Raw genomic sequence first — 72,089 nt, 5'->3', positions numbered from 1 at the left:
GATCGTGACATCTGGAACTGGTGATAATTCCTCTCTCTCTCTATGATCGGAACCGTCATGACCCGGATAACCCTAGGTCGATACGCGTAACTCCTAATCAGCCGCCCGTTAGTGAGAGACCCTGAAATTTGAAATTGAACGAGTTTTGGTCACGAAATTGGACCCGGACTTCGTTGTCGATTTTCGAAGGCTTAAGAGACTATTTTTGAGAATCCGACATCATATTATGTTGGCCACACACATTTGGGGTTGGTACAGTCGAAAAATGGAATTTCGACCCGGGGCCGGAAAAATAACTGTTTTGCCCCTAAGCCTAATTTTGGGTTCCGAATTTTGGGAAATTATTGGATTAATTAAAATAGAATTTCAGCTCAATTATTGGGGCTAAATACCATCTTGCCCCTCAATTATTGGATAAGATGTGATTAGGGTCATTAGATTAGGGGTATTTTGGTCAACGGGCTTGGATTTGTGACACTTGGCATCCACTAAACCCCCATATTTGACCCCCTTTGACCCATTATCTCTCCTCATTTTCCCTCTCCCTCCATTCGGCCGACCCTCCCTCTCTCTCTCCCGAAATTCTCTCTCTCTCGCCAAGCTCTCCCTCTCGGCCGTGAGACCGCCGTGGACGCCGGAGCCGCTCGCCGCCGGGATGCCGCCGTTCCGTCGCCGTCCACGTCTCATCATCACCATCCCGTCCGTTTCCCCTCTCTCTCGTTCTCTCTCCCTCCCGGTCAAGGACCGCCGGAGCCGCCGGCCGCCGAGAGCCGATCACCGCCGAGGCCACCACCGTTGGAACGCCGCCGCCGATTCAGCCGTTCATCGGCAATTGGCCGCCCGTTCTCGTCGTCCTAGTTTAGATTTGAGTGAGTATATTTCCCTAAACCGGGACTAGATTGATGTACGTCTTTAGACGGGCCCGGTTTAGTAATATTGCTCGACTTAAGGAGATTTTGGTACCGTTGGCTCGAGGTTGTTGTCGTGATAAATTTGGTGGATCATTGGGTTGATTTGAATGAGGAATTGAGACCGGGAATAGGGCGAGTAATGGCTGTCCATATAGTGGATTGTTGGGTTAAAATGGACCAATTGAATTTTATATGTCTGAATTGCCGGGTATGCCCGGGTTGACTAATTTATCGGTTGTTGTGCTCAATTATGGTAAATCGAGTAATGCCATGTTGTGTGTTCGTGTGGCCAAATGGTGCGGAGTATAATTGGTTCTTTGATGGCCTAAATTGAGTGCCAATTGGTGAAATGTGTTAGGCCGTAAGGTATTAATTAGCCAATTGAACACGTTGGGTGTGAATTGGGCACAGTGTGGTGATGTTGATTTGATTAGATGCCTGTGTTACGGTGATGCTCATGATGCATTGTACTGCATTGCATGGCCACGCATTACGTATGCCAAGAATGAGGCGTGTGATGAAATTGTGCGAGAATGCGTGCTTGCCATGAGCATGTGATCACCTAATCGCTCTGATGCGTGTTACGCGGGGTTCAGATAATAACTGGCTGTGTGTATGTGTGATCACATTTCGCCCTGATGCGTGTTACGCGGGGTGTGCCGTCCTCATGCACTTTGTAGCAGGACGATGCCCGGTTCGTCCAGAAGACGACCAACCTGATGCGTTTTACGCGGCCTCTGGTTCGTGAGGAGATCGGTGTTGCGCCTCATGCACTTTGTAGCAGACTAGAGACACTGGGCCGGGGGCATTTTTACGCTGGCCACGGAGTGTTGTGATGAGATCAGTGTTGCACCTCATGCACTTTGTAGCAGGCTATAGACACTGGACCTGATGCATCTGACGCGGGTCGTAATAAATTAATAATTAAGCATTGAGCCAGTGTGCAGTGTGAGCCAGAATGAAGCATGGCGTGATGATGATATTTGCATGCATAAGAATGCATGAACCAGTGTACGAGCGTGTGAGACTCGGTGAATGGCATGCGAAACGAACACTATTGAGCATGAGCATGCGTATGGCGTACGTATGGATAGTGTGTTCGCGTACGTGACTTTATTATTATATTGAAATGCCTAACCTGCAGGGTCAGCGAGGTGAGTGATCTGGGCCTGAGGGCCTAGGTCGATTGTTGTGATTCGACTCTTGAGTGTTTTACTGCTTGTCAGGAGATGTATGTTAGCCTAGCCTAGGTTTAGGGGTTGTTACTCGCTGAGCTTGTCTCATTGTTGTATAAACCCACTCTTTTCAGAACCCCGGACCTGAAGATGCCTAATGCTCCAGTACGTTTTGGTATCCCGCGCCAGCTAGGGCGGACGACGACCGATCATCCCATAGGGAATGGGGATGTGTATGTTATATTTCATACCCTGATTTTGGTGGATGTGGGAGAAGCGTACCCCGAACACCATGAGTATATAGCTTGGTATCTTAGGAGTCCAATTGGTTTGCTCGGACCTCTTCGTACTTTTGATCTCTCGATTAATGGGCAAGGATAGGTCGAACCACAATGTCCTGATGGAGAAGTGGTTAGTCCCAAGGCGTAGTCTAATGGGAGTTCGAGTGCTAGAGCTGAACCAGTTGTCTGGGAGATAGACGATATGAAAGCCGGCGATGAACCTGAGTTTATGGAGCAAGACGTCAACCAGATGGGTGAATCTGAACCGGAGGCCATGGACCTGGAAAGAGAGGAGGATGGGGAAGTTGCAGAGTTAGGCTCAGATGAGGAGATAGGACTATACCTTGACCCGGAGTTAGAACCGGACTCAGAGGATGAGAGGGCTACAGCAGAAGACATGGATTCTGAAGAATCTGAGTCTCAGGAGAGTTCTTCAGAGGAGTCCTCAGAGTCTGATCCGGATTGGGAGCCCTAGTATAGGTCCTAGCCCTTAGTTGGGAAGCTCGTACCTTTTTTACTGTAACCTTCCCTGTAGATGGCCTAACCTTCTCCCAGCCATTTGTCCCTTTTTGATCTGATGGCTGCTGTATGTTGGTTTTGTTCTTATCTTTTGTGTTGTATAAAAAGTACTTTGTAAAAAAAAAAAGGGGTTTCCCTAGTGTAATGAAAATGTATATGTTTCTAGTCTTATTGATTTTAACTGTGGTGCTATCCTTGGTTATCCGATTTATTATACGGGTGTATATATCTATTTATATGCGTCGCTTCCGCATGTGCAATGATTTGTGTGCTTTGGGCGTTGGGTCGGCGGCGCGTCCTGGGAGCGTTGCATCAAATTCGACCAGTGGCGAGATGCTTGCGCTTCGTGGGGTACGAGGCGTGACAGTTAAGGTCATTCAAGAAAGGCTTAAGACCGCTCAGAATCATCAGAAAAGTTATGCAGATAAGCGACGTAGGCCTTTGGAATTTTAAGTAGGAGATCTTGTCTTCCTCAAGGTGTCACCAATGCGAGGAATGTCTCGATTTGGCAAAAAAGGAAAGTTGAGTCCAAGGTACATAGGTCCATTTGAAATCTTGGAACGAATTGGAATTCTAGCCTATCGACTCGCCTTGCCGCCGAATTTATCTCAAGTTCACGTCTTCCACGTGTCTATGCTAAGGAAGTATGAACCGGATCCGACCCATGTGCTGAATTATGAAGAATTAGACATAGACGACATGGTGTCATACGTGGAGAGACCTATTCAGATAGAGGATAGAAAATAATAGGTTTTACGAGCCAAGACGATTCCGTTGGTTAAAGTAATATGGCAGTATCACGGAACAGAAGGAGCTACGTGGGAAAACGAAGAAATCATGAGGCATCAGCACTCCCATTTGTTTGAGTAGTTTGGGTTGGTTGTCAATTTCGAGGATGAAATTTTTGTAAGGAGGGAAGAGTTGTGACATTCTGAATTTCGACCCATTTTCGGAATTTATGAAATAATTATCTCATTGATGCACTTTCAGTTAAATCTCACTCTGAATTGATTATTCATGAGAATACTAACCGTTAAGGGATGACTAGTTAGGAATTAAGTACGCACAACCTAAGAACTCGATCCTAGATTGACACTTCGACCATAAGGATTGACAAGGGGATATTTTGAGCCATTATAGACCGATCCAAGAATGGTTATGAAATGATTTGCCAATGTTATACAATTGGGTCGCGGGTGATTCCGTTTGGTCATTGTTTGAATTACAAACATTCCTAAATCAATTTCTAACGATCGTGTCCTTCGAAGCTAATGATTGACCTTCGCAATTACATGACAACCGAGGTCACCATGGTTTGAGTAAACTTAAACGTAGCTTGATATCGAATCAACCACGGGTTGAATATGTATAACACCTAAGAGCCGCCCGTTAGTTTGAGATACACTAAAGTCGCAATTGATCGATTTTGGCCGTGAATTGGAATCCGAACTTGGGTATCGAACTTTCAAGGATATCAAAACTATTATATTGGACGTTGCCTCATTAAGCTCGCTTAGTTATCAGTTTGCTCGGAAATTCTTGAAAAAGTGAATTTTGGCCTGGGAATTGGAAAAGACCCTTTCACCCCTTAGTGTTCTAGGACTTCTTAGTTGAGTGGAAGGGCATGTTGGTCTTTGTACCCCCTAGTGATTCCGAATTTTATTGGACATATTTGCCCTTCTTGCTTTGGTTATTTTCCTAATTGCCCTTTCTAGAAACCTTTTCAAGAATCAACCCTAGCTTTTGGATTTTGACTTGGGGACCAAGGAGTGATCTCAACCTTTCATTTGGATGATGTTGTTCAGCCATTCTCTCTCTTCCTCATCATTTTTCAGATCAGCCCTTTCTTCACTCACTTTCACTCTCACTCTCACTCTCACTCACACCCCACCACACCGACCAACCACCAGCACCATCACGCCACCACCACCTGAGTCGTCGTGGACCACCGTGATCCACCACCACCACCACCGTCGTCCACCACCACCTTTCTCTCTTTCTTGTTCGGCCGGCAACCACCTCACCGTCACCCTCACCGACCAGCCACCATCACACCACCATCTAGCCCTCACCTTGCCGTGAACCACCACCCCTAGCCGCCGTTCAAGCTGTGACCAGCCACCGTCACCACCGTTCGCCGTTTGCAATCTGCTGTGGCCAAGGTAGCTGTTGCACACCGGACCATTAGCTACTGGTTTAGTGACACTTTGGGCTTAGGATTAGTGGTAAGTAACTTCCTAAATCTTGATTAGGTTGATAGGTGACTAATGGACTAGTTTAGAGGCTGATTAGTGGCTAATTATGGGCTGATTAGTGGTTAATCATGTGTTTGATGTTAATCATATGGCTTATGTAGCTGATAATATGTTTAGGGTAATCATGTGGCTTAGATTGATTGATCTTGTGCTAATAAATAATCATGTGGTTAGAATGGTTTGATCATGGCTGATCATGTGTTGATTGTTGATGATGTGTTTTGGAGTGGCTGATTATGTGATCATAGTTAATCGTGTGGCTTAGAATGGTTGATCATGTCCTAATTGTTTGATTATGCGGTGCACATGCTAATCATGTGGCTGATTAAGTGATCAATATGGATCGTGTGGTTGTGATTGATGATCATGTGGCTAATTAGTTTAATCACGGCTGATTAAGCGATTAATGTTTGATCGTGTGGCTGTGATGATAATCATGTGGCCGAAATGGATGATCAATGGTGGATTTTATGCTTGAACATTGATCTTGTGGCTTGATAATGGATCGTGAGGTCAATCATGGCTAATCTTGGTGTATTATGATAATTTGTGACTAGATAATGATGCTAGATATGGTTATGAGTGCGATTCATAACATGTTTGTTCGTAGGAAAATGCATGACATAAACAGTTTGCATTGGCTAATTAAGAAAGATGAAAATTGGCAATGAGTGATTGTTTGCGTGCATGGCCATGACAAGTTCCGTCTAGGCGGGAGTTCTAGACGATGCCCGGCGGGAGTTCGAATGTCGTCTAGGCGGGGGTTCTAGACGTTGCCGATCGCGGTGGAGGCCAGATCGATGCTCCTTATTGGATTGACGTTGGGTACCCGGCTTGCCGGGGGGGTTCAATCCCCAACGTTGCCGCGCTTGAAGTAGCGAGGCAATGCCCGACTAGACCGGAAGACCGGCAGGGGTTCGGTGTGGCCCGAAGGGTCGTTAATAATCTGGACAACTACGAGTGTTATTTGCATTGGGGAATGCTTTGTGTTCAAGAGTGATATTTAAGCATGTTTGGATTATTAACTGTAAGGACCTCGGCCCCACCACGCTTCCGCTGCGCCACTCCTTGTGTAATATTGTCCGCTTTGGACACTAAGTTCTCACGGTTTTAAAACGCGTTACACAAGGGTTAGGGGCCAAGCCTTATAAACTCACCAAGATCTCACTCCCTAAGCAATGTGGGACAAGAGCAATGCAATCCCTTGCCATCCTAGAAGCCTGCCGGAAGCCGCTCCTTGTCCAGGTCCTCGGACCCCGGCGACCACTCCCCGCCCTCGTCGGACCGGGTCATTATATTCTCCCCTCCTTTGAGCACAGCGTTCTCGCTGTGGCTCCACACGCGGTCGGGAGTTGGCTCTGATACCATTTGTAAGGACCTCGGCCTCACCACGCTTCCACTGCACCACTCCTTGTGTAATATTGTCCGCTTTGGACACTAAGTCCTCACGGTTTTAAAACGCGTTACACAAGGGTTAGGGGCCAAGCCTTATAAACTCATCAAGATCTCACTCCCTAAGCAATGTGGGACAAGAGCAATGCAATCCCTTGCCATCCTAGAAGCCTGCCGGAAGCCGCTCCTTGTCCAGGTCCTCGGACCCCGGCAACCATTCCCCGCCCTCGTCGGACCGAGTCGTTACATTAACTGTCGATATGCATGTTTATGCAATGTCATGATTTGTTTGTGTTTGGTGACCAAGTGTGATATGGTGATACCGTTGGGTGTTTGTTAGAACATATATTATGTTTTGCAAATTGGTTGTTCTAAGGAAAGGTTTTGCTATTGAGTTACCATGATAGATAAGATTGCATGATTAGGATGATCCGGAAGTACGTGTTATCCTAAGCAAGGCTTAGGGAGTTTACTTATTGAGATTTATTCTAATTAATGTAATTCAAACCTTTCAGACCCTCGACGATGAACATGAACGGCCCTCCGCAATGTTTTGGGGTCCCAATAGATTTGGAGCATATGTTGGCGGAGTTTCCAGTAGGTGAAGATAGGGTGTATATTAGGCCTCTAGTAAGGCTTGTTTGTTGCGCCGTTGTAAGTTACGTTATGTTTATAAAGTGGTTTGTTGTTCTGTTTCATTTATCTCTTTACTATCCCATTTAATTGAATGTTGAATGGAGTGTTGAAGTTGCTTCCGCATGTGTTACTCTTAGTTCGTTTGTATCGGGTCAACGACTAGTCTTGGGAAGTCGCATACTTAACGACCAAGCGAGATGTTGTGAGCTCGTAGGGTGCGAGGCGTGACGACTCCGTTGCCTCCTACAAACCTTGCCTCGAGACAGATCTGCACTCGCCCTCTGAGAACTCTCTCTCCCGCCATTTGCCCCCGTCGAGCTCTTCGACACTCCCCCCCGCCCTTTGTCGATGATACGACCGTCCTCTGCCCGCCGCTGACGGGGGTCGACTTCCTGCTGTTCGACGTCGACAATGAAGCCCTAGCCAACGTCTCCGCCATTCGCCAGTGCCGCATGTAGCTTCTCCTTCTCGACCTAACCGTGCGACATGCACCAGGTGTTCGTCCCCGACAAGCCCTTTGACACTCCCTCCCATCGTTCGCCAGCGCAGCGACCATCCTCTACCTGCCGTTGACGGGGGTCGACTTCTCGTTGCCGTGGTAGTTTGTGAGCCCCTCCAGGTGAAGGGTATGTTGTAGGCCTTCTCCTCGTTCGGCTAGAAGAGGCCGTAGTTCTGATCCGACGAGGGGTTGGGCTTCTTGTTCTTGTTGAAGAGCACGAACAAGTAGACCTTGAGGTTGACCTGCGGCCTCAGGCATCGACGCCCTCCGCCTCTGCTCAACAAAGCTCTGTACCTCTCGATGCCGACAACGAAGCCCTAGCTGACGCCTCCGCCTCGACGCCCCGCAGTTCTCGCCGTCGCCTCCGATGAAGCTATACTACTCCCTCGCCTCTGCCCTAGCCTCTAGAGGTACAGATTTACTCCATATTTAGAGTGATTTTTGAAAGGTTAATATGAACTGCATTGTGGTATAAATGCCTACATTGCTGATGCCAGACCTGAATGAGTTGATTTTATTGCATTCGAGCGTTAATTGTTGATTTATTTTCGAGTATGGGTGCGAGCTTGGGCTCTAAATGGTCAATATTTGCTCCCCAGCTCGCTGCTCACCATGTGTTCGAAGAAATGCTAAACCAAATCCGCTTAGTGTTTTCTGCGATTTTAATGTGGCAGCGAGCATGAGGAAGACGGTAAACTGAAATTTTAACCTTGTCTTAGTTGTGTCGTTGAAGTGAAGATACTCATGGTTGAATCAGCACATGAATATTGGCTGAACCATGAAAGGATTACATTGTACAGATTAGAATCTATATTTGGATCTAGCTAGTTAATTTGGGTGAAATATGAACTATCATTGGTAGAAAAAAAACTCTTCGATTTTGGATCTAGCATTGATAATAGATGCTTGCTATAGTGGCATTGTACTTGATTTACCGTTCCTTTGCTGAAAAGATAGGGTAGTGCTAGACCAAAAACATGTATGACCGAGGTTATGACATCTTTCTATCCGAAAAAAGGAATGATTGAGGTTTTGACATTGCTAGTCCGAAAGCATGTCCTTTTCTCCACATAAATTACGAATCATTGTCGGACCATCTATTCATTAGTGAGTTTTTGCTTTGTTGGCATAATGGCCTTCGTGTATATGTCTTGCTATATCTCATCCAATGGACTGAATTACAAGAGATTGAAATCGAGTTTCAAATGAGAAGGTAGTGTTTCGGTGCTGTGATGGCCACATGAGGTGCTAAAACTAAGTTGTTGCCTTGAAGGATATTTGATAATGAAAAAGAAAATACATGTTGCTGTGTGGTTGTCCTCGTTCACTTTGTACCTAACTCAAATTCCCATTTTGGGTCTCTTGTTGGTGAGGAAACTTATATTGTCTTGACATAGGGTACTGGAGTGGTTAGACTTATTTCTTGTTGAGTATTTTCATTTGTATGAGAAATAAAATTGTTATCTTCCAGGTATATGATGTTTTCATCGATTGTGAATGAGAGTACCTGGAGCGGATTGACCTTTCAAAATAAATTGTGTAAGTGTGGTAACCGTGCTGCCGTGAGAACATCGGAATCTTCAAGAAACACACACAAGCTCTACTATAATTGTGAGGATAAAACATGTGATTTCTTTTCTTGGTGTTTGCCTACAAGCGATGTGCCTTATTCTATCACAAAGGCTCCTCCTACAATACTCGAAGATGACATTAGAAATGTTAAGTATTTGCTTGAGCATTTGAAAGATAAATTCAAGAACGCTGATAAGAAGGTGAATGTCTTGCTACTTTTTGTTTGTCTATTATTTGTTAGTTTATCGGGACTACTTGTCTAGAGACATGTAGATGGTTGAAACATTATGTTGTAATGGCTCTAGTGGACACAATTGCATTGTCTTTTTGTGAAAATTCTTTCTTTTTGTTTGCATTATTATTGTTCAAATTTTGGGCAATGGATGCAGATCCTTCAAGAGTAAATTTTGGGCAAAGTTTAAAAGAAATATGCCCATGTCGCTGCCATTTTCACAAATTTGTGGTCGAATCATGAAATGTCATTGATAATGCCATATCCTTCGAGACTTATATGCTTGCAGAATAAACCCAAGCCAAAATCAGTAGGGGAAGCAAAAAAGAGGGAAGGAAATACAAAGATATGATACTCGCTGTTGACACCTAATTTTTAATCGATGCGTTGTATAGGTAAAAATCTTGAGATTAAGGCTTTTGATCACGACAGAACCCGATCCTCAACCAAAAAGAGTCATTTAGTATTTAAATTAACATTAGCCATTTATTTTCTAGCTTTTTACATCTCAATCTCAAAAAGTCAAAACGTTGATTTTTGAGTTGACTTTTGGTCAAATTTTGATCGAAAATTTAACCCAAAGTCAAAATTTGGTTTTTGCATATAAAAAAACCCCAAAATAGTGTCAATTTCACTTTTGCATTGTCAATTTTCAAAAAATTCCAAGTTTTAACCATTAATTGACATTTTAGTGACTAATCGCTAAAATGTTGACATTTGGTCAACACTTTGTTAAAAAAAATTGAAATAATTTAAAACCCCCAAAACGTCGTATTTTTGCCCCAATTTCACCTTCGCATCAACAAATTTACAAAACTCGGTTGAGAACCAACTTTTCTCCAATTTGCGGATTTTGATTCAAATTGGCTAAAAATGAAATTACTTCATTTCTAGTAATTTTTCTAGAATAGTTTTTTTCATGACATTTGATCTAGAAGTCATTTCACATCCAATTTTAGAATCAATTTCACAATTTCAAGCCAAGGGTAAAAACCCCCAATTTGAACCCTAACTAGTGATTCCGATCAGTTCTTCATGATTTGTGCAATTAAACTATGAATGAGTCCATTTTTTTTATATGAAACTCAAATTCGGCATCAATTTTGGGAAATTCACATGAATTCAAGCCAATTTAATCAATTTGGCCAATTGAAGGTTTGCAAAATCAAGCTAGATTGATCCAATTGACATAATTCGACTTGACCCATTCTAATCTAGGGTTTAATTTCATAAATCGAGCTTCAATTTGACGATTAGACTTCAATTCTCTTTTGGGGTCCAACTCAAATCATCATGTGAAAGCCAATTTGAGTACGTTGAGAGTTTTCAAGCCTACCTAATTGAATCAATTGATCATTCTTTGAATCAATTAGGTTTAATTAGAATCAATTTTGCCATTAAAAACAAAAATTGTACAAATTGTATTAACTGATCAAAATCGCCAATTTGTGTAAGGTAAATCAATCGAGATGAAACTGGCATTACCCATGATGTAATGTGAACAAATTCATTCAATTAAGATATTGGGGATGAATTTGACCAAGTTTAATTGACTGGATTTAAGTGGATTATCTTAATTCGGCTCACATATTGGCCAATTGGACAACAATTCTTTGCAATATTATCCTCCAAAGGATTAGTTGGATTTAACTGCACAAAATAAATTTGCGGAGAAATTAATTGAACCAACCGAACTGGTTCAGACTAGCTTTGAGCCAGCCCAAACCAGCCCGGCTAGTCCGATCGGTCCAACCGTTGAGATTGGCCCGCCGTCGAAGATGGCCAGTTTCTGGCCACTTTTGGCCGATTACTAGCCACCTCCGGCTAGTCAATGCCTTGGCTGACCAACACTCTCACTTGCACTTAAAATTACAATAATGCCCCTATAATCAAATTTTAGCCAATTTCCTTAAAGAATAAGCAAATTTCCTTAGGGATTAAACAAATAATCACGGCCATCCATCAAGAGTGCATCATAGCCATCCATTGTGCCATGTCATCTATCCTTAACCCTTAAGGAATATTCTTAACTCTTAAGGAAGCAATTTGGGCCATTTGATCAATTCAAGGGCTAACATTCAAACTTAGGAGATATATAAGCTTTTCCCTCCAAAAATCAAAGGGGGGGCTCATTTGAAAATCAAATTTCTCTCTCTCTCTCTCTTGGCCGGATCTTCCACTGCCCGGTTCAGCCGCTCACTGGCCTTCTTCCGACGAACCGCCACCATGCCAACGTCCCCTGGAGGCTCCCCTAATCCATCGCAAGGTTGGTCGGTCCCTCCCGTGGCTGGAGCTCCCCAATCCGGCGCCTCTTCCCTCTTGGCCACATCATTGGCATCCGAGCCGGTGATTTATCCAGCCTGTTCAACCGGTTGAGCCAGCGGTCCGACGTCCCTCCTTGGCTATTCGAAGCTCTCAGCTGGCTGCGTCAACTTCCTTCCGAGGCTATGGTGGCTTGCCTTCGCCGGAAAAGCCACCGGATCATCTTCATTTAGTTCACTTTTTACTTCTTGTCCGTTCTTCTTCCTCGGATCGTTATCTTACGCCAATCTTATCACGTTGTCATGTAGATATCGGGAGCTATCTTTGGCGCCATTATGAGGATCATCAGTGGCCAAAATAGCTCGTTTGAGCTCAGCAACTTCATTGAACAAGGTAGACACTCTTAAATCCTATTATGTGAAATCATATACTGAGAAACCTGCATGCTTACACTACTGATTCGAGCTCGTAAATGTCGAAATCTGAAAAAGTGTTCAGCTAGAGATTCGATCTAGACTTCGTGAGCTTCGATTTGATATGTTGTATGCTTAAATTGGACTTCGTTTACTAGGTGAAAATCACTTTATGAGTTAGAGTCAGAATCTGGAATGTTGAGTTGTTATTCTGTTCTTGTGATTTCCTGATTAACATTATTCTGTTCTATGATTTTTCCGATTTTCTATGTCATTATCTAAAGAAACTTCCTTCATGAAAGTAGTAGAATACATTCAGATATGTCTAGCATAACATTTTCATAAAACTATATGTTGATTAGGCTAGTACAATCAGCATCGTAAGTCATGCCATCTAGTCTGTGAAGAACGATTTCAAACTGACCTTTGCACATTCCAAGATTTTTATAAATTTTTGTGTTCATCATTTGGAGAAATTTGCTCCACAAAAGTTGTAGAAAACATCTTGATCTACAAAACTAAAAATTTCATGTAATTCCATCTTGATTTGGATAGTCCGATTGGTCTGTGATGAAGACGTTAAGATTCTGTACTTTGATCCAAAATTTTTCAGTTCCAATGACCAAATTGGTTTTGCAATTTTCATAAAGTTGGGGACCTTTTTAGAACAAAACTCAAAACTAAAAAGTTGTTCATTAGGGTCTCATTATTCAAATTGAAAAGTTTGAGGATCTAATGGAAATGTTTGTGGGGTCAATTTGCTAAAAATTCTGGATAAGGTCTTCTTGGCCTAAAAAATGCTTTGCAAATGAGTCCTCGGTGAAAACCGATTTTTATAAATAAAAAAAATAAAAGGCTTTTTAGTGAAAACTCAAAATATGAAAGTTGTTAGGCATAGGGAATCCCAACTTCTCAAAAAAAAATTGCACAGTTTGGATAACATTTTTTATTTGTCCCGCCCTTTTTTTGAAATCCCTAACAGAACCGGGTCCAGTTGGTCATTTCGAATTAAACTTTGATTTTTGGAAAAATTAGGCAGGAATTGAGCAAAGTGGTCTTTTTGACTTTTGATCCTCATGATTTAAGATTTCTAATGACACCAATTTCACACCATTTCGATGTCATTAAGCTGGTTGATCACATTTAAACAGAATGTTTCCGAATTTGATTGTATTAAGTGATCCTCTCAAGGCTCACTTCCCATTGCTTGTTTGATTGAGAAACAAGTGCCATGGGCCTAAATGCATGTTTTATTCATTGTTACGCATTTGATTGCTAGATGTATGTCTAGGCCCGATGCATGGTTGATGAGTAGCCCATGGTGATCACTTAGACCCGACTTTAGGGGTTAATCGATATGAGGCATCATTTTGTGAATTTAAATGGTACTCATTATTGTTAACCAATCAAATAATGTTAGTTGATTAAGTGGGTGGGATGATCGGAATGTATGTAAAGCAAAGGCCAACCCCGAGGCCCCTTTTTGAGTTGATACTTGAATGTTTATGCTTTGCCTTGTTTAAGTGTTACTCGAATGTATGGTATGAATGTAAAATCGACACCCTTGAGGCGGTACATGAAGAAGATGGCCAAATAACTTTGAAGATGGTGACCAAAGACCGATGTCCAATCCAGTCTCAACTTATACATAATTTGTGTTACCCGATCATGTCTCGGGTTTTCTATTCGCATTGTAATAAACACCCCACGAGTTGCGGGTTTTCTTTCTTCGCTTTAGTTTAGTTTGTCCTTTCAATACATTGTGTGTTTACCTACGCAATGCTATTTCAATGCAATTGTTTGTTAATTTTTCTTTTCTAGACTAAGATAGGATTAGTTTAGAACCCTAAATGGAAATCACAAAAACACAATGCATGGTCACCTAGTGGATTAGGGCTTTGATATGAAAATGGTAAAAATAAATACATGACAATTTAGATAATAACCATGTTAAGTTTTGCAGTATCAAAAGGGCGTTAATGGCAATATTAACATAAATTAGTCCCCGAATCTTTGATCTCTGGTTTTCATAGAAATCGAAACGAAATTCTCGCGTTTCGATTGGGTATTCTAGCTGACCCCCGACATAGGCTAGTGGCGACTCCTATTTGTTAAAGAACATAAAATCAACTCGTTGTCACGCGAGATATGGATTGAGAGAGAATCCATGTTCGTGATAAATGAACCAAATGGATAAAATCCAAAATGATCCATTTGTAAGCTGATATTTGGATAAGCCATTTAGGACATTTCCAGCGAACACTTACCTCTAAACCCACTTCCCGAGTTCGGCCCTCGAGGAGGTAGGTTGCGACACTCACGAATAAGAAACTGCTATTTTTGGATTCAACTTTCTCCTGTAGATTATCTCGAGGGTTAGTTTTCATGCCAGGCGCGATCCAAGAAATGGTTTAGTACAATTTTGGTGATGTAATTGTGCCTATGATTTCACAATGAAGGATTGCTCCAAAACTCGTAAACACTTCACATTTTTTTACTTCTGCTCTTGTAAGGATGAAAGACCGCTTTTCTACTGATGGAGAACCTCAACTCCGAGCAACTGTGACTGTTCATAAGAAAATCCTCGTTATCATGTTTATCTCATGCAATTTCATTGTCATCTGCATTTAAGTGTTGCTAAATAATGTCAAACTATTCACAAGAAAATCTACCTGTAAAATGCATTAATGACTCATTGCTGTAATTTGCCACGGCTGAAACTTAGCAATCTTGTCTTAATATAAATTTAATCCCTCTCATTCCGTAAATCACTTAAAGTTAAGTAATAAAGTATGGGTCAACCTAGCCATTTCACCTTCTGTTCCTGGAACATGTGATTACACGATTCATGAAGAGATTTGAACATATGTACATATCCAGTCATAACCTCTTGACTTCAATTGATTCACAACTCTTGAGACAGGGTCAAAGTATCAAACATTCCGGGCGACAAAATAGTGAAGTTCTCATACTCGACAAACATTCACATGCTACTGAAATCGCCATGAGTACATGCAATCATACATTGTGGAGACTATAGGAATCGCAGTAATTGCTATTTTAGCATAGATGCGTTTAAGAACACTATAGGAATGACAGTAAATGGTCATTCTTCATGAAATCTTCATTAAGGATCAGCAAATCCTCTTTATGAGCATGTTTTAGGTTTTCTTTCCTCGTTTCAATGCTTAAGCTATGTCGATGAGATCTGAGAGCAGTCTTTCAGCTATGTCGCACGGTGCAGCTCTTTTCGAAGTTTAGATCCATGTCCACCCCCATTTATAAATCCGTACTTCTGCAGGGAAAATTAAAAGATCACATTGTGAACTTCAAAGAAGAAACCCAAAACTTTCCATAGAGCAAATGCAATCTAGTTAGATAAAAAAAAAATGCAATCTAATGGTCTTTTCTAGGAAACTCCATTAAACAAATGGGTTCAAATGAAAATCCCCACCTGCATTTTGATGATGCGAGATTGTTCCTCTCTCAAGTGCTTTTCACATGCCTCAACATCATCGACAAACAAGTTTGAATCGGACAGGAATAGCTCGCGGCCGCTGAGAAACATACAGAAAAATTCCATGATATTAGCATTCAAAATATATCGATCTTCAATACAACACAAAACAGATACCCATGCTGATGCACATGAGCACACAGTGCCAGCACAAGAAAAGAATAACAACAAAACAAGATATTGACCATTGTGGCAAACCCAGAACCGACCATACTGTTTCTTCTCCACTGCTTCAAAAAAGTACTTGCACACCTTGACATGTTACAAAAAAAGAACATGTTTTAATCTAACGAGACCAACAAGAGAGTCAATAGCTCACTCCTCCATTGTACCTCGAATCATGTCACTTGACAAAGAATTCATGAAACACTTACGATAAGTAGTACTTGGAGTTCATGAGAAAGCTGGTTAACCAATGGGCAGAATCGTCTAGTAAGCAGAACCACATATTACCAATGGGCAGTCTAGCAAAATAGGAAGACCAAGTTCTTTCTGCAAAGCTATCTTGCATTGCACCTGGAGTTCATGAAAAAGCTGGTTAAAATAACAGTGTAACAAAATTCTCAAGTAACAAATTGAAAGGCTATCACCTTTCCAGAAATATCACTGACAGAGTAATGGGAAGCAATATGCTCATCGGTAGAAGGGCCCCACTCAGTAATATCAATGCCATTGGTAATAGACTAATTTATCACAAAATTCCCAAGTCACAAAAAACTTTAAACTGTAAGTATACGATCAACTTCGAAAACTCAAAATAAAACTCATATCCCACCAAATGCTTGATTTGAAAGTCTTCATAAATCTTCCCACCCCAAACAGAAAAGTTCCAAGAATTCGTTCTTCAAGAATGAGTGAACCGTGACCATTAGACAGTGACAAGGTCACTGTTTCAAAGTATGCCAAGAATATGGACAAAGTGGCAATTGATGAGGATTCGTCCCATCCAAGAATTATGTGGTATTTGGCCAATTGGTATGTGTTCCTTCATAATTGTTCAACTCATTCACCCTAGGATGCTGAAAAGAATTTGATGACCCATGCACAAAGGAATAACCAATTTATTTACATTATACTAAACAAATGCCAAGATAAATATATCTCAAATAATCCCATGAGTAAAAAAGGCAAGTTGTACTTGACTCAAAATGGTTCCATGAGATCTGTTATGATACTCCAACATCTATCTAGAAGAAACGATTAACAATAAATATTACAATGGTAACAATAAGATGAAATAACACTAGGAACTAAAATGATTTCATAATAAGCACCTGTGCGGCATGATATATGGTGATTTCATCTACATATAATAAATTTTTCACTACTAATTTGCTTTTCAAGATTATTCTCATTCATGTATCTAATAAGTTCAATCATTTGTATGGTAATACACCAAGTTGTTAAATACCTGACTAGGGAATGGGCAAAATCCACTCATAATCCCCGATGGCATAATGTATGGTGGCTGCTGCATCCATATTAAAAAATTGACCAAATTAGTAACATGTAAATACAAATGGAAGACTAAGAGCGACATACATGATTATGAAAATTTAGATTTACTATAGGACCACCAATGTTGCTAAGATAAAATACACTTTGAAACTGATTTGAATTATTTGAATAATTTGGGAGATGAGTTTCATCATGTGTTGCTTGAACAACCAACTCTACATTACAAAGTAATAAATATGTTAATTGGCATCATATAACATAAGCAAAAAATTTAACTAATCATATTTAGAAGAATATGTCACTCATCTCGACTTTCTATTCGCATTAGAGGTGTTCCTTTCTTAGATTTTTTCTTCTTTTTCTCACTTGAGCTCTTAAGCCTTCCATAACTTATTTCCTTTGCTTTTCTTCAAAGGGGGTCCAATACCGAAATCTCGCACAAAGAAGCCTTGTTATTATCATCATCACTAGCATCATCAGTCACAACCATACTTGAATTGTATGATCAAACTTTAGCCTTTACTTTTTCCATGCTCTTCGTCACTATTCTCATGGTATTTACATTTTTGGCTCCCAAACTCATCAATTCAAAAGATTAATGCATTAACGTGGAAAATTGATTAAATTTAGAAGAACCCGGTGCCATTTCATGAGATTCATCATTCACAATCCCTTATTTGGCACCCTTAGTCCATCTTTTCAAAATATAGGGAGATGAAATACCCGTCACTGATGATTCTCACTCAACACTTTCAAGGCATGGCGACACAACTACCCTTTTAATTCAAATAATTTGCATTCACAAACTGAAGAGTCTGCAGCATCAAATTTGACAACATATTCACTCCCCTTAAACTTGAGAGTAAATAAATAAGCCAATCCATGAAATGTTTCACTTGAAATACATTGAGAGAAACTTTGCAAGAATTCATCATTGAACCTTTTAAAAATGGTACGAGTATATATTGAAGCTGCATGTATCAAGATGTCATTATCCGAAATCACCAATTTGGGATTCCCTCTAGAATTGTAATCATCTTGACTTTCAATTTCTCTTATGTGATTCACTTGTTCTTGATAGTGGTGGACAAACTCTACAAGAGTCAATGTCTTCGTCGACATACGTTGGAAGACATTATTAATGCTCTCACTCCTTTGGCTGAATCTTATACCACATGTAAAAGTGTCACGACCAAAAGCTGAACTCCATTTGTGTTTAATGTCGTATAATCTCCGAAGCCAATTGTTATTCGCAGTACCCTACTCCTCTTCCATTTCCCTCCAAGTAGATTCAAATTCTTTCTCCGATCTATATCTATACATAAGCACTAAGAAATATGTATCCTTAAAACTCGGGTTGTGGTAAAGATGTGGAATGTTTTGGATAGTATTTTTCTCGATGTGCCAAGTGCATAAACGGTGTTGTGTATTCGGAAACACCGTTCTACTGGCTATAGTCATGGCTTGGTCTTGATCAGTGAACATGGTTTTCGGACCCTTATTTCCCATAGACTTCAAAAAAGCCTCAAATAACCAAATAAGTAATTTTGTAGTCTCGTCCAACAAAAATGTACAGCCGAACAGAACATTCTTTCAATGATGATTAATCTTGACAAATGGTGCACATATCATGTTATATTTGTTGCTATGATACTCATACACTAGCACATCACCAAAACAATCATAATCAAATTTCGACATTTTATCTCTCCAAAATAAATTTGTCATTCTACCATCTTGATCTACCTGTACAACGTATGAAAACATTGGATTTTGCATTTGCATGAAATGAAAATGATTTAGAACACTTTGACAATCTCCCCCACTTATACCATCAGATCTTTTCATCTGCAAATAATTTTGACAATCACGCAAGTTGAAACCCAAGTTTTTGCTTCCTCCTGCTTCATTTGCTAAAAACTTATATGCCGTAATCCCCCCAATGCCAACTTTACTCATGTCAACTAAAACACCCTTGCAAGTATCATATATTTTTCTTCCACATCTAATCAAATACTTTTGATCTTCCGGAATAAATGCATAATTATGCTCAGAAATATACTCCATGACTTCATAGACACCATTTTCGTCAACCTTAAATTTGATACGAGCAAGACAGCCACATCTAACTTCATATCTCTCATATTTCTTTTCTTGATCAAATGAGCTGACAGAATGCCCCTCACAATTGCACACAAAAGTCGTCGAGTTAATTCTCTTTTCCTATTTCTAAACATATTACCCTTCCTTACCCCAAGTCCTTTACCGATTGAATAGCCCACACACTTATGGTATGTTTCAAGTTCATTTGAAAAAACCATTCGTACCGCAAACTCATAATCTTTTTCCGTATCACACATTATATGTGCAAGATGGGAAGTTTCATGCTGCAACTAAAAGAACAAAAATTTATCAACGTAGTGCTTTTACAAGCAAAATATATTTCGCATAGTATGAGTAAAGAATTACCTCTGATTTAGCCATTTGATAAATTTGCACCCAAATTGATACCAAATTGGGATTAAAATGACACCAAAATAGTCCCGACCAGCAAGCTTGAAAGATAATTCCAATAGGTTTAAGTTCAGTAATAACCCTATTTGACAAGAAATAGATGTATATCAATTGTTACAGATGTCCATACTCATGTATATGCTCACAAAACTATAATGTGGAGTTCATTATCAGAAAAGACATCCAAAATAGACTGAAGCATTTGTAACCGCTTTGTACAATGTAACTCTTTTATGTTTCAGCCAGTATTCCTGTGCTAATTCAACCACTTTGTGCAATGTAACTATATGAAATAAAATTATGGAGCATGTAGCTGTGAAGGCATGCTTGTGCGTGTGTGCACACGCAAGCTCCTGCTCTGTAAGCAATCATGCAACAATACATATATGCAAGGTAGTTGAGCTTATTTTTTTTCAAATGGAGGTTGCCATCCATGGAAAATTTTTGCACATGAGCAAGTCACTGACATATATGGAGAGTTGTAGATGACAATATTCGAAAATACTGTACTGCCATCATGATAAAATGAGCATGAAGTGTGAAAAAGAAGACTGGCCTAAAGTGTACTTAGCAAGATTTGCAGGTGAAATCGATTTAAGGCAAGGAGCTGAAATGTGATGCAGTACCACCAAATAAAGTAAAGCACCCTATTCATTCTGATGTATCAAGTTACGTAAATAGACAACTAAATCACTGACCATACAATTTCTTGCTAGCAGATTCTTTACTTTTCCTAGTGGAATAATCAGATTATTCATCTCTCGAATAAATCAAGATTCTTCTCAGCACTTTGCCATGGCATAAGTCATTCAAGGCGGACTAAAAATTCCCCTAGCTTATCACCCAAAAGCAGAGATGAAAAGGCAAAAACTTCAAAAATTACACTAAATTTGGAGTAAAAATTTACCTCTCTAAGGCAAGGACGCAGTAGCTTGGTTCATCGGACGGTGGAGACGGCGAGAATTGTAGAGCATTGAGGCAAAGATGGAGGCGTAGAGGGTACATAGCTTCATCGAGGCTTTGTCATTGGCATCGTTCGTCAGTGGTGACGGAGGCGTGAGTCGGTTAGGGCTAGGGTGACGGCATCAGCTAGGACAAAGGCGGAAGCTAGGGACGAGGCTAGGGCAGAGGCATTGGCTAGGGTGAAGTGTCGGTGTGGTTCGTCGGAGGCGACAGAGTCCACTCATTGAAGGTGGCGTTGATGTTGGGGGGAGGGTTGAAGAGCTCGTCGAGGGCGAACACCTAGTGCGTGGTGCACGGAGAGGCCGGGAAGGAGAAGCTGCAAGCGTCGCCGGCGAATGGCTTCGTCGTCGGCGTCAAACAATGAGAAGTCGACCCCTACCAGCGGCGGGCAAAGGACGATCGCGGCACCGGTAAATGGCCGGGGGGAGTGTTGAAGAGCTCATCAAGGGCAAATGGTGAGAGAGAGAGTTCTCAAAGGGCAAGTGCAGATCTGTCTTGAGGCATGGTTCGTCAGAGGCGATGGAGTCCACTCATCGGAGGCCTGTCGGTGTCGAAGGCGACGGACATCGCTCGTCGAAGGCGACGACGTGAGGAAGGGTGAGTGTAGAGACAGAGAGAATGCAGATCTAGAAAGCGTGGGTGGGAGCGCAAAGTAGAGAGAGAGAGAGGAGAGAGAGAGGCCTTGGCAATATTTTTCAAAATCTCAGCTCTCCTGACGTGATGGGGCCGTCGCAACACGTGTCGCGCATTGAGGCACTCGAATTAATCCATGTTGGAATCCTAGTGGTACACAATATTTTCTCCGGCCTTGGCCCTTGCACAGCGCTGGATAGGCCTTATGACTGCCACACGGCAGTCGTAGGTTCGCTAGTGCCAAATGGCGATGGTCACTCACTTTTTTCTTATATTCTTAAAAAACTGTTTTGGTTAAATTTGGTCAAACTTTGTCCAAGTATAACTTTCTACTTGGAAACCGATTGACCTGATTTTTGCGCCTATGGAAAGTTTGCAACCCAAATTTTATGGAATGCAGTTCGATTTTCAATTTTTTTTTTCGAGATCGCAGACAATCTAAGAATCGAGTCAAGCAAAATCATGGTGAAAAGTAATGTTTTTTTCATCGTTAAAAGTCTAATCGCCATGATTCTTGCGGTGTCAGAAAGTTTATGTGTTGATCTTCGAGGTGGAATGAATCGATCGAGTGAAATCATAAAATTCTTGACACCTCATGATCAGAATTGTGGTTAAAATATGCGGTATTTTAATAGCTGTCTATTTGATGCGTGCAAATTGGGTATCGTTGGAAAGCTCTTGATGAGCATAACCAATTGTATCTTTCCGTTGAACATTTAACTAAATAGTACTTTCGGTCAACCTTCATAAAACTTTAGATAAAAGGTTAGGTGTCTACACCGACCATATAGCACTATGAGTTTATGTCACTACTTTGTAAAGGAAAAGACATAGAATCGCCGATAATTAATTGGATATTCACCAGTCTACATAGTAGGTATCCATCTTTTCAAAAAAATATGGTATAGGATAACTGGTATATTTTTGTTGGTTACCTTCCACTAAGTAAAGGATGTAACGTGGATATCTATGAGCCAATACCAATACTTAGCGATTCCCAATCTTTATAACCTTTCTAACATCGTGACCTTTAGAGCCTACCTTGAAACCTAACCCAATGTCGATTCCATAGCTTCCCTGCGTTCTCTGGCATACCGCTATGTTATACTTCAAAAGAAAAGGACTCATTTACGTAGAAACAAATTGACACTCGACAATAGTGTAGGGACAAGGATCCTTTGTTGCATATACTCTTTCATCTCTATGTACCACCAATAAACGAACATCACATTTGAGCATTCTAAGATATGTTTCACCAAATTTGATGAGAAAACTCACTATCACCTCTCTCTCTCTCTCTCTCTCTCTCTCTCTCTCTCTCTCTCTCTCTCTCTCTCTCTCTCTCTCTCTCTCTCTCTCTCTCTCTCTCTCTCTCTCTCTCTCTCTCTCTCCAACCAAAAAAAAAAAATACCTCTGTCTCTCGTGTGCACGCGCACACGCACAGACATATTGCATCGGGATAGTTTAAGTTGCAACCCGATGTCGACACCTAAATTTTTATTCAGAGACTTTTCATTATTTCATGAAAAAACTAGGGATTTGCGAATTTGTTTATAGCAACATGATTGGATCCCCAAACAAAAACAATTGCTTAGCAACATGATTGGAACCCGATGTCTTACATTAGAGGAATTTAGGTTTAGGCATAACACATTTTCATCAAACAAAGTTTTTTTTTGCATCGTGTTGGGAAAAAGTCACGGAAGAATCGACTAACCTTTCGATACATAACAAACGAATTACCCAGGAAAGTGAATTGAATCACTAGTGAATGTTGGACGAATCTACAATTTCACACTGGCCCGAATATAATCACAAGGAAAATATTCTTATTCCATAGCGTTAATGCCGATCGTCTTTTCAAAGTAATGATGGAACCTTTTGTGTGTTTTTTCTAATTGAGAGGAAACATACGTTACTTTTTTGTACATATGTTTTTCTTCTTTCATCACTTGTCTCTGTCTTCAGGAAGTTATTTTAACTTCCCTTAGAAGACAACTCACACCCTTTCACAGGGTGCCTCTCATAACACACCCCATCATGGGCGAAACAGTGCCATTTAACATCTCCCACTCGAACATGATAGGCTTGATAATGCTCTATCAAGAATATAAGGCATTCAACATAGAAACAATTCATATTGGCAAAAAAGCCGTGCGACCAATGAGTACACTTGCACTTGGGAGCTCAAGTTATGCACCCGTTAAGGATAACGTAACGGCTACAACCCAAAAAGATAAAATAAGCAAATGATGTCTCAATGCCCCAGACATATTCTGTTACATCAGTCTAAGTATACCTATCCCTTAAAGGCTATACTTGACCATTCTCATAACACCATGTATTTACAATTATTTTCGAAGCCACAGAAGGCGAAATAATTAGTCGATCGGTAAACACATGTGATAGATGTAAAACAACAATAGTCTTCCTTTGCACTCATGTCTCTCTCTATTTCGGAATAACTGCTTTCCTAGATGTTGCGCTACGCTCTCGCACGCTAAGGAGGTACTTTCATTTGTCACGAATGGGGAAACTATTCCCGATGGGCTACTAAGGTCCGATACGGATATTTCGCCCAAACGTCTCACAGACATCCCATTACTAGACAAACAAGGGCCTCTCCCAGATCATACCTCACGTGACAGCGAGTTGTGGTTATTTATCCTTCTATTTGGTCTAATTTTAATTTGGAGTCGCCACTAGATTATTGGTAGGTTGACTAGAAACCTAATCGAGGTACGGGAGAAATACCATGATTTTACGAACCAGAGATTCTTAGTAAGGGGACTTGGTTACGTTAATAATCCCAAATTGAGATCACCAACGCCCTTTCGGTACCTAACACGATATGATGTGTCTAACATGTCACACGAGTTTCCAATATCTACTCACTAATTCTAACCATCCTAATCGTGGGCTATCAATCAATCAATCAATAATTGGACAATCAATGTCAATCAATCAAAGCAATCCTAAGTTGTCTCTAAAAGGAAGGCAATTCAAAACAATTAATGCCTAATGAAGCCCTAATGGCTTATTTGTTCAATGAATTGTGCTGTTTTAGGGTTTTTTAGGGGTTGAGACCCCTTTTTACCCTTAAACGGACGAATTCTCAATTATGTCACTTGGACACTTCAAAAAATTCAAATTTCACTTTTGATGGGTGGCCATAAGGTTTCTGGGTCATTCCGTGAATTTTTGAAAATTTTCTATTTTGATTCTTTTACTTTTTTTTGAAAAATCTTCTGAGAATTTTGTTTCGTGAAAATTGATTTTTTTTTATTTTCTAAAAATTTTTATAGATTTTTCTGAATTTTTCTCATTTTTGTGGATTTTCTGAGAACTTTTTATGAAATTTCATAAATTTTCTGATTTTTATGAATTTTCTAATTTTTCGAATTTCTAAAAATCTTTATGATTTTCTGAAAATTTTTATTTGATTTTCTAATTTTTTTAGATTTTATGAATTTTTTTTCTGATTTTCGAATTTTTTTATTTTTTTATTTTTTGTTATTTTTTTAAATTTTCCCGCCGAGGGGATTAAACCGGGCTAACCGGTTCAGACCGGTTCGGCTTGGCCGAACCGGCCGGCACTGGCGCCCACCATTGGCCCAGCGAGACATAGCGCCAAAACGGTGTCGTTTCGGGGTTTTCTCTTTGGGGCAATTGGTCAAGCAGCTGGTGGGCACAATTTCAATCTTACTGTTTTCAAGGCCGCCCGTTTGGATCAATCTCTGGCGGCCTTCCGGTGATGTTTTGACCATTCCACTTGATTCAGTGTTGAGTCCATGTTAACCTTTATCAAACTAGCCTGACTAGGTTGCCATCGGACCGTTGCCGGACGGCGAAAAACTGATCTAAACACCCTAAGTCATTACTGACCTAAACAAGCTTCTCCAAGCTTCAAATCTTTATTCTAATCGCCCTAGCCATCTAAACCGATCCAAATCAACATCAGAACATCAATCAAGGTGAGAATCAACTAACTTTAATACTACTTATGTATTAGTACATAATAATTGTTTTGATGATATTTTAATTTCGATCTTTGTTGAAAATTAAATTTAAAATATTTTGGATTTTATAAGCAATGGGCCTAATTCATGAGAAGTACCTAGTTTTATATATATGGTACCCTTATGGCAAAGTTCATATGGATAAATACATTGATTGGCCCTCCCCAACTTTTTCACTTATAAATAAAAATGTTTGGGATAAGAATAGGAAGAGTGTCATAACTTTCGTACGGCGCTCACTTGAGTTCCACATTGGAGTAAAATCGATCATTTGAGTGTCATTCCCAGAAAATCGTCCTACGTAGATTTTTTTATTATTTATCCATTCCAACGTGGATTTTGTTATTTTTGAATTTTTTTATTAATTATCCATGTTAGCACCAACGATGCCACGTAAAACGATCAGTGTCCATGTCGGATTTTCCAGCTAGGTAAATCGCCGATGGCACTTAAGTGATCATTTTTTCAAATTTGTGGCACCCAAGTGAGCGAAAAAAAAGTTATGGCACTTAAGTGAGCGCCATATGAAAGTTATGGCACTTTTAGTGTATTTATTACAAAGGGTAAAGAAGGGAATAGTAGGAGAGGAGTCGAAAGGATGAAGCAATGAGAACATTTTATGTTCCCAAAAGGTAACATGATGAGATATGCAAAGACGATTAGAGATAGGATTCCAATATCGATAGCCTTTGTGCTCAATGCCATATGCAAGGAAACAACATAGACAAGCATGAGGTTCTAACTTCGTGCGTTCATTCAAAAGAAGATGGACAAAATAAGCACTGCCAAAGACTAAAAAAAGACTATAATTAGGAACACCGTCAAACAAGTGCTCATACTGAGAGATAGTACCTATAGTATGTGACAGAATGCGATTGATAGTATATACAATAGTACGAAAAGTCTCTTTCCAAAACTATTCTAGACAAGAGGCTAAGATGAAGACGTACAACATCTAATATGGGTCAATGTTTACACTCCGCTTGACATTTTTGTTGGGAAGTTCCTAGACAAGAATAATGAATGATTGTACTGTTTTGAGAAATAATTTTAAGAATCTTTGTGTCTATATAGTCCATGGCATTATCAGTATGAAAACTCTTAATGTCTCAAAAAATTATGTTTTGATCATGGCAACAAAATCATGATTGATGTGAGCTAGTTTAGATTGATTTTTCATAAAATAAAGCTATGTATAACGAGAATGATTATCCACAAAAATCATAAAATAGCGAGATCCTCCTATAAAGGGAGTAGGAGATGGACCCCAAATGTTAGAATAAATTAAATCAAAGGAAGCATAAGAGACAAATTCACTAAGATCGAATGGTAAAGCATGACGTTTTCCCAACTTACATAACAAGCAATCAAAATGTGTGTTGTCAATAGAATCTAGATGACCACTAGAATTCATAGGACCTAATCTAGAAAAAGAAGTATGACCTAAATGAGAATGCCAAGTTTTAGATGATACTGTGGTGTCATAACTAGTAAGAGCATTCGAAAGCTTTAAGGAGATGGGCTCAAATAGGTGTCCCACTTGATGACCAGTCCTAATTATCTATCCTGTTTGTGGATCCTACACACGGTAACCATTGGAAGAAAAGTGAATGTCTAGACCAAGTTCACATAATTGTCCCACATATATCAAGTTTATGGAAAGTTTAGGAATCAAGAGTGTCAAGTAATAACACTAATAACACTGTAGACATTGAAATGTTTCTAGTATGACTCCCTATCATCTGTGAGTTACTAGCTTTATGAATAGTGGGTGTTTATGAAAGTAATGACTTTGACTTAAACAAATTGGAGTTTGAAGTCATGTGATTGCAACGGACATAATCAAATAACCATGAATCAGAAGTACTTGGAGTCACAAACAGAGAAGAAGTGCTAGGGACAGAGGAGCTAAAAGTACTAGATTCTCGAAGAATGAAATGTAGATCCTCTAAAGATAAAGTAATATATGATTTGTTAGAAGAACCCTCAATAGTAGCAGTAGTGTTGGATGAACGTGCAAGTGGACCTCTGTATCGGGATCGGTTTTTTGTCCCTATAAGTTGCCCACTTTGTCGTTGATATCAATTGGATGAAAGGTGACCAGTTCGGTGACAGTACATAAAATACAGTCTGCGTGATGAAGAAGAAGTAGGGTGGCAAGCATTACGTCTATAGGAGTGGACAAAATAGTTCTCCTTCAAAGTAGCAAGCCGAGTCTCTTCGGTTAATAATTTCGAGATAGATGCCTCAAGACAAGGTAACAGATCTCGATGTAGAAAAGAAGTTCGCATAGGTTCAAACTCATCATTAAGTGCCATCAGAAATTGCATAACACGCATACGATCATGATATTCAACAAACTTACGAGCATCGGTAGCCTCTTTCCATTGTGACTCAGATAAGGCTAGTTGATCCCAAACAGCATGCATAAAGGACAAAAAATCATTAATAGACTGACCTATCTCTTAATACATGCGATGCAGATTCTCTAATAGCTTATACTAAGGGCAATATCCGAGGTGGAATATCGGCTAGCAAGCAAATCCCATGAATCCTTTGCTGTATTGAGGCGACCAACTGAAGCTTGATAGATGGAATGAAAGTGTTTTGAAATCACGTTAAGATTTGATGATTCTTGCGGTCTCATTTCTTTAAACGTTCAATAAATTTTTCTCCAGTATCTACAGTAGTCCTAGTAGGCACACGAATTTCACTGGTGATATAACATTAAAGTCTACGACATCTCAGAAAACTAGACATTTCTTGAGCTCATAAAATATAACTTGATCCATTCAAAACTGTTTGAATGGGTACTGAAACATCCATTTTATCCATTGAATGCGCTTACTAGTTTAAAAGTAGCTGTTTTATAAGGAATACCAAGAAACTAGTGTTTGGAATGCAGATAAAGAGAAAATAACGCCAAAAATGGATACAGCACGTCAAAAATCCTTGGGAACCGATGGGTCAACTTCTAGTCAATGGTTAACGGAAGTCAACGGTTAATGATGACGTGGTAGATGGCGTCAGCAGTATCATATGGTGACGGATCGTGCTGGAGCTCTGGTCATGTGCAACGCATGTGGGCGTGAGGATCTCACGCGCAGAGGATGTTTGTGGCGCATGAGAGCGCGTTCGGTGTCCAACGTCGGCGGCGTTGGCTGGTTGAATTCGTCGGAAGACGAGGAACCTAGTGCTGGTATTCTTACATTCAAAATAACCAGAAAGGCATCAGGAAAGCACATTAAGGCGACGGGGCAGCGCATGTGGCAGCTTCCGGTGTCTGTTCGCTACGAAATTTTAGGATCTTATATGTCCGAGAGTGGCGAGTCCGATGGTAGTATTTGTTTTCTGAAACAACCAGCGAAAAAATCTCCAACAACAACCGAAGCTGCGGATTTGGCGTAGAAACGAGAGTAGCGCGGCTTCTGCAGCTGGCTCGTAATGATCATTGTGGAGAAACGCAATCTATGCAGCTAGCTTTGTTGATACTTAATTGAAAATAATGTGGAAAATAGATTTGAGGAATTTTCTATATATTTCTCTGTATCACGATGAAGAGTGATGAGCCTATTTATAGGCCTTACACAACTACTATCTAATGTAACAGAATATTACAATAATCAATCAGAAAGATTTCTAGAATATCCCAAATATTCAAAATATCTCTAACAGTATATTTCAGCAACCCTATTCCCATTAAAGAACATTTACCTTCTCTTCTCTTCTAGTTTAGAAGGGTCCTGATAATAAATCAATGATAAAAAAAAATGGTTAATTTGGTGTTGCTGCTTCATTTGGTTGGTAGAGGTGGATCTCTCTTTTTTTCAGTTGTTGCACAGGCCTTGCATTCTTCTCCGCATACTGCAATTTAAATACGTCCCGAGATGTCAAAACATTTTTCCAAAAAACAATATTATTCTTCAACCACGCATCAGTGAGTTATAAGTTATAACATCGTCCACGTATAAACTTAATTAAAATCAAATTTGGGTGCATGATGTCCGTACTTATTAGGCATGGTTGGAGGAGAAAACGACTCTTCCAGTCATATTATTTTGACTATTTCCATTGCTTAACCAAACCAGGTTCATTGCCGGGTCTAACCTAATTAGATTAACGAGGAGAATCGCCCCTTATTTTATTGATTATTTCTAATAATTTATCTATGACAGCCACAAGTTGGAGTTAGGTGAGCATAATTGATCATGAGATTCATGTAACCAAGAAATTAGTGTGCTTACATCATGAACAGCCTCTCCGAGCAACTTGATTTGGTCCTTTGATACAGTGCCTATCTGGTGGATTATAAAAAATGCAAGGGCTAATTAAGCTGAAACACTTGTTTGATATACCAGGTAAGAAATGTATATTTAAGAGTAAAAAGTGTGATAGTGAGCCTGTATAACCTTTTTGTTGATAGTCCATACGACACCTTCTGTGCAAGGAGGGACAGTGAGAGAGCCCATATATCTCAAGTAATTCTTGCCACCCATCTTGATCTCTCTTGGATCAATCGTACCCATCTTTCTCTCGCCCTCTTTGTCCATCATGGACCATATATTACCCATTAACTGAAACACCAATTCACCATACATCACTCACAATACGAGGCATCTGATTTTGTAAAGTAGTCCTAGTAAATTCAGTGTTTCTCTGGGAAAATCAAATTAATTACAACAGTAACTTATGATACAGAAATGTTTACCAAATAATACAAATATTCCATATTTTTTGAGATTTTATAGATGAAATGACATAATGAAGAGCACAAATATATTAAAGCATAAAGAGGCGATAACACACAGTAAGCACATGAAGAAGTTACCTTGGAAATGAAAGCATCTGATCGGCCAATATTGTAGAGGAGTCCAACAACAGCAATCTTGTTCTCAACGTTTGGGTCTGTGTTTACATGAACCATGTGCAGCTCCAATTCATACCTAAGTATGCGTACACAAAACAATTGTGAGATACACTGTACATGATGACGGATGCCGATGATGCTCAATGGAGATATGTAATGAATCCAGTATACATATTAAGATGAAGTTAGACTTTCGAATCTGGTTAGATTTACGTAGAATTCAAAATGAGACCCAACAATTTTAATGGTTCGAATTTATTTTATTGCATGTACAATGTTGATTGAGAGAGAGAGAGAGAGAGAGAGAGAGAGAGGACCTTCTGCCATTAATGGTATGCTCGGAAGGTGAATGCCAGTGACATTGTTGGAGAAAATATTGAGTGCCAGTAATTTTGATTGATCCAACACTGCCCACATCCCATTGAAGCTGCAGTTCACGACAACACATAATTAGCTGTCTAATCTTAAATGGATGTTTGGTTTGGCATTTGACTTTTGGCTTTTATTTTTAACTTTAAAAGATGGGACTCTCTTTTTTTCCCCCCTTTTTTGCATCAAGTATTCAAAGTCTCAGAAACATATAAACAATTGCTTTTAAGGTTATCCAAAATTTTCGTAAATTAAAGAATTACTTTTCTCGGTTTTAGCATGAAACTGTTCATATCCCCGATAGATGGCTTAAAGAAATTGGAACGCCACTCCAAACGGCACAATCGCGAAAAATAAATTATTACAATAATTTGAAAATTATTTTCCTAAAAATAATCCGATATATTACTTGGAAAAATTAGTCACTGAAAGATGTTTTCATTATTAACAACAATCAATGTGTAAGTAGTTTCGTAAACGATAAAAATATATTTGTTCATCCATTTTTCAAAGCAATAAAAGCTATCATTTTTAGGCTAATGTTTTTCAAATTATTTTTTTTCGCAAAACAAAAAGTAACTAAATTCTTCAATATTATTTTAAACAAGACTTAGATCATGATTTAAGCAAACTTAGATGTTCAAAGTGATGTTGCGGATCGAAATAACATATAGTGAAAACACTAATGTTTAGGGGCGTTTAACAAAGTTTCCCACGTGAAAACTCTTCATTGGGTTTTTGAACAAGTACTTCTTCCAATTTCAAATACTCATTTGAAGTCTACAAGAGCCGCACACTACTTATCTAGGGATATGTTCACTATTAGTCCTAAAACTTCTAAAGAAAGTACATTTGAGTCATAAAACCTGAAAAAAAGTGCAATCAAGTTTAAAAACTTGTGAAATTGGTTTAATCGAATCCTAAAGTTAACACCGTCCAATTTGGCTAATAGAAAATTCTAACGTGGCTTTTTTTTATTATCTTTCTATCCAACGTGGCGATGATGTGGCCTTTTTTTATTTTAATACTAATTTTATTTAAATTAATTTAAAAAATAAGCTAAATATTTATAAAAAAAAGGAGGAGTCGGGGGAGAACAGGTAGGAAGGGGTACAAGCCAGGGGCCAACGATCCTCGGTAACGGCAGGCGAGGGCTTGCAAGCCCTCGTCCAAGTCTGGGCAAGGGGTCGCGGCCCTCCCCTAGACCGGGCGAGGGTTGCTCGTGCTCGCCCAGACCTGGTTGAGTGCTTGCAAGCCCTCGCTTGCCGTCCCCCATCCTTGCCGACCCCTCTCGGCGATGGTGTGGTGGCGGCGACGAGGGCTTGCAGCGGTTCTCACATATCCTTCTCTGTGTTTTTTTTAAAATACTTAGCTTATTGTTTTATTTATTTTAAATAAAATTAGTATTAAGAATCAAATTTGGGTCAAAATGATGTCATTTTAGTCTTATGTTTCGTAATTTAGCCACGTCATCATCACATAAGAGAGAGAAAATATTAAAATAAACCACGTTAGCGCCACGTTAGCAATTTCTGTTAATAAGTTAGACAGTGTTATCTTTAGAACTCGATTGAACCAATTTGACAAATTTTAAGACTTGATTGGACTTTTTACAAGTTTTAGGACTCAAAAGTACTTTCGTGAGAAGTTTTAGGACTTCTAGTGAACATATCCCTTAAATCTAATTTTTGTTAGATAGAATCCAGCATAACCTTGTTTTTACATTTAATTTAAAATCAGACTTTGGCTTCTCATTGAATATCCAAAATTTTGAAAAAATATGCTTATAATTAGTAATATCCAAGAGATTAATTTATATTTTTCAAACGAGGATGATATACCTATTCTGGGTGGAAAATTAAAAAGAAAAGGGCTATTTTGGTTTAGTTATAGCCAGGCTAAACAGCTTTGAACAAAAGAATCTAACTGCTTATATTGACTTAAAAACAATCTAAACACACAGAGAGGCCATTAGCCACATAAAAGGTCTTGCTTTTCCTAATAAATCATCTTTTTTTGTAATGTCCTCTAACCCTAGTAAATATATCGGACACAGAAGGAGAACAAATTAGATGTAAATAGAACTTACAGAAATGTCGTGGCCCCTGTTCTTGAGAGTCGCATTGCTGGGCTTGTAGCTCCTCTGTATATCCCCTAGCTTGGGAATCACCTTCACTCTCCGGCTTGTCAGGTCAATCGGCGACTGCATTTCGCCTTTCTTGCACGCTTCCCACTCTTTCCTCAGCTCTCCCCAGTGCATCGGCCCCTTCTCGCTCCCGGCTATGTAATCGAACTCTCTCTCATCCTCTTCACGTGCCACAGTTGATACACATCACCACACAATATATTAGATCGTCGAGTTTCGTTTAGAACCGTGTAAGAAAAGATCTTTTCCTTCGGGCATCTGATCGGTAGGCTACGAATAAGGATATCACCCACATATAAGCTTTACGAATTAATGTAAATGTGGTTGATATCCATATTTGTAACTCCCAGTACAAGAAACCCGGTTTTCTACGATCGAAAATTGAGGAAAATGTAGCAAAAACAAAGTTTTACACAAGTAGTATAGAATTTACAATATGTGTCATCTGCAGCAACCTTTCGAATCTGTATTGACACAAGTCAAGGATCTAATGCAGTATATATAAACCTCTTTTTTGTTTTCCTTTTATTGGTATCACAGCAAATATAAATCCTTACTGGATAACATCGTAGCAAAAAATGAAATGAAATGGGAAGGTGGGGCATTACCAACTTCTCCGGGCATGGATGATGTTGCAGCGCTCCACGGTGCAAGAAGAAAGAATAGGGAAAAAGCAGAAAAGAGGATGGTGTTGCTTTGGTTCTTCATGTCGATTTTTACAGCGATGCGACGGATGTTTCAACGAAAGAACAAATGGGTCTTGAGGTAAGAGGGAAGAGGGAAGGGTGGTTCTTGAGCTGCATAAGCGTGCACTGAGGTTTGGTTTGTAGGAGGCAGTTTTGGTGAGAAAAAGCCAGAGACTCACTGTCTCTTGCAAGTGTGAAGAAGACAATCTGGCAATGCGTTGGGAAGCTCATTAGATTGGTTGCGGCGGAGCAAGAAACATCGTCACACCTTCGACAGGCTCATACGAAGTGTGAACGCATGTTAAACAGGGCGGTGACGAGATGGGTTCGAAGTTGTGGACTCCAACTAATAGGAATAATCGATGGTTTTATCAATTAATTGTTGGCATCAATTGTTTTAGAGAGTGATAACCGAGTAGAAGGCCGTACGAACGCGCTTGATAAGCTTGCCTATGCAAAGACGTGGCGTGGTTTTTGTATGTTGCGTTGCGTCTCACGGTGTCCTTTTCTTTTTGTTTGTTTTTGGGTTAATCCCAAGAAGAATTTCAAATTAGTACATATATGACGAATTTACCCTAAATTAATTTTTTGACAACAAAAAATTTCATATTAGTACATCTGTGGTAAATTTACCCCAAATTAATTTTTTGACCACCAAAAACTTCAAACTGATACATTTGTGACAAATTTACCATCCGTTAGTTTCCGTTAAATTGGATTAATACCACGAAAAATCACAAACTGGCAAACGAATGGTGCACCTATCAACTGTCAATTTGACTGTATAATTTAACGAAAATTAATGGAGAGTAAATTAGTCACAAATATACCAGTTTAGAATTTTTTATCTTCGAAAAATTAATTTCAAATAAATTTATCACATATTTATAAAATTTAAAATTTTTCATGATATTAACATTTTATTTTTTGTCTTTTGTTGCGTAGCGGTGGTGTCACGTACAGATTTGGTACTCAAATATTTTCTCAAGGAGGTGGAGAAATTTGACTTTGCGACTCCCTTTTTTACCGACCCCGTACGAAATAAAATAAATAAGTATCGCAAATCAAGGAACTTTGTCTTGCAATTTTCACTTGCACGTGACTTTCTCGTACAGCTTAGTTGACGAGAAAATCCAAAGTTGTTTTCTTCATGTTGGTCAGCTGAGGCCACTAACATACACCATGGTGGCTCTCTTCAAGAGCCTACTTGGCTCACACGCATCGAATGCATCTAATAATTTTTCTTCTTCTTCTTCCGGTAAGCTCTTCGGTCATATCTTACGAATTTGATATCAATTTTAAGGAGTGAATCTATAATTCTAGAAAGCACTTTACCTGTCGGAACTTTCACCAATAGATTGAAATGTAACATATTTATAGCCATTCGATGATTGTGACCTGAACAGGTAAGATTTGTTACTTTTCAATCTAACGGTGATAATTCTCAAAGAGGCAATATATCTTTTGGAGACCGTAGAATCATCCTGGTATCCGTATATCAATTTAACTAGACAAATAATATTTAATACTGAAAGGGATGTATCAAAAGTTGACTGAATGTCTTATCGTCGTCGTGCCATGCTTTTACAACTCGTCTCCTTTTGGGTTCGTGCATAACTAGCGGGGCATCCTGTGCTGGCACAAGAATATATTGAATGTCGTATCAGAGATAGGCATTCTGTAGCTATCAATTGTACCTACCCATCATGTCTATTATATATAAAGCAAAGGGACAAGTGCATTAGAAGTTTTAAAACTTATCGTGAAAGTGCAATTGAGTCTTAAAACTTTAAAAAAATACAATCAAATCCTAAAATTTATCACAAAAGTGCAATTGAGTCCTAAAACTTTCAAAAAGTGCAATCAAGTCATAAAACTTGTCAAATTGGTTCAATCAAGTCCTTCCATTGATTACACTTTTTGAAAATTTTAGGACTCGATTGCACTCTCGTGACAAGTTTTAGGACTTGATTGTACTTTTTAAAAATTTTATGACTTAATTACACTTTTGAGACAAGTTTTAGGACTTGATTGCACTTTCTAAAAGTTTTAAGACTCAATTGTACTTTCGTTACAAGTTTTAGGATTTCCAGTGCATTTATCTCTAAACCAGACTTTCGAATTTGGATATCTACCTGAATTTACAAGAACATCTTCACATCTATAATCAACTCTCAGTAAGTATTTAAGGATTAATATAGCCTTTTACTATTTTACGGTTATACTTAAAATCTAAATATTTAGGTTATCCTTCACAAAAAGTTGAGAAAAATAGGAGATAAAACGAAGAGGGAATAATTATATAAGTTAATATCATGAAAACCCCAAATTAGTATACTTGTGACAATTTACCCTCTATTAGTTTCCGTTAAATTTTACCGTCAAATTTCTGAGTTAAATGACATATGACAGTTGACAGGTGTACCAGTTTGGGGTTTTACTCTCCATTTGTCACAGATGTACCAGTTTGTGATTTTTCGTGGTATTAATCCAATTTAATGGAGGGTAAATTTGTCACAAATGTACCAGTTTGGGGTTTTTGGTGGTCAAAAAATTAATTTAGGGTAAATTTGTCATAGGTGTACCAATTTGGGGTTTTTCATGGTATTAACCCAAAAAGTTATAAAAATTGTCCACATCAGTGTCAGCTGTACCACACAAGACGACTGATATTCACGTCAGCAATTTCCAACTAAAATTGGCTGGAATGATTACATTGACAAATTGTCAAAAGGTTTAGGACTAATATTGGCCAATTTGAAAGGTTTATAATTGAATTGACATTCGTACAATAGGTTTATGACTTTTTTGGTAATTATGTTGCGAGGTGGGACCACTTAATAAGATATATTTTTTTCTTTTTTCCTTATTTTCCTTTGCTTGTCCGTGGCCTCGGTGGAGGTCACTAGCCACAAGTGAAGGCCAACGCCATCGCTAGATCTGGACGGGTCAGACAAGCCCGAATTTGACAAGGTTGTCACAACCCTCGTTGGCTCTGGGAGAGGGACCACGAGCCCTTGATGTGGCTGGTGAGGGCTTTGTGCGAGGGCTGCGACGCTCTCATTGGCAAAGTCAAACAAAAAAGAAACCAAAAAAAAATAAGGAAAAAAAACAAAAAAAAAAGAAAAAAATTAGAAAAAATATTTAAAAATTGAAACAATTGTCTACGTCGGCATGACCGGCATCCATGTCAGCTATTTCTAGCCAAAATTGGTTTAAAGGACAATATCGGCAAATTGTTAAATAGTTTGGACTAAATTCGCCATATTAAAAAGTTTAGGATTAAATTAATATCCATACAATAGGTTTATAACTTTTTTGATAATTTTCCCCCAACTTGCGAAAGAGGAAAAAGAATTGTTATCAACTTGCATTGTGCAACAACCCACTTAATCTATTTAAGTAAATAAGTGCCAACCTTTTTTTATTCGCATGCTTGTAGGCGTGCACTGCCTCTAGCATTGCTATAAAAATAAAATTTTGTTGCTGTTAATTTGTTTGAATATGGTTAAATTGGGTTTACGTTCTGCCTACATATACACCTTGTGGAACCTTCTTTCTTCAACAAAAACTTTTAATTTTCTATATTATGTAAATGTACACATGTGGAGGATAAATTTGAGTGAAGCTTATCATGAGTAGCTCTCGCTCAATCCTATGGTTACTTGAGGTCGAGTCAAACTTACTCAAACAACTAGTCTAGTCATCTTTGAGCTTTACTCGACCATCTAATCAAGTCAAGTTGGAGCTCGCTAATACTCACATCAATAGGCTTAAGAGCCTAATCGAGTTTTTTATTCTTTTTTTCAAAAGAAAAACATTTAAGAAGTACAAAAGAAATCGACACAAACATCTTTAAAATTACATGCCATGACCAAATGGTCGGGCTCGAGTTCATTTATACTTGATTATAGGGTAGCCAAGCCGAATCCAGCTATTTTTATCGGGTTATATTTTTATCCAATTTTTTTTTTGTAAAACCCTTCTGTGTGGTAGTGCGAAATCTCTGTTTTATTGTTAATGAATGTTCTGTTTAATACTTAATGTTTCATATTTATATAATTGATTTTATGTGAACTATTTAATTTGATGATGATAAATTTAGTTTTCTTTTAAAGGAATGTTATAATTGATTCCGTTAACTTGATTAAAGGAATTTTTTATCAGCTTGTTGTTCGTAGTGTTAGTTTTTTTATTAGGTCGAATCGTAGTGTTAGTTGTAATTTGACATTTGGTGGACCATTGTCAATTGTTCAAAAAATTTAAATTATTAGATAAATGCATGGTTCATTATTTAAATATTCTAACATCCCCCCTCAATCATAGGCTAGACTTTGGCCTTAGCCTAAAGCAAGGAAATATTCAATTAGGAAGGCAAATAGGGCCTAAAAGGATTCGAACTCAAGACCTCTTAACTCTGATATTATGTGAGATTGGGTGGGACTATTGCAAACTATTCTAAAAACTTAAGCTATTAGATGAAGGTATGGTTTATTATTAAATATTCTAATAAATACCAGTGTTATTTTCATCTCAATTTTTCCATTTGAGCATCCATGTGTGTGTAACTTTCAAGTTCTTTTAGTTCTAGCGAAGTTTTTATTCTCAGCAGTTTTGTTTCTGGTGTTTGCAAATAGTTTTCCCTTGAGTTAAGTGTTCTTCGCTTCAATTCTCTTCCAATTTCCTTCATTTCAACAACTCCTTATTTCTTTTAATTTTAAATCCTCGCAACCAAAGTAGCGCTTTTCATGAATGTCTTTGGTCGCAGGAGTTGACATGCCTATTCACATAGGGTGAACAACTGGGCCGCTTCAACACTAGAAGAACTGAATCGATTGGCCTTACCCCACCGATTTCAAGAAGAATCGATTCGGGTCTTGGTTACCATAGAACTATCTTGTAACCGGTTTTGTTCCCGGTTCTTATGTCAAAACCACCAATTCAGCTTGTTGACCAATTAGACCGATTCCAAGGTCAAACGATTTAGAACTAATCTTAAACACCTTATTAAATAAAAAGAGAGAGAGACGCAACCAAGGATAATGGAATTCACGACCTCCAGGTTAAAATAGGCGCATAAGACCACTTAACAAATAAGATTTCAATTGTCATAGGCTACAAAAATAATATATAACATCAATTATTTGATTTTTACAAGATAAACCCGGTTCTCGGATAGAATCAAAAACTGGCCTTCGGTTCCAATCCTATTCCAAGTATAATTGGTTTGGTTCTTGGAATGGGATTCAGGACCTTTAGCTTGTGTTCCAAGTTCCAATGTAGGATCTCTCTCTCTCTCTCTCTCTCTCTCTCTCTCTCTCTCTCTCTCTCTCTCTCTCCCTCTCTTCCTGGACAAGAACAATGAATGATAGTGCCGTTTTGAGAAATAATTCTAAGAAACTCTGTGTCTTTATATTCCATGGCATTATCAATACAAGAAATCTTAATGTCTCGAGAAAATTGTGTTTTGATCATGGCAACAAAATCACGATAGATGTAACTAGTTTAGATCGATTTTTCATAAGATAAAGTCATGTATAACGAGTATGATCATCCTCAAAAATCACAAAATAGCGAGATCCTCCAATAGTAGGAGTAGGAGATAGGCCCCAAATGTCAGAATGAATTAAATCAAAAGAAGCATAAGATACAAATTTATTAAGATCAAATGGTAAAGCATGATGTTTTCCCAACTTACATGGCAAGCAATCAAAATTTTTGTTGTCAACAAAGTCTAGATGACCACTAGAATTTAGAGGACCTAATCTAGAAAAAGAAGCATGACCCAAACGGGAATGCCAAGTTTCAGATGAGACTATGGTAGCACAACTAGTAAGAGCATTCGGAAGCTTTAAGGAGACAAGCTCAAATAGGCATCCCACTTTATGGCTTGTCCCAATTATATGTCATCGTTTGTGGATCCTACACACGACAACCATTAGAAGAAAAGTGAATGTCAAGACATAGTTCATATAATTGTCCCACGTATATCAAGTTTAAGAAGCGTTTAGGAACCAAGAAAGTGTTAGGTAATGACAGTGTAGACATTGAAATTTTTCTAGTATGACTATCTGTCATCTGTGAGCTATCAGCTTTATGAATAGTAGGTGTTTGTGAAAGTAAAGACTTTGACTTAAACAAATTGGAGTTAGAAATGATGTGATTGGAACAGACAAAATCAAAGAACCATGAATCAAAAGTACTTAGAGCCACAGACACAGCATAAGTGCTAAGGACAAAGCAGCTAAAAGTACCAAATTCTTGAATAATGGAAAGTAGTTCCTTTAAAGATAAAGTAATTGATGAGTTGTTAGGAGAACCCTCAATAGTATCAGTAGTGGTGAATAAGCATGCAAGTGGACCTCTATATCGGGATTGGTTGTTTGTCCCTATAGGTTGCCTACTTTGTCATTGATATCTATTGGATAAAAGGTGACCAGTTCAGTGACAGTATGTACAATATAGTCCGTGTGATAAAGAAGAAGCTGGGGTGGCAAGCATTGCATCTATATGAGTGGACAAAATAGGGCGATGGACCTTCATGGTAGCGCGCCGAATCTACTCACTCAACAATTTTGAGACAGCTGCCTCAAGATGAGGTAATGGATCTCGATATAGAAGTGAAGCTCGCACAGGTTTAAACGCATACGATCACGATATTCAGCAAACTTATGAGCATTGGTAGCTGCTTTCCATTGCAACTTAGATAAGGCTAGTTGATCCCAAATAACATGTATAGAGGACAAAAAATCATTAATAGATTGACCTGTCTCCTAATACATGGGATGCATTTCCCTATTAGCTTATACAAAGGGCAATATCTGAGGTGGAATATCGGTTGGCAAGCAAATTCCATGAATCCTTTGCTGTATTGAGGCGACCAAACTTGATAGATGGAATCGAAGTGTTTCAAAACCACGTTAAGATTTGATGATTCTTGTTGTCCCATTCCTCTAAATGTTCAATAAATTTTTCTCCAATTTCTTCAGTAGTCCTAGTATGACGTAACACTAAAGTCTATGTCCTCTTAGAAATCTAGACATTTCTTGAGCCCATAAAATATAACTTGATCCGTTCAAAACTGTATGAATGGGTACTGGAACATCCATTTTATCCATTAAATGCACTTACTAGTTTAAAAGTGGGTGCTTGTATTAGGAATACCATGAAACTAGCGTTTGGAGTGTAGATATTAAGAAAATAATGTCAAAAATGGATACAGCACGTCAAAATTCCTAAAAAACTGATCGGCCAACTTCTAGTCAACGGTCAACGGAAGCCAATGGTCAATGATGACGCGGTAGATGACTTCAGTTGTAACTAGGGGTGTCAATAAAGCCCGACCCAACCCATACCGGACCGGCCCAACCCGACCTGGCCCGGAAATTTAGGGCTTTCTCGGGGCGGGCCTCCTTTGGATTAGGTAAGAGCCTAAATTTCATATATTATTCATTTTTCGGGCCGGGCCGGTCTGGGTCGGGCTTTTTTTACGGCCGGCCCGGGACTTAAAAAAACCCTAGATATCAACTCCTTCGTCTCTTTCGTCTTCAAGCTTCCGCTCACCCCTCGCAAAGCGTAGCGCATGGAATCAGAGTCGCTCATGGAATCAGGTCCTTCCTCATCATGACTACATTGCAAGTAGGATTGCGACGAACCAATTCATCTCGCCAGAAGCCTGTCTGCACATGGAATCAGAGTCGCTCTTAGCTCTAGCTGCACCACAGATGCTGAGAAGATTCAATCTGAGCCACCGAGCCGGAATGCACCTCATATGTCGGTGAAATCGCCCCAACAGCAAACTTCCAGTATCACTCCTTCATTTATCTTCAATCGAGGAACTCCCGGATGAATGCCTCTTTGAGATCTTCAGACGGCTTCCCAGCTGTAGAGAAAGGAGCTCCTGTGTCTGTGTTAAGATCTTCGAGCTGTTGAGCCTTGGTGTGAGGTAGAGTAGACTGCCTGTCTTTGCTTGTCGCTTTCGCCAGTCTCGTTTTGGTCTTTGCTCGGTGTTCTGTTTCAATCTGGTGAAATTCTGAGTAGCCTTTTGTCTTTCTTGGTTCAATTCTTCCATGTTCTTCTTGGTTCTTTCTGTTCCAATCTCGTGCTGGATTGTGTTTATGATGTCGAAAGTAGCTTTTCGTCTTTCCAATCTGTGATCATACGTCGTAGGATGAATAGGAGGGTGTGAAATTTGGGTATATTTCTGTTGGGTTGAATTGGATCTTGAGAAGTAACCATGAAATTGAGAAATCCATCTGGTGGGGCCTTTTTGCTTTGCTAGCAACTGATGGTGTGTCATTTAACTTGGGTCAAGTATAGCGGATTTGGTCACTTGTGATCAAGATTTTTGCACTTCCACGTACCATACCCTCCTTCCTGATTATACTTTTCGGTTCTAAGACTGTTCAGATGGATTTATTGAACAATAAAAACGAGATGGTCCCAAGTAGCTACTTAATACACAAGCCATCTTTTCAGTCAAGACTACTTTAGAAGGATTTATTCCACAATAAAATTACTGAGATGGTACCCAAGTTGTAACTTGACGATGCTTACTCAATTGTTCAGGTTTGTACTGGACTTCAATCCCGTCTTCAGGAATACAAATCGGAAAACCAACAGCTCGAGGAACTTCTTACTTCGGAGGTAAACTTTAAGTTGCTGTGGAGCAATTCTTCCTTTAGGTTGCAATGATGTTGAGCAACTAATGTGGAAACTTAACTTAATGTCCAATTAGCATGGAAGGGCATGTTTTTGTGTTATGTCCCTGAATTGCTGATATACTATATATGTCGTCTCGTTAATGACTGATAAAAGAAAGTTTTTTGATGTGTGACCAAGTTTCGATTTTTCATATCTTGGACTGAACTGAAAATTTAACTTCTGATGTCACGGAATTTATAAAGAATTTACATCATGTTTGTGCATCTTTAAGATGTCAGTTCATGTGATGTAAATCATTCTGTTATTGGTCAGTTATGTCCAAGTCATTCTAATGGCGGAAAATGCTAGGTGCCAAAGTATACTTGTATTCTTTAAGGCGAAGAAGAAATAAATATGAAAGTTCTTAACAGGTGAAGAGATTGAAATTAACAGGAAACAAGTTGAAACTGACTTATTTTATAGAGTGCAAAGCGATGAGACCGGGGTGATAATCTATGAACATGTCCTAGATTGAAACTTGCAGCTCTGTCCAGCTAGACCATGAAAATATATATATTCAAGTGTTTGACATTAAATGCTTATTTTGTCAGTCAAAGGTGTTGTAAAACCATGAATCTTTTTTGTTATTCCATTGATTGCTGTCAACAGTTTTTTAATGGAGTTGACACCTCACAAGCACAAGCTTTATTCTTACGTATCTTACTAGTTTCATTCCTAAAACCAATAAAACAAATATAGTTCATTGACTAGTTACTGTAGCAGGGCATTGTCACAGTTGACATCCCACATCAATAAGCATCCCTTTTAATCTTGAACTTGATTCTTATATTTGACATCCCACTTTGATAAGCATCTCTTATATTGAGCTTTTCTAGCAAGATGGCTCATCATTGTTTTGGCTTCATCTTCGTGAATCGACAATGCTCTGGTGGGATCTGATGAAATTTAGGCACTCTATTTTTCACAGCATGTTTTTAGTCAAAGTAGCTGTTGCCATATTTCTTTGCCTTTGATGGGTTATGGAACTTAGGATCTAGATGCCATTTCTCAGTTGTCTTGGTTGGTATCTGCTGGTATATATGATCTGTCCTTACTGCAATTACATACACATGAATTTTGCACAATGTGAAATGATCGGCTTGCAATCTCTCATTTTTTTGCAAAATTTTAGCAATCATCAGTAAAGTTTAATATGTGGTGAAGGAGTATTATAGGTCTGCTGTGGTCATTCTTTTTTTGTTGAAATGTTGTTTGGAGTGCAACATAGCTTTATATGTTTCTTTGCTGCTCCATGGTGTGGCTGCGATTATTTGCATTATGCGCCTTGTGTTGATTGTGGTCCGTCAATTTGAATCTTAATCTTGGTTCACTGATGCATCAAGTCTTTTATACACTGGAGCATGGCTGACTTGTGAATATTATCTGAGACTTTAATTGTTTTTACTCTTTCTCTTACTAGGTGAATATGGAATCTATCATGAGAAATTGAGAATTGACTGAGACGAGGATGATGCAAGTAAGTTGGCCCTCTTGCTTCTTGCCTTTTCTACTTGGAACCGAAAAGTATAATTAGTCATGGGATGTCTTGTGCTGATTGAGAGCATGGGCGAGTTTTTATTGCTTTGATCAAGTATAGCATACTTGCTTTGATAAATGGAAGGATTACAAGATGTCTGAAACGAGTTCTACAAGTATCACAGAAAGAAGGACAAGATCTATAGTGTGGGAACACTTTAAACGGATTCTTGATCAAGATAAGGCTGAATGTTTATACTGTGCGGCCCAAATTCGTTGTGCTAGTAATCACGGGACTAGTTCGATGCATCATCATTTAGGTAGATGCAAGGAATACCCATATGCAAATGTTGAGAAAAGGCAAAAAAGTGCCTCGGATCAACTTCTTGGGGTCGGTAGTTTATTGGGTCCATGGAAATTTGATCAAGATGTTAGTCAAAAAGACCTAGCAAAAATGTTTATTATTGGTGAATTGCCTTTTAAGTTCGTAGAAAATGAGGGATTTCGGCTATTCGTGAATAGAATCCAGCCAAAGTTTCTAATCCCGTGTCGGAACACATTGAGGCATGATTGTTACAAGTTATACATGGAGGAAAGAAGTAAATTGAAGAAATATTTCTTGGAGACATCTCCAAGAGTGTGTCTTACGACCGACACATGGACTTCTTGTCAAAATTTGAGCTATATGTGTCTTACTGCTCATTTTGTTGATGCCGATTGGAAGTTGCACAAGAAAATATTGAATTTTTGTCAAATCTCGGGTCATTCTGCTGAGATAATAGGAAAAGCGGTTGAGAAATGCTTGACTGATTGGGGGATTCAAAGCGTTTTTTCTATCACCATGGATAATGCAAGCTCAAATGACTTAGGAATTCAATATTTGAAGAAAAGACTTAACTCTCGGAATTCTCTAGTATTGAGAGGTGAGTTACTCCACGTGAGGTGTTGTGCTCACATATTGAGTTTGATTGTGAGAGAGGGGTTGAAAGACATAAATGATTCAATTGTTCGAATATGTTCGGCTGTGCGTTATGTGAGGTCTTCTCCTGCGAGGTTGAGATGGTTTAAGAGTTGTATTGATATCGAGTCCAAGAGTCTTGTATGTTTGGATGTGGAGACTCGTTGGAACTCGACATATATGATGTTGGAAGCAGCTTTGAAGTTTCAAACAGCATTTGGCTTATTGGAATTTCAAGATAGCAAATATGTTGAAGAGCTTTCCAAGACAAAAGGGTTGCCCACTAGTGATGATTGGGAGTATGCCCGTCACTTTCTTCCTTTGCTGAAGTTGTTCTTTGATACGACTTTAAAAGTTTCGAGTTCTTCTTATGTCACCAGTAATGATATGGCGAAGGATGTGTATGGGATTCATGGAATCATTGATGCATATTGTGAGAATGAGGATCAAAGTGTGCAGGAAATGGCTAAGAGAATGAAAACCAAATTCAATAAATATTTTGGCAATGTGAACAACATCAATCTTACTTTGTTCATTGCTTGCATACTTGACCCGCGACATAAGTGGGAATATGTGAAGTGGATGATTAATGATGTTTATGAAAGGAAGGAGGCGGAAACTTTACGAGATAAAGTAAAAACATCTCTGACGTCATTGTTCGAGCAATATCGCACTGGTGTGTGCCCCCAAAGCAACTTGAGGCTAAAGAGCACAAGGACGATAAGCATATCAAAGTCTCCTGTGGTTGGTGCTGATTTTATGACTGCAAAGTATCTTAGCCAAACTGGACAACAATATTTGGAAAAAAAATCAGAATTGGACAAATATTTGGAGGAAGGATGTGAACGTTATAACCCAAACTTTGATATCTTAAGTTGGTGAAAAGTAAATTCTTCAATTTATCCTATCCTTTCTTCCATTGCTCGAGACATCTTGGCCGTGCCCGTCTCGATTGTAGCATCAGAGGCCGCATTCAGCACAGGAGGTCGTGTGCTTGATGTATTCCGTAGCTCTTTGACCCCAAGCATGGTGGAGGCTCTTATATGTGCTCAAGATTGGTTACGATCTAAGCCACTTTCACGTTCGATTGAGGGGGACTTAGAAGAACTTGAAATCTTTGAGTCAGGTAAAAAAATATGGTTGTGGAATTTTGTACCCTTTTATACTTCGATGGATACATTAATTCTCATTTTCATCATAAATTTAATGCAGAGTTGCCAACTACAACCATGGAGCCAAACTCTATTTCTCTAGACGATTGATGAAGTTGGAGATTGGTACTTGTTAAAAATGAAATCTTCTGCTTGTACAGTTTATCATATACTCTTTGAACTATTTTGCCAATCCATGTTCTGAAATGGCTGTTTGATTGTATGCAGAAAGAAACTCCCTTGGGTCTCGCTACACAATCTGCTCATCCAGGGAAGACCTCACCTCATTTGATGTTTTATTTGCTTTTCTTGAGATAGGTATTTGGTTGTTATATTTGTTGGTCCTGGTGGGATTATTGCACTGGACCGAGATGGTTTTTGATAGAATGTAAGGCTGTTACAGTTTTTTAAGTAATCTTCTTTCTCTACCACTGTTAAAGAACATTTTATTGCCCTTGTGGGAATAGTTGGATTTCCATTTGTTATCTATCCATACATTCTTCTCGTGTGTGGGCTCTGTTGAATCCTGTCTTCATAGTCCATCTTGGCAAAGCTAAAAAGTCTAATGGCAATGATGAGCTTTGAATGCTAATGGACTTAGATCAAATGTCGCTCTTAACTATCCTGCGCTTCCTTCCTCCAATGGAGCTGCAGTTCAGTGGAGATGAAACATATATGTTTCAACCACCTGGTGTTCTTAGTCTATATAATTTGAATCAAGCCTTACATATTGCAGCTAATTGTTTGCTGCAGAATATCTTTAATAAGGTTTCTACAGCATAGGGTGTTTTTGTTTATTTATTTATGTTTCGATCATGTTCTTTCTGCAGCTCGCTTCTCGCCTAATGACAAATACTCAAGGCAAAGAGTTCTTCTAAAGAAGCGATTTGGATTGTTGCCGACCCAACAACCGCCTCAGAAATACTAAATGGGGGATATCGCATAGGTGTTCTTTTCCTGCGAAACTAAGATTGCATGTAATAGATTTGGTTTCTCAGCATATGTCTCTATTTGGTCTTAGGTCTTTGTTTGTGACACGTTGACAGGCGCAATTGTAAACCACTTTTTGGATAACAGGATCAATTTTTACCTTATACAGCCAACTTGACAAAGATTATAAGCAGCTTGCAATTTTTACTATGGCTATTCAGGGTTCACACCCACTTTGTACTGGTTTATACGTTTACCCACACAAAAAAAAAAACCCGGCCCGACCCGACCCGACCCGGATTTTCGCTTTGGGTTCTATGGGTTTTGGGCCGGGCCAGGTCAGAAAGAGCATGTGCCCCTTGTGATTTGGGTCGGGTCGGGTATCATAGAAACCCGACCCGACCCGACCCATTGACACCCCTAGTTATAACGTATGATGACATCAGCAATGATCGCACCGGAGCTCTGGTCACGTGCAACACATGTGGACGCATGAATCTCACACGCAGAGGATGTTGCCAGCGCATGAGGGCGTGTTCGGCATTGAACGGTGGCAGCATTGGCTAGTTGGACTCGTCGGAAGATGAGGAACCTAGTGGTGGTATCTTACATTCAGAATAACCAACTAAAGGCATAGAAAAAGCACATAGAGGCGACGGGCTCCGGTGGTTAGAGACAGGGCGGCATGTGTGGCGGCTTCTGTTTTCCATTTACTATGAAATTTTAGGATCTTATACATCTTAGGGTGGCAATTCTAGAGGTAGTGTTCTCGAGAAGCAATTGAAGCTATAGATTTGGCGGAGAAATGAGAGCAACGGCGGCCCGTGCGGCTGGCTTGTAACTATCATTGTGGAGAAACGCCTCCTATGCTATTGGCATTGTTAGAAACAAACTTGATGGCACTTCCTTGTAAATGATGGCTTTGATACTAAGTTGAAAATTATACGGAAAATAGACTTGAGGAATTTTCTATATATTTCACTATGTAATAATGAAAAGTACATGAGCCTATTTATAGGCTCTGCAGGACGATTATCTAAAGTAACATAATATTATAATAATCAATAACAAAGATATCTAGAATATCCCAAATTTTCTAAATATCTATAAGAGTAGATTTCATCAACCCTAATGCCGTTAAAGAACATCGACCTTTTCTTCTCTTCTAGTTTACAAGGGTCCTGATAATAAATCAATGATTAAATAAAATGATTAATTTGGTGTTGCTCCTTCATTTGGTTGGTAGAGGTGGATCTCTCTTTTATTCAGTTGTTGCACGGGCCTTGCGTTCTTCTCCGCATACTGCAATATGAATTCGTCATGAGAAGTCAATACATTTCTCCCAAAAAACAATATTGTTCTCCAACCACGCATTAGTGAGTCACAAGTTATAACATCATCCACGTATAAGCTTTAACTAGAATTAAATGTCGTGATGTCTGTACTTATTAGGCATGACTGGAGGACAAAACAACTCTTTCAGTTATATTATTTTGACTATTTATATTTCTTAAAAAAACCAGGTTCAGTGCCATGTCTAACCTAGCCAGATTAACTAGGATAATTGCCCCTTATTTTTATTGATTATTTCTAAAAATTTGTGAATACTAATTGCCCGCCTGGTCTGTCACTTGCAATACCTATGACAGTCACAAGTTAGAGTTAGGACAGCACCATCGATCATGAGATTCATGTAACCAAGAAATTAGTGTGCTTACATCATGAACAGCCTCTCTGAGCAACTTGCTTTGGTCCTTTGATACAGTGCCTATCTGTTGGATTATCAAATGCAAGGGTTAATTAAGCTCAAACACTTGTTTGATAAACCCGGTAAGAAACACATATTTAAGAATAAAAAGTGTGATAGTGGGCCTGTGTGACCTTTTTGTTGATAGTCCATATGACACCTTCTGTGCAAGGAGGGACAGTGAGAGAGCCCATGTATCTCAAGTAATTCTTGCCACCCATCTTGATCTCTCTTGGATCAATCATACCCATCTTTCTCTCACCCTCTTTGTCCATCATGGACCATATATTACCCATTAACTGAAACACCAATTTACCATACATCACTCACAATTGGAAGCATCTGATTTTGCACAAGGCTATAGGATCTGTGGTAAGTGTACTAAAATGATCCTAATAGTAATTTACTAAATGTTGTGATAGACTGCAAGAGAACATATAATGCCATTAAGTGCTTTCGATTACCTTCAACTATACACCATTTTCGTGAATAGATCTTGTGGACTAGTTCTAATAAAATTAGCATTTCTCTGTGGGAATCAGCCGCAAATTAATTAAAGCAGCAACTTATCATACGGACATATTTGGCAAAACGTTTTACAATGACCACAAAGATTTGGAAAATGGCCTTTGTGAAGAGTTTTTGTCCGAGTATCCTTTGACTGATCAAAGGGTTAACAAAGGAAGTTTTTCTTTTTTCAAGTGATTGAATTTTCAAATGACATACATAGCCAGATTATGGAAAATCCAACTTTTTATTGTAAAAGAAGTTTAACAACTATACTTTAGATCCTCATTAACATGAACAATATAATCAATTTTTTGCAATTTTTTTTGGGTTTCAAACAGGAAATGAAATTATGAATATCATATAAATATATTAGACCATAAAGAGACGATAACACACATTATGCACATGAAGAAGTTACCTTGGAAAGGAAAGCATTGGGTTGGCCAGTCTTGTAAAGGAGTCCAACGACAGCAATCTTGTTCACAACGTCCGGGTCTGTGCTTACATGAACCATGTGGAGTTCTAATTCATACCTAAGTACATACCCCATGTATCCAAACAGTTGTTCAATATACCACACCGATGACAAATGCCATGATGCTTGACGAAGATAGTGAATTTAAAATATGTATTTAAAAGAACTTAGATCATTTGATCTGGTGAGATTTGTTTGAAATTGAAAATGAGACCCATCAATTTTAACGGTCCAGTTCATTTGATTGTAATGTACATTGTACAATTTTAATTAATTAATTGCTCAATGTTTTGGAGAGAGAGAGAGAGAGAACCTTCTGCCGTTAATGGTATGCTCGGAAGGGGAATGCCAGTGACATTGTTGCAGAAAATATTGAGTACCATTAATTTTAATTGATCCGACACTGCCAACGTCCCATTGAAGCTGCACTCAATCACAATATAGAACACCTAATTAGCTGTCTTAATCTTAAATGGGTGATTACTTTGGCATTTGACTTATGGCCGCTATTTTTAACTATAAAAGATGGGACTCTTTTTTTTTCTCCCTTTTTTGCATCTAACATCCAAAGTCGCAAAAACAAATACACAATTGCTCAAGGTCATCGAAATGTTTTGTATATTAATTAGTTTTTTTGTGTTTTAACATGAAACCCGCCTGCCCGGCTGTGCCTAATTGGACCTTAAAAGTTAAGTGAATTCTATAATGTTATTTAAACAAGACTTACATCATTTAAGCAAACTTGGTCTAACCCTATTTGAAGATTTAATTGTGAATACAGACTTTGATTTGACATCGAATATCTAGTTTTTGAATATAAATGCTTACAAATAATAACATCTGAAAGTGATATCATTGTTTTATTTGTCAAATGAATATGATCCATCTATTCTGGGTGGAGAATAAAAAGGAAAAGGCTATTTTGGATCGATTAAAGCCAAGCCAAATGCTTTGAACCAAAAGAGTCTCCAATAAAAACCTAACTACAGGGAGAGAGAGAGAGAGAGAGAGAGAGAGAGAGAGAGAGAGAGAGAGAGAGAGAGAGAGAGAGAGGTAGGTCATTAGCCGCATACAAAATCTTGCTTTTCCTAATGAATCATCTCTCATGTATATTCCCCTTGACATATCGAGATGGGAGGAGTATGAAACTTACAGAAATGTCGTGGCCTCTGTTCTTGAGGGTCGCATTGCTCGACTTGTAGCTCCTCTTTATCTCCCCCAGCTTGGGAATCACCTTCACTCTCCGGCTCGACAGGTCGATTGGCGACTGCATTTCGCCTTTCTTGCACGCTTCCCATTCTTTCTTCAGCTCCCCCCAGTGCACGGGCCCCTTATCGCTGCCGGTTATGTAATCGAACTCTCTCTCGTCCTCTACACACACCACAGTTGATACACATCACCACACGAAATTTCACAATCATCGACTTTCATTTGGTATTCTATGAAATAAGATCGCTACGCTACAAAACAACGATATCACCCACGTGCATCCTTTATAATTGACATGAATGTGGGTGGTATCCATATTTTGAACTCCCAATATCAGAAGTCCGATTTCTTACGACCAAGAATCTAAGGAAAATAAGGCAAAAACAAAGTTTCACACAAGTAGTATAGAGTTCACAATATATGTCATCTGCAGCAAGTTTTTGAATCTGACAGAACACAAGTCGTGCATCTCATACAGTCCATATTAACTTTTTTTAAGGCATCACATGACTGTGTAGCAAATATAAATCCTTACTGAATAACATGGTATCATTTAGCAAAAAATGAAATAAAATGAGAAGGTGGGGCATTACCAACTTCTACGGGCATGGCAGATGTTGCCGTGCTCCACAGTGCAAGAAGAAAGAAGAGGGAAAAAGCAGAAAATAGGATGGGCTTGCTTTGGTTCTTCATGTCGATCTTTGCTGCGATGCGCGCGGATGATTCAATGAAAGAACAAATGGGTCTTGTGGGTTACAAATTAAGGGAAGAGAGAAGGGTGGTTCTTGAGATTTATAAGCACGCACGGGGGTTTGGTTTGCCGGAGGGAGTTTTGGTGAGAAAAAGTGAAGACACTTGTCTCCTGTAAGTGTGAAGAAGACGATCTGGCAGTGTCTTGGGAGCAAGAAACACCCTCGCACCTTCGACGGATTCAAACAACGTGTGAACTATGGGAAACAGAGTGGGGACGAGACGGGTCAGATGTTGTGGACTCCAACTAATTAGGAATAATTAATGATTTTATGAATAGTTTTGGTGAGTGAAAACCGAGTGAGACGCAGGACCACGATTGATGAGCTTGCAAAATTTATAAATCTATATATCATCAAATAATTGTACGGCAAAATATCAAAATTCAAATGAATGCACGACACATGTGTAATACATTAGGTACGTACGGTAACAAATTGTGAGTTGTACGATCAACCGCGTGCTCGTGTAAAATGATTTCTCCAATGCCAATGAACCTAACAAAATCCCATTCCATTTATGTTGTACATATGGGCTTGCCATATCTTGGGCTGGTTTTAACAGTGACATGATTCAACTTCGAGACCATACGATTAAATTTGGGAATAATGAATTCAAATTCAATAGACCTCCAGCGCGAGTTAATATTTCAAGAACATTACATAACTAATAGGACTTGCCATCTTCAATGGTTCAGATTTAATTTAGTATCTATACTACATTGATAGAATAATTTCTCACCATGTTGGTCGTTGGGTTGTGTCTCACGGGAGTGTTCTTTTCTCTTTCTTTCTTCTTGCCTTTTGTCATACACAGGAGGAGGAGAAACTTGACTTTGCGACCTCTCTTTCACTTTTTATTTTCTTCAGTTACCAACCACATTCGGAATAAAACAAACTAAGCATCGCAAATAATTGATGTAGTACAGACGAAAGTTTGTCAAGCAAACTATATTTGTTCGTGTGACTATCTCGTTCAGCTTAGTTGACGAGAAAATTCTAAGTTGTCTTCTTCATGTTGATCAGCCGAGCCCACTCACGTACACGCTTACATCAATGGATCCTTCGCACCTCATTTGATGGTACACATGAATTGAAAAGAACACTTGACTTGGTTTGTTTCGTGAAAAATAAATAATTTTTTCAAAACGATCACTTATATTACTTATAAAAATAAATGAAAAAAATAAGATATAAATTGTTATCGATAAGGAAAGAATTTTCATCGGCTAATCTTTTCAAGTGATACAAGATATCATTTTAAGAATTTTTTTTCCAAACCATTCATTTTCTGCAAAATAAACAAAGCATTTCAAAAATAAATGAACAAAAAATATTTTCATCGGTCACAAAAATATTTAGACATAAATTGTTATCGATAATGTAAATATTTTCATTAACTAATTATTTCAAGAAATATAAGTAATTATTTTTAGGAAAATATATTTTAAATCATTCATTTTTCGCAAAACAAACGAATCATTTACGTCAAATGGATCCCGATCATTAGTGGTTCACTGATGTAGTGTCTTATGGTGTGTGTTCTTTTCTCTCTTTCTTTCTCCTTTTTGTTACGATCGGGAGGGAGCTAAACGTAGGGTGTTACGTATCTGGTATTCAAAGAGGAGAAACTCGACTTTGCGACCTGTCTTTTACTTTTTCTTGTCTTTAATTGCCGGCCACGTACGGAATGATATAAACTAACTAAGCATCGCAAATAAATGATGTCGTCCAGACGAAAGTTTCTCTTGCAATTTTTACTCGTTCGTGTTACTTTTTCTCGTTCAGCTTAGTTGACGAGAAAATCCAACTTGTTTTCTTCGTGTTAGTTAGCTGAGCTCACGCACGTACACCAGTAGATCATATGAATTCCTCTAGAAGCCCACGTCATGCGATGGTTCTTATTAATTGGACTTGCAAGCATCGAGTGCATGTGTTAATTTTTCCTCTTATTCTCCCTATAAACTCAAGGAATGTGTCTAACGTTCACTATTAATTTTTAGGGGCAAGTCTATGGTTCTCAAGAGGTAAGAGCGATCGGTTCTAGAGTGAGAAGATTCCAGATTACGAACCTAAAACTTATCCTATCAGAGTTGGTTCCAAATTCTTAAATTTGGAATCGTATGCATTGACACTAGAACTGATTGAGGATTTTTTTTTTCAATCAATGTCCCTAACTACAAACTTGAAACTTATCCTGTCAGAGGTGGTTTCCAGTTTCTAGAATTTGGGACCGAACCTAATTGACCCCAGAACTGACCAAGGGTTTTTTTTTTGTAATTCAATGTCCTAGATTACGAACCTAAAACTTATCCTAATAGAGTCAGTTCCCAGTTTCTGTAATTTGAAACCAAAACTATTGACCCCAGGATCGATTGAGTTTTTTTTTTTTTTTTCAGTCAATGTCCCTTCTTCACACTTCTCTCATTCCCAAAGAAGCATAGCTTCTGGTTCTTCTATTTATATAGTATATAAAAGGCGGCGCTATTTCCACCTCCATTTTGATTAAGACACTCCCTTTTTCAACCAACTGATCAAAACACCCTTTTCTCTCTTCAATATATTAATTTCTTCTTTTTTTTTTTAAACTAACCAGCAAAACTTCGTTTATTTTCATTATCTCTCTTATCTTATCAGTTTCACAAAATAAATGTCAAATTATACCCAACAAGATATTATCTTACCCTACATCGTGTTATCATTTTTCCTATAGAAGGTCGTTAATTTCTTTTTTTGGTTTCATATTTTTAATCACAAAAGTTACATAAAAGGTTACAAATTTCTAGTTATGACAGTTTATGAACACATAATTAGTTGCCTATTTTTTATCAAATAATTTGAGGGAAACTTTATTTCAAAGTTGAAAATTAATATTCTATCTAATTATCAAGCCGATTTTGACATTGTGGGTATTTTTCCGAAACAATTTTGTAGGTTTTTAAAGTTAAACATTGATGATTTGTGCTTTCTTTTGAGCTTTTCATGTTTTAATATAATTGCAAGATGAGGGTTGAAAATTTTATTTATACCTTCTTCACTTTCAAACTCACATCGGATTTTTTCAAAGGAATGTTTGAAGCACATCTTAAAGTTTTGACCTACAAACTATGAGATTGAATCTACAATCGATAAAAATGACTTTCTTCATAGTAGGAGTAGAACAACAAGAAGTTTCCTTCTTCTTTTTTTCCCTTTGGTGCTTATCTCTTGTTAATATTTAGATATCTACATCTTAATATGTTTGACATTTGATCATACTTCTAACAAATAAACCTTTCTCCATATTTTGATCAAATTTTCTTTTCCATTTTAATCAAGATCAACTGGACAATTAAATTGAATTTTAATTTTCGACTTTGAAATATAGTTTCGCTCACAATATTTGATAAAAAAAAATAAGTAACTAATTTTGTGTTCATAAGCTGTCATAAAGAGAACTTTCTTGTGATTGAAAATATGAGACCATAAATTAAAATTGACAATATTCCCTAGGCAAAGTGATAACAAGATGCATGGGAAAATAATATTTTGTTGGGTGTAATGGAGCATTAGTATTGTGAAACTGATGAGAGAGACAATAGAAATAAAGGCAGTTTTGTGGGTTAGCCTGATTAAAAAAGAAACAAAAAATTGAAGAGAGAGAGGAGGGTATTTCGATAAGTTAACTGGAAAAAAAAGGAGTGTCTTAACCAAAATAGGGGTGGAAATAGCGCTGCCCATAAATTTATTAGTCAAGTGATTATGTTGTTTGTTCATATTGAAAACCAGGGTTCAATTGTCGATGGGCACAAAAGTAATTTTATTTAAAAGAAGCCTCAAATCCAGTTTAGAACTAGCTTCAATCCGGGAGTAAGATTGATTGAAACGGCTTTGGCCTTGGAATCAGGAGCCGGACCGAATAGTCCAATGCTCACCCCTAGTTCTTACTTCCTCTAATAACTCATTTTCTCTTCTGGTTTGGTTGATAATGATGCACCCAATTGCGCAAACTCACCCAAACCAAATCTCTATTTCTTTTCCATTCTTTTTACTTTTGGCCAGAGAAAGAATAAAATGACTGTTTAGGCAATCTATCTATTCCAAAACGGCTTTTCTAGAAGATAAAAAATGGTCTTCATTTGCTTGAGTTTTATTCCAAATCTATCATGTGTTTGGGCTAACAATACAACCTAGAGGGAGGGTGGATAGGTTGTTTTAAAACTAGGAAAAACTTTTGCGAATATAACAAGTTAAATTTCAACAGTAGCAGGAACAAAATACAGTAATCATGTGCGGTGCAACTAATAAATAGATACTGATAATAATGAATAGGTAATGTTAATAATGAAGAGATAGAAGATAATACACATAGCTTTATAGTGGTTTGATTCTATCCGCAAGCCTACATCTACTCCCTACAACTAATAGTCACAACAAGGCTGGAATCCACTATTAATTTTCAAAACAAGTTATAATCAACACATATTGCTCCTATCAACCAATATATCATACTATCAGGACGCAGGTACTACTATCCCTCTTGTACACTTGCTCTTATCACGATTACAACCAATAAGAACACTACACAAAGAATAATCAACAAAACACATCACTGCCACCAAAAACATACCAAATAAGAACACTAAAAAGTACTAGACTAATTTTGTTCGTTTTCACAAACCCCACTACTTCCCTTGGACTAAACATATAACCATCCAACCTTATATGATCACTTCCAACTTAAATCCATTAAGTAGCCATTGGTTCTACCGTTATCAATGGCAGAATGTCTCTCTATCTCTCACCAGCATCAAAACGTCTCTTTGACAGTCGCAGTTTTCTCAAAATAGTCAGTTTTCTCTTGTCAGAGTTTGTCTTTTTCTCATAATTATCGGAACTGCTCTAATTCAACTCCAATGCTCCTAAAACAAATTCCAAGCCTTGTCGATAGTTATTTTTGTTGTGATCAATGTCTAATCAGATGAGCAAGTGACCATCATCTTCCAGGACTCATTATCAGGACGATCCATTACCCATAATCAGGACATTCTCATTTTCATTAGTCAGTTGGTGTTGTCCATGGTCCAACCGTATGGAGTGACTTGTGGTTAATCATCAAATGATCCTTTTGAGTATGACAGCTTCCAAAGGCTTCTAGTTGATGAAATATTGACCATAGTACCTCCAAGTTTTCATGAAATCATCATCGTGTTTGACTTGTTCTCTTATTGTTGATTCCTCATAAGTTTCAATGTACTCACACAGGTCATCCAATACGATCGCAGTCTTTCACCTCATCTGACATCAGTAGCTGCTCTTGCCAACAATTTGCTGCTTCTTATAATGATTCGCTGCTCCTGATAACAATCAAATCTTCTGTCTTCTAGTCCTTCCAAGCATATTGACGATAATGACTCTACCAAGTTGTTCAACCTTCAAGGTCCTCCCAAACTTTATGAATATCCTCATTCTAAGCTTGTTCACCATCACCAGGTCCATGCGGTAACACGATGTTCAAAAGCTACACCAATAGCCGCATACTCGATGCTGGCCATGAGACACATCAATGTTGTGGTAGTGTAAAGAGGTGGAAATTTAGTACTTAGTTTTGCCCGAATGCACACGAAACAAAGTGAAGTAAACTCTTAAACTCTCTCTTTGATGACAATGCTCAATACTCGAATTAATTTCTAATAAGTGAAGTGCGACACTTGTTCTAACAAATTTGTTCTGACAAATTGATGAAAAGAACAATTGCAAAATATAAATCTATTATAGAAGTGAAATGAATTTTTCACTCACTTGGATGATGAACCATAATGCCCAGGCATGAAAGCTAGCAAAGAAAAGGAAAGGTCCCAAGAAGAAGTTGCTTTTTTGGTAGGGTGTTTGTCGGTCATACTAAATGTTCAATTTAGTTCCTACACTATCAAATTTGTTCAATGAAATCTCTAAACTTTTCATAAAATCCTTCATTACTATTTCTAAATTTTTGTAATTATGATAATGCCCAATTTTAGGACGTCATTTTATTTCAATCCATTTCCCAAATCAACAACAAAATTATGTTGTCTTTCGTTCATCGGCTAGGAGAAAGTGCATATCATGTGCCACTTTCGTGATTAAAAAAGGGCGGCGCTACTTTCACCCTCTTGTTGGTTAACACACTCATTTTTTTAGTTAACAGACCGAAATACTCTCTCTCTCTCTCTCTCTCTCTCTCTCTCTCTCTCTCTCTCTCTCTTCAATTTATTGTTTCTTTTTTTATCAGCAACCAAAAAAAAATGTTTTTATTTCTATCATCTCTTTCATCAGTATCAATACAATTAATCCACTACACTAATAAGAAATCATCATATCTTGCATCCTAATATCACTTTGACTAGAGAAGGTTTTTAATTTTAATGTGTGGTCTCATATTTTTAATTAAAAAGAAACGTTTAGAATTGATGACGGCTTATGAACACACGATTAATTGCCTATTTTTTATCAGAGAGTTTGAGCGAAACTATATTCAAAGTTGAAAATTGAAATTTAATCTAATTATCTAATCGATCTTGATAAACTGGGACAAGAAAAATTGATCAAAATATGGAAAAATGTTAATTTATTAGAAGCATGATCAAATGTTAATCATACTTATATTTAGATCATATCCAAATATTAAAGAAAGATAAGAACTAAAAGGATAAAAAGGGAATTTCTTGTTGTTCTACTCCTACCATGAAGAAAGTAATTAATACTGATTCTACATTCAATCTCATAGTAAGTGGATCTAAACTTTGAAATATGGTTAAAACTTTCCTCTAAAATAATCTGGTGAGTTTGAAAATGAAGAAGTTGTAACTGGATGTTCAACTTCCATTTTGCAATTTATATTAAAGGGTGAAAAGCTCAAAATAAGCGATGTTTTACCTTTAGAATCCTACAAACGTATTCCGGGAAAAACACCCACAAGGTCAAGATTGGTTATATAATTAGATTGTATTTTAATTTTCAACTTTTAAATAAAGTTTCGCTCAAACTATTTGATAAAAAAACAGGCAATTTTTTAATGTGTTCATAAGTCGTCATAAATAAAAACATCTAATCTTCTATGTAGTTTTTGTGATTAAAAAATATGAGACCATAAATTAAAATAAACGACCTTCTCTAGGCAAAGTTGTAACGACAAGGTCTGACGAGGGCAGGAAGTGGTTGCCATGGCCAAAAGGTTTGGATAAGGAGCGGCTCCTGGCAAGCTTCTAGGTTGGCGAATGGAGCAAGAATGAATAGAAATATGCACTGAACAGGGAAGGGAGATTCCGAGATATATATATATATATATATATATATATATATATATGAAAACTGGAATTAACTCAACGAAACGCATTTTGACGCAACAATTGGAACTCTAAAGTCAAGTGTGCTCAGGTGAAAGCATTCCCATGATGGGTGACCTCCTAAGAAGATATTCATTTGCACACTAAAGGACAAAACAGTGAGACCAGTGTTGGATGGGTCAAAGCGGACAATACCTCAATGAGTTAATACAAGAATGTCACAAAAGTGATAGTAGGATATAAGATAATATTATATCTTGTTGAGTGTAATTGGACATTTATACTGTAAAACTGATAAGAGAGATTATAGAAATAACGGCAGTTTTTTCGGTCAGTCCATAAAAAAATGAGTTTTTTAGCCAAATTAGAGGCGGATATAATGCCGCTCTAAAACGGAAAAATCCAGGTTGCTTTCGTCACATTTTAAATTGCTAAAGCTAAAAGCACGACACACGGTGATCAATTTGCAGTCACAATCTGGACCACAGAGGAAAAGGAAAAGAATTGCACTGGAGGTGACAGGGCCGCGCAATAGGCCTAGTAGTCACTGTGGGTGATAGTAGAGAGGTGTGAACGATCTTAAGAAAACCCTAGAATAGATATAACGAAGCAAAATTGAAAAAGGACGGTGGTGGGATGGCTTCAATTTGTTAAGGCAAACAAACCCCTCCAGAAAACGTACGGGCAATCTGCGATAGGAACTTGCCAAAAATATATTGGCATTTAGTCAATTAAAAATAATAGCATAAATGATATAAATCATCCATAAACTTTGATTCAATGTACAATATAATCCCTAAATTTTATATTTATTCAATGTGATCCCTGAACTTTAGCCCAATATGTAATATATTCCTTGAACTTTAAATTAATTCAATATAACCCATAAGCTTTTGGTACCTATTTAATTTTGTCCATGGGCTGTGTGATAATATTCAATGTTCTTCTTCTATTAATTCAATGGACAATATTAAATATTTTCATACAACCGAGGAATTAAATTGAACATGTACCAAAAGTGTTCAAAGAAGACAATGCACATTGAGCTAAATTTTAGGGACCACATTGATCAAATTTAAAGTTCAAGATTCACATTTTAGCCACAAAAAAAAAAAGGTTCAATAATCACATTACATATAGGGACAAGTTTAGTGACCATTTGTATCATTATCGCAAAATAATATCACAAGAGAGAGAAAGAGGAACTGAGTGTTGAGCTTTCACAACACCAAGAGCACTAGCCATGCGAGTTGTGCTGAGATCGACGACGCGTCGAAGTCAAGGTTGGGACGACAGCCTCAACCAGCTAGTTAGTGACAATGTTGGTGGATCTCGCTATAGTCAGCGAGGAAGGTAGGAGTCTAAGGGTGAAAAATGAGAGAGAGAGAGAGGAGGCGGCGAGAGGATGAAAGAAAAAAATAAATAAAAGAACTTAGGATTAAAGGTGAACCGATTCAAAATTGATCTATGATTGGGAAACGAACCAGTCAAGACTAGTTTCATTTGTTCAACCCGAAACCGAACATCCTGGAATTGGTCTGATAAGGTCGAGTCGGGCCGATTCTTGAATTGAACTGGTCCAGTTGTTCACCTCTAGTAGGAGGCACCGTACCTTCTTAAGTTTTCAACGTTGGATTGAAGTGCAACAGATTTCATCCGTCAAATAGATCTCGGCCTAAACAATTGTATGTCAGTTTTTATCCAATGGTGAAAGTCTTCTGCGTGTACAGTGCCGCTTTGAAACCATAGAATCATTCAATAAGTGGACAAATAAAATTAAACATTTAAAGGCACGTATGAAAAGTTGACTAAATGTCTTTTGTGTAGTTATGCCATGCTTTTACAAAAAGTTCCGTCTCCATTTGGGTTCCGTACATAACTAGCGGAGTGCCCTGTGCTTGCACAAGTGAATTATTCTAAATATATTGAATATCAGTTTGCGTAAAATATCTACGTAAAGCGAACTCTCGATTTTTTCTGTCCATCTCGAATTTACAATTATATCCTCACATCTTTAGTTAACTCTAAGTTAGAGAAGTAATTGAGGGGCAATATTGACTTTTACCATTTTACGGTTACACTTATAATCTAAAGATCTTGCTTATACTTTATGAAAAAAATAAAATAAAAGTTGGAGGAAATAGGGAATGACATGTTGAGAAAATATGAGAAAATTATGCTCCGATTAATTATAACTTGTTAATTAACCTACTAAAAGTTGTCATCTCGCCAAAAAAAGAAGGAATTGTTAATAAATTGCATTGAGTAACCACCCACTTAATCCAATTTATTTCAGTAGTTACCCAATTCTTTCACTTCGCACGCTCGTAGGCGTGCACTGCCTCTAGGATCAGAGGGAAAAGAAGGGAAAAAAAGAAGAAGAAAACAATGAAAAGAGGAAAATATTCAACTCATCATTTGTAATTTAATCATCCAACTTCAACTAAGCAGCCAAATTGGTACAAAATCAATGAATGATCGGCACGTTTTCCTGTCGTTCTGGTCGGAGAAAGATCTTCTCACCAACCAGAGAAATTCTAGGACAATCAATTATCCACCTATGCACCATCAAATCGGAGCACGACCAAACAAGATAAGCTGGTGTCTGGTGTCATTTGAGTTGTTAAACCAACTCCGCTGAGATTTAGAAGCAAAAGGTCAGACATTGATTTGTTCAATTGGCAAATCAAGACGCCAATGCGAAGGATTGCTCGAAACTGGGCAGTGAGACTTATTCAGGTCATGTCGAGATGAATGTTACGTTTTTTAATCTCGCTTAATTGAATCTCCCGCTCTAGGTATTATCTCCGAGATGACTCGATATGTTTCTGAAGTTCGCCATTGATTTACTACATTCACATGACCGAGCCAATGACCATTTCTATTTTTTCAATCAACAACTCAGGCTGACCTTATATCATATGATATTTTAATTGCTTTAGTTTTTTCAAGAACTATCATAATTTTGACCTTATTGGGAAACTTTCTTTTTTGTCACAAGGGAAAGGAGCCAAATCCAACTTTACAATTGGCTCAGTCCAAACTAATGTGCGCGTGTTTAACTTCTTGTTACCAAGTTAGTAAAGCGAATCCATTCATAAAACGAACGAGAGAGAGCTTCGTGGGATATGGAAAAGCAATGGAGGCAAGTGTTTTGAAATACATTTCTATAACAAATATGGCGTCCGCATGCATCGGTCTAATTTGAACTTGTGCTATGGAAATTTTTTAAAGCACTCCTTACATGATTCATGATACAGACAAGGCAAAGTCAGGATCGCGAATTACTACTTTGCAGGTACAAAAACTGTGAAGAAATCAATTCAAATTGACGTTTTTGCTCGGTGCGGTCGGTCGAGATAAATTTCCCGTCCATTCAGCGCTTGAATAGGTCGAGCATTCTTCTCAGCATCCTGCAATCGAAAATTATTAGAGTGTGACCGGTAAGGATTGGATAGAATTAATGAGACTGAGAAACTAATTTGGGCACACTCACATCATCAACGGCCTCTCTCAGTAGCTTGACTTGATTCATCGAAACATTGCTGATCTGGTTGATCATTGAACACCCCAATGGTCAACTCAAAAAAGACTTGGCTAAGTAGACCGAGCAAGTAAATTTACGTACCGAGAGCAGAATTAACATAATGTTCATTAGGTCTTCTATCTATATACGAAGTAAAACGATCACATACTTACTGCAAAATTATGTAATCGCGATTTCACAGATATCTGTCTCTCATCCATCAGTCAGAACAGTGGTTTTTTCTACAGAAGAGAAAGGTTTTGATGGATCTACCTCTTTGTTGATGATCCATATGACGCCTTCAGAGCAAGGAGGAACGGTGAGAGAGCCCAAGTATTTGAAGTAACTTCTCCCACCCATCCTGATCTCTCTTGGATCAATCACTCCAACTTCTCTCTCTTCGTGTTTATCACCACCAGTGATGTTGGACATTATACGAACCAGCAACTGCGAATTTCAACTTATGCTCGTACCATTTAGACACATACATATTCATTGGAATTAGTCGATTTTAGAGCAACTTGGATTCAACACTCGAAAAGGTTGTTTTTCTGGCATTTGGTTTGAAAGAACAGTTTCTTTCTATTTACATGAGCTAAAATGCACACGTTTGTTTTTTCTTCATGTTTTCTTGCTCGGTAACATAAAATCATATCCTAATTGCCCAGAGAAAATGTGTTTATGAGGTTTCTAGTTTGAATTTATTGTTTCTTGGACCTTGATTGATTGATCTATCTTGTTTGAATTTTGAATGAGCCATTTTGCATGCACTACTAAAATCGGTTTACACAATATATTTGAAGGACATTTTCCGAAAAGCTCAAAGTATGAATGTAGATTCGAGAGAAGTCCATCTGCATACCTCTTCAAGAAAAGAATCTCGGTCGCCTGTCTTGTAAAATAGTCCAACAACAGCAGTGTTATTCTTAGTATTTGGTTGTGAGCTTGTGTGAACCATGTGAAGCTCCAATGCGTACCTTAGCAACACGCCCACAAACATGTTTATTCATTTGTTTCCATATTTGAGCCAAAAAATTGTGCTTAGGCTGCTATCAGGTAAAGGTACTCTTGACATGTAGCAAGTATTTGTTCGTGAGTTTATGACCTCAATACTTGCCATGAAGACGGCAAGGATTTGGGATAAGTGTTGTTGAATCAGGGTAAAAGGAAAATACAATATGCTCATCTGAAGTTGAGAGAAAGAGAGAGAGATGACCTTATGCCGTTGATGGTATGCTCAGAAGGTGACATTGTTGCAAGATGTAGTCAGTACCATTTATCTTGATTGATCCTGCACTTTCCTTGTCCCAGCGAAGCTGCACTTAACAAACAAAGTTTGCGATTCTTTCACTTATCAGCTTTTTTCGAGGATAAACCATTTCGATTACACTTCATTTACACTTAATTCTTGATTAAATCAGTCAGAAGGAAGTTAATTCCAAGTGAATATGATGCTGTGCACTAGCCTAAGGTGATGAAAAAAGTGGTGGAATTTTTTTGCTAAAAGTGATGAAACAAGTGGTGGAATTGTCGACTCGTAAGAGGATTGATCTTGTTTGTTCACCCACATACTCATTGAAGTTTGGACCTGTTTTTTGAAAAGATGTGTTCTCAAGAGAGTCCTAAAGGGGAAAGACCCACAATGCATGTGGCTCCATTAACAATCGATATATGGCCTCCGACAATGTATTGCATTTCGGGCTTAGTCTGATCCTTTTTGTGCCGGGACTTCGGGCACTTCTACGGTTCTGGCCAAATACCAAGCCCGAAACTTCAGGGCGCACCAATTAACAGGGAAAAGCCTGCCTGGACCGGCGCACGCTCAGCCTTACTCAACATCACGAAAGATCAAAAGCAAGTCGCATTAAACAAGTATTCATACACTATGATCGAAGAGTTAAGGGTTTTCAAGAAACACCCAATATATAAATCACCGTTTTTTGCACTTTTGAAACAGTTTTAGCACACTCATCAATAAAATTCTCTGCAGGGATGGTTGGAGACTTGCGGTCTCACCCGAATGTCGTGGCCTCTGTTCTTGACCGATGCATTACCAGGCTTGTAACTCCTCTCTATGTCCTCCGTTTTGGGAATCACCCTCACCCTCTCGCTCGACATGTCAACTGGTGACTGCATCTCCCCTTTACCACATGCTTCCCATTCTTCCTTGATCTCTCCCCACTTTCTGGGTCCCCTCTCGCTCCCAACGATGTAATCGAACTCTCTCTCATCCTCTGCACATTGTTCCAAAGTAATTAAACAAACATGCACAATGTCCAAACCACATATTATAGAGAGCCTAAAAGAAACAACAATGTGAAGACAGAACAAGATTATAGATTGTTTTACGGGTGTTTACCAACTTCTGCGGATATGGTGGATGTCATGTGCAAGGATGTGGCGAGAAGAAGACGGATGAGAAGAGCAGAGAAAACTAGGGTTTTGCTTTGGCTTTTCATCTTTGAGAGAGATGATTAGACACAATAATAAGTTGTGCGAGACTCGCAGACTTCTTCGAGGTACTTATAATGCACTCGATAGCCACAGGGGGGCTGCTTGAGAAGACGATAAACACAAACGCGATGCCTGATTTAGTTTGCTTTCTTGATGCAATGGGTCGACATTATTATATGCACGACCCAACTTCGATTGAATCCTGACGAACACGAGAATAAAAATGTTCCATGTCCCAACTGGTATCGGATTATGCCACTCGAAATAATCGAGGACTTAGGAGGAATCTTTTATATCCGTCCGTCCATCTACCGGTAATAAAACAAGCGGATGATCCACGTGAAAGAATTCATGGCTAAAAGGACATTTAGCCTCTTAACGAGGCATAAATCTAATTATTTCCTCCGCCCAAGAACGGAACTCTGTTCCGTGATTAAGTTACTAATCATATAGGGAATTTACCAATGGTCAATTCAATTGCTAAAGTATCAACTTGGTAAAAACAAAGTTTTGTTAGTAACTTAGGGTGCAAATGATAACCATTCTATTTTTTGAATAGATTTCTGGCTAGATTTCTATTCTCTAGATGAGTTTCTAAATAGAGATACACGTTTGATAATGATGCAAAATTTATCTTCCCGGAACAGAAATTCATTTGATAGGCCTTCTTAAATATCTCCCTCTTATACTCTTTTCCAATCATTGATGGGCGATGGGTGGCAGCGGTCGATCGGCGGTCGGCGGGATGCTGCGGCCGGTAGGGGGGTGGCGGCGAGCGGCGAGGGTTAGCAACAGCTGGCGGCCGGCGATGGGAGGCGGCAAGCGGGGGGTGGCCAGCAGGAGGCGAGAGCGAGTAATGAGAAGAGTTTTTATTTCTCTTTTTGTTCCAGAAACAAAGTAGAAACTATTTACTTCTCATTTCTGTTCTAAATCTATTTTTGAACTAAAATTTTTTTCAGAACTAGACAAATGAAATTGCATTATCAAAAGGATTTTTGTTCCAAACCTATTTCCGGGAATAGAAAAATGGATTTGGCTAGAAATAAAATGGTTATCATGCGCACCTTTACTATTGACTAACCAACCCTACTACTGCAATTTGTGGACGTAAAAATTATTTTGTTAGTAACTTACAAATAAATAACAGAGCCTAGTTATGAAATTTAAAGGCAGCGTAATACTATCCATTATTTCTTAGGAAATTTGTAAACAAAGAAACGAGCCCCCTTGCAAAAGCACTAGATCATTTCATCAGTAAGTTATGGACTACTTGTAGGGCCTAGTTGTAAAATTTAATAGTCCTTGGTAATCTACTTCTGGATATTAGATTGGAGATGGTAAAGTCTTAGTTGTATGTAAGTTACTTTTTAATTGATTGGTTCGCTTAATAATATTTCAAGGTACTTGCCAATCTACTACTAGATGTAGTAATCAATGAACTACTTCTCGGGTTCACTTGTAAAATGTTTTCGAAACACTTGGTAATCTACCAGTAATTTACAAGTAATTGATGATACTAGATGATACTAAATTTGATGATGTTATGGAGTTATTTTGTTGGTAATTTACAAGTAATTGATGGGGCCACTCGTAAAATTTTGAAGTACTTCTTAACTTACTACTAATTGTGGGGGCTAATAAAGTCTTTGTCTCGTTAGTATTTTACTAACTACTGGGCAGGTACCACTGTAAAATTTTATAGCACATCGCAATCAACGATAGGATACTAGATTTAAGAGTGCTAAAATCGTTATTTTGTTGGTAAGTTACTAATTAATTGATGGCCCACTAGTAAAATTTAAGAACATATGGCAATCTACGACTCGATGTGAGAGTGGTAAAGTCAATATTTTGAGGTAAGTGATGGGCATACTTGTCAAATGTAAAAGCTCTTGGTATTATCTTATTCGATCCTATTTAAGAATGCTAAAGTCAATATTAATTCTATTTACCAATAATATCCATATATTTAAGGCAAAAGTGCGTTTAGTCTCATTTTTAGGAACTTTCCAATGTATACCCCAATTTAAGTTTAAAGTTAAAGCTAGGATAAAGACGCAAGACGAAACGATATTCATAACCTCCACTCCCATAAAAATCTTAAAAAAATATTCCATGAAAGCGAATGGTAAGATCGTATTTATAATGGTAAATTTCCATTAACTTCAATAGATTGTATTTCTAAGGGTAAATTTCTAAATAACTTGAAAACTTGCTATTGAATTTGGCATTCATTGATTATCAAATTGTTGGTGTCTTACTAGAGTAAAGAAGGGCCTCTGTTGGTAAGTCAATGGTAGGTTGGTAATTTCGATTTTACTCATAATGGCAAATTCTTACTTCATCTTTAACTCACTAACTTGTACGCGGACTTACACTAGCTAGAGGAAAATTATCAAAAAAGTCTTAAATCTATTATATTTTTGTCAATTCAGTCATAAACCTTTCAATTTTACCAATTGAGTCATAAACATTTTCAATTCTTGCCAATTGAGTCCATCCAATCAATTTTGGCCGGATAGTACTGATGTGAACGCTAGCCGGCCTACGTGGTGCTAATGTGGACAATTTTTAATAATATTTTAATATTTTATAAATTTTATTTTATTTTATTTTCCTTTTTCTTTTATTTCTTTTGTTTTTCTTCCTCTTCTTTCTCCTCTAGCAGGTCGTTGGGCCTTGGCAATCGGCTAGACCTTGCCAGCCTCCAGCGAGTCTTGCCCCCCCGCTAGCCATTGGTGAGGGCAAGTTCGAGCCTCCCCCAGCCATGGTGAGGCTCGCCCTTATTGAGCAACGGCAAGGACGCCCTCACCAAGTAACGATGAGGCTCGATTATAAATTATGACTCAATAGGCAAGAAGTAAAAAGATTTTGGACTCAATTAGCAAGAAGTAAAAAGATTTTGGACTCAATTGGCAAGAAAAGAAAAGATTTAGGACTCAATTAGCAAAATTGAAAGGTTTAAAACTAAATTGACAAAAGCGTAATAGCTTTATGACTTTTTAAATAATTTTCTCCACTAGCAAGTCACAAACTTTATTGTAAATTATTAATCCCACAACCAATTTTGCTTTTTGAGTGGTAAATTTTTACATAACCGGCTACTTAAATTCCACTTGAAGGTGATAAATTCCTTAGTTTGCTGGTAACTTACTCCGTCAAAGTAGAGCTATGTTCGTGAGTCATCAGTTTCACTCGTTGCTCTCTATTTTCACGGTAAATTTGTAATTCGAATGATAAATTTGTACCAAAATAGATAATTTATATGTAACTTGAAGTTCTCACATTCCTTACTCTGCTAATCACTTTCTATGTATTTTAGCAACAACAAAAAAAATTCACTTACTATGTAAAATAGTTTTTGGATTTGTAAGTTACTAATTTCACTAGTATTTTACGATTTTCCCCGCTTAGTTTATTCTTTTAAGTGACAAAAATTCTCAAGTTTTTTATGAGTTTCTATTGCATTTGACGTTTGCAAGTTGTTAACGTTGCTTGTAAATTACCATCTACGTACCCAATATGAAAATTGTTCAAAAAGTCCTAAACATATTATACGGCAACCAATTCAGTCCTAAATCCTTTAGTTTTGCCAATTCAATCATAAACTTTTTGACAACATACCAATCCGGTCCTAAACCTTTCAATTATGCCATTTTGATCCTAAACTTTTTAATGAGTTACCAAACTAGTCCTAAACCTTTTAACATATTGCTAATTTAGTTCTTCCGGCTAATTTTGGCTAGATATCGCCGACGTGGCGATTTGGTCAGCGCCGGCCATCCTCTGTGGCACGGTCGGTGCTGACGTCGATAATATTTTTTAAAAATTTTCTGAAATTTTTATTGATTTTTTTTTATTTTTTGTTTTCTTTTCTATTTGTTATTTTTTCTCCTCATTTTTACCAAAAAAACACAAAAACACACGGGGTCACCGGTGCCGCCAGCCAATAGCTGAGGGTCGGCGACCTCACTGGCCCTTGGGCAAGGGCTACAAAGCCCTCACTGCCCTTGCCTAGGCCCTTGCCAGCCACAACGAGGGCCACAACGCCCTCGTGGTGGCCCGCGATGGTCTGGGCAAGGGTTCATGACTCCCTTGCTGGCCATAGGGAGGGCTTACGAGCCCTCGCCAGATTCGACGAGGGCCATAATGCCCTCTCCGGCCACAGCGAGGGCGGGCTAGGGCCGTAATGCCCTCACCGGCCATAGGGAGGGCTTGCATGCCCTAGCCAGATCTGGCGAAGGCTTTGCGGCCCTTGCTCAGTGGCTAGTGAGGTCACCGGCTCTTGCTCAATGGTCGGCAGAGGTTGTCTGCGGCCCTGTCGACCTTATGTAAAATTCGGAAAAGAAAAGAAAAGAAAAAAAGAAAAATTAATAAATAAATGTATAAAAAATTCGGAAAAATTTTAAAAAATTCGTCCACGTTATTGCCGGTTGTGCCATGTAGGATAGTTGGTGCTGACTGGGTCACCAGCTCATCGATATCCGTTCAAAATTGGCTGGAAGGACTAAATTGGCAATTTGTTAAAAGGTTTATGACTAGTTTGGCAAATAGATAAAAGATTTAGGACTAAATTAGCACAATTGAAAGTCTTAGATCTAAATTAGCAAATTGTCAAAAGGTTTATGACTGAATTGGAAAACTTAAAAGGTTTAGGACTGAATTGGTCGCCGCACAATATGTGTAGGACTTTTTGGATAATTTTCCCCGTACCAGCCAACAGCATGGCAGTTACATCTTTAAGTCATTAAAAAATTGTTTGTTTCCCTTATAATAAGTTATCTTATAGAAATCACTAAATATTAGAATTGCTCACAAATTCATCAAGCTTGAAAACTTACGTTTATATCCACGCACATGGTTGCCTGTTACGCTGTCCAAGTACAAAAAACTTTTCGAAATCACTATCCCTTTGTAACTCAACAATAGGGTGGGTTGCTCATCTTCTTCATCATTTTCAAACAAATTCTCCTTTTCTTCAAAATTACTAGTACAATTAGGCTGTGTTTGGTCGTCTAGATTTCTAGTCAAGATAGGATAGGATATGAAATCCAAGGGATTTTCTATATCATATCTACTGTTTTGTGAATCATAAGAATAAAGTCAGATATTTTCACATATTACTATGTCCACTATTTGCTATGAACGTTATATCAATGCAAATGAACCTAAAAATTACACAAACGGAGATGATAAAAATTTCTCACTACACTCTTACCTATTTCATTTTTATTTATTTATTTATTATTTTTCCCTCTCTTTTTTAATTATTTTCTTTTTTATTTCTTCCCCTTCCATCATTCTCTAATAAATTTTTATTAAATAGTAAACTATACAAATATGCCTAAACTATGTAATAAATATATATAATAAATGTGTATATATATATATATGAAATTTATATCATAAGAATGAAAGAAATTTGGATATATAAATAAAAATAAGAATAAATAAAAACGAATGTATTGTTATTTTTTTGTTATTTTGAATTTTTTATATTCAAATTCAAATATTATTTATATTCAAATATATAAGTTTGTTGTTCGAGAAAAATAACTTTATATTATGGATATTAGAAATCCTATCCACCTTTTTCCCACCTCCCCCAAAGGATAATTTTATCCGGGCTATATCCCTCCTATATCCGACTTTATCCTATCTTGAGCACGCACCAAATACGGAATATGATAAAATTTATACTATCCCGAATTTTATCCAGACTACCAAACGTAGCCTTAAAGTTTAAGTCCTTACATTTAATCCCATGAAGCTCTCACCTTGTTACAAGTTTAATCTTAGACTTTAAATGCTTACAGTAGTATTCGCCTGAACTTACAAATTGCATCAGACATTCAGACGGTCGAAATTTTTTCTGTTGAAATGTCTAATGCACGTGATTCTGAAGCTGGAAAAGAAAGCTGCAAAAATTCAAGTCCTTTTATGGACGAAAATGCCTTCTAGTGCAAGTTTCGTGGCTTAAAAAATCTTCAAATAGATACTCAAAAGCCCCGCGCAGGCACGCATATGCACTCTGCATCACTCCTGCATACTATGTCAGTCTTCGCACTTCAAAGTTCAAGCAAGTTGGTTGAGTAACTTCTTTGCTAAATATGGCACTCCCAATAGAGACCGAGAAGGCTAATATGTGTGTTAGAAGAAATCTTAAATAACGAAAGATTGTGGTGAAAGGTTATTTTGGTCCATAAAAGCGAATAATGCACATGACTAGCACTTCCCACTTAAGAATCACGCCCATTGTACATTTTTTTGTTAGTGATTTTAGGATAACTACATATATCTCTCAAGATTATACTTATGTCTCTTTTAATTGTGCATATCTGTGATTGATTATAATTGTCATCATGTTTATCTTATTAGCTTAAATAATCATCTAATAAAACCTATAAATAAGCTCATGTACTCTTTATCTTTTTTTTTTTTGTTAAAGTACTCTTTATCAATAGATTGAAATATACACAAAATTCCTTATTTCTCTCTTCAACATTATTATTCTTATCTTGATATCAGAGCCACCGTTCCTGAGGAAACCCTAAGTGTACCGGCTGCACATAGCACCTAGTGCACCTCAGTGCACACCCAAATAAATCCATCCCTGCCACTTAACAGTGTTCACTCCGTTCACATAAGTCTTATTTGAGGAAGTGCTTAGTCAAATTTATACCATGATGATCGTGTTTCGACGCCAACTGCATCGACCGAGTTACCCAGTAGATTCTTTTTCACAAAGGTGGCTTTCTTTCAACGGCAGCCGCATAGGCCACGTCACTGCCAGCCGTATCAGCTACCTGTTGTTTCCCCTCCAATTTATGACCTATCATTGCTCGTTTCGAGAAGCAAATAGACTCCCTACCCTTAAACAAGCCGTAGCTTGAAGTTTTGCCCCGAAAAGCCGTCGAATGCCGCCTCACACATTGTCCCGCTGCAGCCAAGCCCAATGCCGTTGAGTGCTGAAATCATAGAGAAACAAGTTTTTGTGGCATTGTTTGACTTGATTTTAAACTCATGTTGACTTCTTTGAAGGCACTTTGAGTTTGAGGGGGTATGTTAGCGATATTAAGATATTTACTTATATCTATCGGGATTATGCATATATCTCCTTTATTTTGTGCATAGCCATGATTAATTATAATTGGTACCATGTTTATCTTATAAACTTAAATAGTTGTCCAATAAAGCCTATAAATAGGCTTATATAATATTTATCAATATACATTGAAATATATAGAAATTTCTCAATTCTATCTTCCACATTATTCTTATCTGTTTTAATGATAAAAAGTTTATTGCTACTAACGACTGCAAATTTGTATGTTACGAGTGGTAAAGTGCAAGGAGTTAAAAGTTTAGGGTTTAACTTGTCAGAAGGTAAGAGTTTAGGAGGGTAAACACAAAGGATTTAGGATTTGATGATGTATAATAAGAGAGCAAGAATTTAGGGGTATAAAATGAATGACTTTATATCTTAGGGTTTAAAGTGTAAGAGGGTGGAAGTTAAGGGTAGTAAGGGCACGTTTGGCAACGGGCCAAACAGTAACTATTTCTATTCTTTTGTTCTCA

At 38.1% G+C, this 72,089-nt stretch overlaps 2 protein-coding genes, 1 long non-coding RNA gene and 2 pseudogenes across 4 annotated transcripts; 1 reads left to right on the top strand and 4 right to left on the bottom strand.

Annotated features, from left to right (window-relative positions):
• Nucleotides 1-15,583: 15,583 nt before the first annotated feature.
• Nucleotides 15,584-18,445, bottom strand: LOC130139444 (protein FAR-RED IMPAIRED RESPONSE 1-like; annotated as a pseudogene).
• A 10,479-nt stretch (nt 18,446-28,924) lies between these two features.
• Nucleotides 28,925-33,669, bottom strand: LOC115674227 (alpha carbonic anhydrase 7-like). Its single transcript, XM_030596572.2, has 7 exons — nt 33,242-33,669; nt 32,577-32,794; nt 30,436-30,545; nt 30,080-30,194; nt 29,661-29,825; nt 29,496-29,549; nt 28,925-29,115 (listed from the first exon to the last, which is right to left on the bottom strand). The coding sequence occupies exons 1-7, from the start codon at nt 33,339-33,341 to the stop codon at nt 29,026-29,028; spliced, it is 852 nt and encodes a 283-aa protein (XP_030452432.1). The 5' UTR covers nt 33,342-33,669; the 3' UTR covers nt 28,925-29,025.
• Nucleotides 33,670-40,861: 7,192 nt separating this feature from the next.
• LOC130139394 (uncharacterized) lies at nt 40,862-45,879 on the top strand. Of its 2 annotated transcripts, XR_008817606.1 has the most exons (4): nt 40,862-40,929; nt 40,962-41,264; nt 41,888-41,965; nt 43,443-43,560. It is a non-coding gene; the product is annotated as an uncharacterized LOC130139394 (long non-coding RNA). The 2 variants fall into 2 exon arrangements; XR_008817607.1 differs by lacking the exons at nt 41,888-41,965; nt 43,443-43,560 and adding an exon at nt 45,836-45,879.
• A 1,690-nt stretch (nt 45,880-47,569) lies between these two features.
• On the bottom strand, nt 47,570-51,352 carry LOC115674226 (alpha carbonic anhydrase 7-like). The gene is made up of 7 exons (XM_030596571.2): nt 51,072-51,352; nt 50,423-50,640; nt 49,583-49,692; nt 49,213-49,327; nt 48,419-48,583; nt 48,256-48,309; nt 47,570-47,839 (listed from the first exon to the last, which is right to left on the bottom strand). The coding sequence occupies exons 1-7, from the start codon at nt 51,169-51,171 to the stop codon at nt 47,750-47,752; spliced, it is 852 nt and encodes a 283-aa protein (XP_030452431.1). The 5' UTR covers nt 51,172-51,352; the 3' UTR covers nt 47,570-47,749.
• A 10,502-nt stretch (nt 51,353-61,854) lies between these two features.
• On the bottom strand, nt 61,855-64,516 carry LOC115674145 (alpha carbonic anhydrase 7-like; annotated as a pseudogene).
• Between the last annotated feature and the right edge of the window lie 7,573 nt (nt 64,517-72,089).

Source organism: Syzygium oleosum, unplaced genomic scaffold (genome assembly GCF_021117445.2).
Source record: "Syzygium oleosum isolate NSW1041296 unplaced genomic scaffold, Sole_v2.1 Sole_v2.12, whole genome shotgun sequence".
NCBI classification, from domain to species: domain Eukaryota; kingdom Viridiplantae; phylum Streptophyta; class Magnoliopsida; order Myrtales; family Myrtaceae; genus Syzygium; species Syzygium oleosum.
This window is presented reverse-complemented; position numbering and strand designations above follow the sequence as displayed.

Excerpts from the sequence above, each read along its gene's own strand:
- LOC115674227 (XM_030596572.2), bottom strand. The coding sequence starts at position 33,341 with ATGAAGAACCAAAGCAACACCATCCTCTTTTCTGCTTTTTCCCTATTC. Across the intron at positions 29,826-30,079 it reads CAGATGCTTTCATTTCCAAG|TTAATGGGTAATATATGGTC; the intron begins GTAACTTCTTCA and ends TTGGTGTTTCAG. Across the intron at positions 29,550-29,660 it reads TATGGACTATCAACAAAAAG|ATAGGCACTGTATCAAAGGA; the intron begins GTTATACAGGCT and ends ATAATCCACCAG.
- LOC115674226 (XM_030596571.2), bottom strand. The coding sequence starts at position 51,171 with ATGAAGAACCAAAGCAAGCCCATCCTATTTTCTGCTTTTTCCCTCTTC. Across the intron at positions 49,693-50,422 it reads ACAGAGGCCACGACATTTCT|CTTCAATGGGACGTTGGCAG; the intron begins GTAAGTTTCATA and ends GATTGAGTGCAG. Across the intron at positions 49,328-49,582 it reads CATACCATTAACGGCAGAAG|GTATGAATTAGAACTCCACA; the intron begins GTTCTCTCTCTC and ends GTATGTACTTAG.